Raw genomic sequence first — 72,089 nt, forward strand, 5'->3', positions numbered from 1 at the left:
GCAACGTATATACTACACATGCTGTTGCATCCTACCACAAGCTGTGCATGCGACTCTCTTCACACACCGCGTCAAGGGTGTGTGAAGAGAGTCACCTCTGGGAGTCTCCTTTGGGTACATTTATGTAGGTGTATATGTACTGTAGTGTAGGCTACAAAATGGTACAGGTGTAACAGACCAAAATATACCATACAGGCTTAAACTGTGCTGGCCTGTTTTATTATATCCCAGGGTATGTTTTGGAATACCGTGGGCTATAAATCAGGCTATAGCCCACCCACTTTAACCCTGGGTATATTATAGGTTCTTAAATGGCCTGTACATCATAAGGATTCTACGGTGCAGTGCCTTGCCTCCGCTCTCGTCAACAACACAGGGGGGTGTGAGGGTTTGTCTACCCCCCTTAAAACCAAATAAACACTCACAAAGGCTGGCATTTGTGATGGGCTGCACCGTGTGGGGGGTAGGGGGGAAGGCAATCTGAATTAGCTATACAGCTGATAGCGCCGTACGTGCCAGCCCAGCTCTCACGGAAGAAAGTCTTCGATGACTGTACGATAAGATGAAATACGTAAGCCCCGGACACATCGGCAAGACAATTAACTCGGTTTACGGTGCCATTCATTAAACGCTGACAGTTTGTCAGCCTCATTATGTGAATTTGCGGGCCGTCTGTCTGTGTCGGGAACGGCATGCGTCGTGCTCAATGTCCAGGTGCCGCCATGCTATTTCTTGCTCACCTGCTCTTGCTTTGTTGTTGGGGACAGTAATTAAGAAGCCCATAATTTCTGATTAGTGCTCATGTGCATAATTAACGAACTGAGAGCTGCATCCAGATGGGCGTTTGGTCACCCCACCATTATTCATCTCGTTGAAACTTCACAGCGCACGCTCTGACATGTTCACAAACTCGCTTTTGACCACAGAAAATAAATAAATATTGACATTATTTCTTCATAGACTTTCACCTCAAGCTCTTATGTGCGGCGAGTTAAAATCACTGAAGTGGCACAATAACCATCAATCCATGAATTGCCATATTGTTAGCAATCATTATTAGACAGGGGCAAGGTCAAAGTGCCGTGGCCCCGACATAGGCGTAACAAATACCCCCGCACCTCCTGAACCAGGATGCATGATGATAAGAGATGTGCTGGCTCCAATCAGTCATTTCATCTGTCCAATAAATTCATAAAATGTGAAGCACTTAAATGAAATGGAAAAGACCCCCCCCCCCCCCCCTCCATCTCTCTCCCTCTTTATCCGCTTTCTCTTGCTCCCAATTTCCTCCTCGCTCAATTTCTTCCCCAATCTGATGTAAACTCCCGCGAGGAGCCAAGACGTTGACCTCAGCTTAGTTAACTCCTGACTGCAGCTCAGCGGCACTTACTGTTTTATCACCTGAAGAAAGCCGCAACTTTTCACCACCCAATCCCGGCTAAAACTAATTAAAGTTGGGACAGAGGCATGCAGTCAAGAGAAAGAGCATGAGGGGGGGGGGGGGGGAGAGAGAGAGAGAGAGAGAGAGAGAGAGAGAGAGGGAGAACAAGGAGAAGAGAGGGGAGTGAGTGACATTGGGAGGAGAGATTAACAAGTGCAGGCCTGGAGAAAGTAGGAGCTGCCGTGGTCTTTTCACTAATCCTTAATGTCACAGATACGCAGTGAGCCGGGGTCCTGGGTCCATGGGGGGGCGGGTGGAGGCTGCCTTCAGATCTGTCCGACTCTATAGAGCTCCCCTTTAGTCTCCTCCGAACGGTTCCCCAGTGGTGTGAACTGTGAAGTGACTATTGGTCGGGGGGGTAGGACCAAGGGATTTGGGATTTGTTTATAAACATTTTGGTATTTGTTTATAAACATTTGTGATTTGTTTATAAACATTTGTGATTTATTTATAAACATTTTGGGATTTGTTTATAAACATTTGGGATTTGTTTACAAACATTTGGGATTTGTTTATAAACATTTGGGATTTGTAAGTCTCATGGGGGGGGTAGGACCACTACCAGTTGACCTGTAGTAAGTCTCATGGTCGGGGGGGTAGGACCAAGGGATTTGGGATTTGTTTATAAACATTTTGGTATTTGTTTATAAACATTTGTGATTTGTTTATAAACATTTGTGATTTGTTTATAAACATTTTGGGATTTGTTTATAAACATTTGGGATTTGTTTATAAACATTTGGGATTTGTTTACAAACATTTTGGATTTGTTTATAAACATTTGGGATTTGTAAGTCTCATGGGGGGGGTAGGACCACTACCAGTTTACCTGTAGTAAGTCTCATGGTCGGGGGGGTAGGACCAAGGGATTTGGGATTTGTTTATAAACATTTTGGTATTTGTTTATAAACATTTGTGATTTGTTTATAAACATTTGTGATTTGTTTATAAACATTTGTGATTTGTTTATAAACATTTTGGGCTCTGTATAATATGTTGCCTAGGGCCTCAAAAGGCCTAGAACCGGCATTGAGTGACTGAGTATGCATTTCAGTACAATTTTGAGGTGCTTTCAATTTACTTTCGGTGCTACATCTCTGAGGCAAATATTGTACTTTTCCTCTGCTTTAGTTTGGTTTAGGTTCAGTTACTATAGTTACTTTGCAGATTATTTCAAAGTAGCCAATATACATTATCCTCAAACTCCTATTTTAGCAGTTCCAGTAGTTTACATTAGTAGTAGTTTTATACGGGCTCTTCCCAGATTGGCAGGTTGGTTATAGATCCCAGGATTACAGTTTATATGCAATTGGCACCATGTGAAAAAAATGGGTTATAAAATTGTGTGATAAAGAAGATATATGAGTACTTCAGTCAGACAACTCAAGGAGGATGTAATTTATATATTTATTGAATATAAGATAATCAATGCAATATATTTATTATGGTTTGGCGATGTATTGGATCTGCTTTTTAGGTACTCAGGTCAAGCGCATCAGTCCCGACCATGGGGACTCTGAATCCCCCGTACCTAAAACAGTAGATCCAAAACGACAGGTGGTAGCTGGGGTGGAGGTGGGTGAGCACTTTGTATACAGCAGCGCATAGTATACAATAAAGCAGCAGCAAGCAAGCAAGCAAGCAGGAGGATGAATGCAAAACCTTCGGTTGAAGTAGCCGGTATGAGATTGGGTGAGCGTGTGATTGGCTGGGTGAATCATGTGGATGAGAGCCTGATGCTGCGGTGGCCCAATTAACGGCCGGCGCGCTGACTGAGGTTCCCTGACTGAACTTGCTCTGCGCATGTCTACGACAGGCGCAAATGCTAATTTCTTCCACCACTGGTTGTTCCTCCTTCCTCCTCCTCCTGTCACACGTCTCCAGTGAACCTGGACCCTCAGTGCCCCTTGGATCAGGGATAAACACAGATGCAGGTGTGAGGGCTGCCACGGGTGTGGGTTTGAAGGCGTTGCTGAGGCTTGAGGCAAGGCTGGCTCTGCCACGAAAGCGTGCTGAAGGCAGAGAAAATCAGAGGCTGTGTTTCACTGTTTACATGTCACAAGAGGACTTAAAAACACATCAGCTTTCTGTCTTATTAAAAAAAGTTCAACCCTCCTCCACCCTGGGAAGTTACAAAGAAGTTAAGATAGATTGTGGTGTGTGTGTGTGTGTGTGTGTGTGTGTGTGTGTGTGTGTGTGTGTGTGTGTGTGTGTGTGTGTGTGTGTGTGTGTGTGTGTGTGTGTGTGTGCCCGAGTGTGTGTTATGATTGGTATTACCACTAACCCTTGCATCCCATTCCCTATATGTAATTGTAAATAGCTTGTCCTGATGGGCAAACATCCTTGTTTGTTTGTTGTTGCTCTTGTTGTATTGTATTTGACGTGACTACAAGGTCATGGGTTCGATCCCGGGCACTAGGATCGAATTTGTCGACTTTTGTACTTTTTACTCAAGTAAATGTTTAATTCTGCACTTTTACTTGTAACAGAGTATTTTTATATTGCAGTACTTTTCCCCGCCACTGAGAATGAGCAACCTGGGTTAGGTTTGCTGGGCGGTCCGTGGGGAACGCCAGGTTGAGAGCAGTTAAGCGTCCCGTGTGTGACACTTTATCAAATTGGCCTGGGGTCAGTACAAGGCCTGGGACAAACAGTTAAGGAGAATTTTGACTTGATATAACATGATGTATCGTTGAAGCGTGGCCCTGGGACGCCGACACTGCTGGAATAAAGCCCCCTCCTGTGCAATTATGGGCTGCAGCGTATAGCAGGGGTCCCGCGGAGACGCGATCGATAGAGCTTTTTATGTGGCGCTGCTGTGTATAGTACTTATTACTGACAGACCTCTGTTTGTAATCATCCTCCAAACTTCGCTCTCACATTAAAATCTGATCCAGTGACACAACCGTGAATTACTATCCATCCATCCATCCATCCATCCATCTTCAACTGCTTATCTGTAGTCGGGTCACGGGGGCAACAGCTCTACCAGAGAGTTCCAGAGTTCCCTCTCCACAGCAACGTTAGAAACTTCATTCTTGGGGATCCTGCCTTGGGGTCTCCTTCCAGTGGGGCGTGCGTCGATGACCTCCCTAGGGAGACACTCGAGAGGCGTCCTAACCGGATGGCCGAAACACCGAAGCTGGCTCCTTTCCAAGCGAAGAAGCAGCGACTCTACTCCAAGTCTCTCTCACTTGCGGATCTGCTACTTTTGATGATTTTGTGTGATTTTGTGTGACGACAACAACTTAAAATATGGAGATGAGCGGTTAATTGCCGACAGCAACGAACGATACAGCTTGTTCAGTTTGTTGGCTTCCCCTTGTGCATGAGGTCGGGTGACATAGACACAAACTTAACACACTAGCTAGTGAGATGGCTGCAGCAGGGGGTAGTTTGAGGAGGCAGTGAGACGCTGTCATGTTGTAGACCCCTCCCGTCACCTCTACGAGGAGGATGTTCACAGTTCACACCACAGACTCATCCCTCATCCTCATAAAGGTATACAAAAGTACCAAAAGTATAAGAACTCATAATGCAGATTATGTCCTATTTCAGGTTTTCAAATGTCAAATAGCAGATCTACAAGCTCAAAATTATATATATAGAAGAATATCCAGAAATATCATATTATTATTATTATTTTATTTTATTTATTATTATTAGTAGTAGTAGTATCATAGTATCATATATAGTATAGTATCATGTCATAAAATCTTTTCTTGTACAGAGTTGACCTCAACTATCCTGAATTAACAGTGTCACCGTTTGCACTGGGAGTTGATTATTCCGTTGTGTTATTATGCAAGGCTGAGTGTCTGTGTGTGAAGCTATCTAAGCCGATTGAAAAATTAAGCAATGGGTGTTTGTAAGCGTGTCTTCAGAGAGGGTAAACATACTCATGACCGGATCAGGAGCATCAATCACTTGACACGGAACTGAGCTCTACAAAGCAGAACCAGACGAAATGAGTTTGTACTCGTTCTTTTATCCATAATTCTATTTGTCACGGGCACAATGTGACAAACAAATTGTTGTTTTCCTCACTCTGCTACAGCAACTCTCAGTTGCTTCTGCTTCATTAAAGTGGATTTTAAAGCGCCTGCATTATTACAATGCAACTACACTGCCATAGAACATTACAATGAAAATACAGCACTGGAGGTTTCCAAGTGAAGTGTCAAGATGGCCTCAAAAGCAAGCAGCAAGGCATCCAGTGCTGGGACTGTGAGCAGCAGGACATAATCGTCATCATCAAGTGCAACCCTTGCCTGAGCCAAAGCTAAAACGGCCAAGGTGAGGGCACAATACGCTACGCAAGAGGCTAAATTAAAAATGTTGGAAGCAGTAAGACTAGACACAGAGCTAGAAGTGCTAGCATCACAGGGAGAAGCTGATGCAGCCATAGCAGAGGCACAAGTGTTGGAACTTGCCGAAGCAATGGATGTTGTAGACGAAATAGAGAAATCTGAATCAGAAAATGTGAAAATGGAACTCACCAGTGAATACGTCAGATCTCAAAATGACTTCAACATCACTCTGTGTGTCATCAAACTATCTCAAACCCCAAAGGAGAGGTACTTCCGGGGATCGAGGAGTATGCGCTGGCTGAGCTAGTTTCATTAACATGATGAGCAGGGATTTTCAGTCCTTCCTCCAGATAGGCCTATAGATCTATACAGAGGAGACCTGCTTGACAACACTGCCCTAAGATCGAAAGTGGCGGTTGGCAGAAACATGGACTTTAGGGAGATTGGGGAGATTTATTTATTCTCCTTCTTTCTTTCTCTAATTCTCTCTTTTTTAAGAAATACATTCACATACAGTAGCTGTTCCCATATCACCAGATTGGTCTATCCATTTAATTATTCTGCATTGTTCTTTTAATCATTGTTCTTATTTTCAATTGTTTAAGATTTCTATTGAATTCTATTGATTCACAATCTACCCATGCATAGTGCTAGATTCATAGCTGCTTTGTCTACACAAAAGATCATTATCGTCATTATAAATGAACAATTGTCTGCACAGTTGGCACTTATAGAATGCCGAAGTCATGACATCCCCTGGTATTTTCTCTATGGACGATAACATTGTGTCATCTTAGAATCGTCTCCTAAGCATTGTGGTCCAAAGATAAACAAACTGTGTCGATTGATACTGTTGAGGAGGGCATGTCTGTATCGTTTACGGCAGTCAGTCACTCATATTTGTCTGACGAAACATTTACGAATTTGGTGGCAGTAACATAACAGTAGCATTTCTCGCCATCAGTTGATTCTTCATATCCATATCAGTGAAATACGTGGATCATTTGTTTATATTTGAAACACAATTCTTATTTCACACAATATAAAAATGCTCGATGCTGACAAGGATAGTCTTAACTAACACATTCTGACACTCACATGCAAATGCCAGGGTAGTTAAGGTCTCCAGTGTACTCTATTAACCTTATGCTAGTCTCCAGACCCACAGCCAGAGAAAGCCATCCTGCCCACAGCCACACCGTGAGCACTCACTTGAAATAATGTATCCACTGCATAATCCCCCACTAGACACATGGGCCTGACTGGACCAGAGATGTCCAGGCACACTGGTTGTTACATTCACATGCTTTTACCATAGACCATAAAATATGTGGACTAAGATTTAAAACATTTGTTACTGCCGCTGCATGAATTATAGTTACATTTTTGCCAGAACCAGACTGTTTCAAATATGAGTGACTGATTATTGTAAACGATTCAGAGACACCTCCCCGACAATATAGCAGAGACAGTTTGTTTATTTTTGAACAACAGTGCTTATATGAGACGATTTACAGGATCACCCCATGTTATTCTCTAGAGAAAATACTTTGGCGACCAAGCTAGGGGATGAGCGAGTGATGTCAGGATTTCGGAGGGGCATTCACACTGGATACGACGCATTCAAAGCTATTTGGTCGTCCTGTTGTATTCATGCAACATTTTAGTTGGAAGCGATATTTGCCCAACAAAGAAAAGCATCACGTGTTGAGCGTCTATAAGTATATAGGACTTAAGTGGTTCAACAAACACTTAAGGGGCGGGGGTTAACTAAAGATGGAAGTCTTAATGCATAAAAAATATTTTATTTCAGAAAATATTTCCCAGAAAGCTGTGTAAACATAATTTGAGTAATGCACCAGCAGGGCCAGTGGGGGTTAAACCATCTGTGCGTGGATAGTATGATATATTATAATGCTTCGCATGGAAATTCTAGCCGTGGATTGTCAAAGTTAACAGTAATATCCAACTCCTTAATGACAGCAGGCAGCTGGGCTGAGAGAGAAAAGGCCTGGATACCCAGAGGGACTTTGTCAGCAATATATCAGAACTGGAATATAGAATAACCATTTTGTATCCTATAGAAATATATGAGAGGTCTGCCTCTGCCAGTCTGCTCTTTGTTTCTACTAGAAACCTTGTATGTCCAAAATACGTTGCTTTTCAGGGGGGGGGGGAGAGCTGTGTTTCAATGGATCCAAATTCAATGTAGTTCAATGTAGTTCTTGTATAAAATCCACAGACTGACTTAAACAGTACTTTATAACTTTAACAGAAATGCATTTAAATTAACTATTTACTGGACAATACAACTGGACAATACAACAACCTACCAACAAAGAGGCTTTGATTTGATTGTGAAAACATGAATTACAACCAATAAGGAACCAATAAAGAAATGTTTACTTTATCAAAGCATCCTCCTCCTAACACAGCCAACTGCAACTGAAAATAATGGAGTGTGGGCAGTTTTGTCACTTCAGTTCTTGAACCACTGGTGTTTTTAACTCTCTCTCAAACAACTCCCCACACAGGCAGGTGCAAGCACATCTGTGAACTATGGATGCTGCCTTGGTACGACCATATGCCATTTCTTTGCACTGCATCTGAGTCTAGAAACACTGATCTGTATGACTGGGAGTGTTGCTGTGTAGTAAGCACTAGTTATTTCCGCTGCTGTTACCTTATCTGCGTTGGAATCTTGTTTTGGTTTTAGTACAAACCTATCCATACGATCCATACACAGTGAAGCCTCCTTTTGAGCAACACGTTTTTTGTGAGTCTCGCATTGTCTGTGACTGTGTCACGTCACGTCACGTCACGTCACGTCACGTCACGTCACGTCACGTCACGTCACGTCACGTCACGCCACGCCACGCCACGCCACGCCACGTCACGTCACGTCACGTCACGTCACACACACACACACACACACACACACACACACACACACCCCGCTCAGTCCGCTGCTCTCCCACAGCCAGTTGATAAACTGGAGGGTCTTCTTCGCAGCCTTTTTCGTGCATTCTGCTGGCACTGCCGACCACAGTGCTGAAGTCAAGCCATGCTGCTAGTACACCTCCCGAAATCCGAGTAAGGAAGATCTTTTTTCATATACTTATACTATCAATATACTTTAAAATATCTTTACATTTAATTTGTTTATTTCCATGTGTGCTAAGCAACAAGCTATATATGCTTAGATGATTTCAATTTATATTAGGATAAATTTGCGCGACTATAAAGACGAAACGGAAGTGGGGAGGAGGGTTCACTTCCACTTTATCTCTTACTCATGATCAGAGCTTCCGTGCTCCAGACTGTATGACGGAAGCGTTTGAAAATTGCGAGAGGCAACAGCCTGGCAACACGAGACTAACATTAGAGCAGATCATGTCCACCTTCCTCCCCACTTCTGTTTTAGCTGGGAGGGAATTAATGAAAACCATGCACTTTTGGTGACAAGTTTTTACCTACAGCATGGCATGTCCAAAATATGGTAACCAGGGTATATGCATTAGTGGAAGTGAGAGGCCGTGCTTTTGTGTGTGTGTGTGTGTGTGTGTGTGTGTGTGTGTGTGTGTCACTATTTTGGGTTTTTCAAAGTATCAAGCTATTTATGTGCGACAATGTCATTAATACACAAAAAGGTATGGAGGTATCCAAGGTTTCTGCCTGACAGCAGCGATATGTGTTCCATCAGCCCGAGGGGGTCAGATCTCGTATCACAATGAGCGTGTATACGTATGTGATGGTGATGCTAGGTTCTGATAATCTCTCTGGCGATGTGGATTAAATGCGGCGAGATTGAAGCATTGATAAATGGGATCTGAGCTGTGAGATGAGATAGGTGACGAGTGGATAACGAGCTGTCAGCGCTGTCTCATAGAAACAGATTAGAGCAAAACTGTGGAATGACGGCCAAACAGATTTATTTGGTGCTCGCGAGTGGCTGCACGATGGCTGTTGTGGTCTGAAAACACCAAATCAAGGATTGTATTGTGCCACTGGAGACGGGCCAGGCCAAACATCTGTCATCTCTCTCTCGCTCTCTCTGTCGCACGCACGCACGCACGCACACACGCACACACGCACACACACACACACACACACACACACACACACACACACACACACACACACACACACACATACATACATACATGTTGGACATAACATAACAGAAATCAGTAGTCATACAGTTTGGTGACAGAGACAAATACCAGTTTCATCCACTAAAAAAGTGCACCCAGTCGCCCACCCACCCACAAGTTTCACTCACTTTAAGAAAAGATGAAAAAACAAACACAGAGAAAGATATTAAACAGAGACTCTCTCTCTGTGTCTCTCTCTGTGTCTCTCACTCGCACACACACACACACACACACACACACACACACACAAATCTGGATGGAGTTTCTCTCTCTCTCTCTCTCTCGAATCACGATCATGACAGCCTTTGCTGTCACTTCCCATCTCTCTCCCCATTTCCTGTGAGTCTTCTATCCTATCAATAAAGACATAAAAACCGAGAGAGAGAGAGATGGACCAGTCCTCTTACAGTCGCAGTATTCATATCAGTATTCTATTCAATAATATATGATTTTACAGCCGGTGGAGGGCAGCATTATGCTCTGCAGAGTGCAGCTTGTGCAAAGTGAAGAACAAAGAGAGTAAAACAACAACACAACTAAAGGGGGGTCACGGTGGCACAGTCGGTATAGTGCTGTCGCCTCACAGCTAGAAGGTCCTGGGTCGATTCCCGCTGGGGACGCACACACACACACACACACACACCCCTTTGTGGGCGCTGGGGGCATGTTCCCTCCTCTGCATCATCAGTGCCCATACCCGAGGCGGGGTTGGCGAAAGGGCCTTTCTGTGTGGAGTTTGCATGTTCTCCCCGTGTCCTCTAGGCCCTCACAAAAAACATGCAGTAATCCTGGTCTCTAAACTACCTCCCCCTGGCCAGCCATGGAGGGGAAAGAAACTGGTTTACCATTTTACCATTTTACTGTTTACCATTTTACCGTTTACCGTTTACCGTTTACCATTTACCATTTACCATTTTACCATTTACCATTTTACCGTTTACCATTTACCATTTTACCATTGTTTACCATTTTACCGTTTTACCATTTTACCGTTTTACCATTTTACCGTTTACAATTTTACCGTTTACCATTGTTTACCATTTTACCGTTTTACCGTTTACCGTTTACCATTATTTACCATTTTACCGTTTACCGTTTACCGTTTACCATTGTTTACCATTTTACCATTTACCATTTTACCGTATACCATTGTTTACCATTTTACCGTTTACCATTGTTTACAATTTTACCGTTTACCATTGTTTACCATTTTACCATTTACCATTTTACCGTTTACCGTTTACCATTGTTTACCATTGTTTACCATTTTACCGTTTACCGTTTACCATTGTTTACCATTTTACCGTTTACCGTTTACAATTGTTTACCATTTTACCGTTTACCATTTTACCGTTTACCATTGTTTACCATTTTACCCTTTACCATTTTACCGTTTACCATTGTTTACCATTTTACCGTTTACCATTTTACCGTTTACCATTGTTTACCATTTTACCGTTTACCGTTTACCATTGTTTACCATTTTACCGTTTACCATTTACCATTGTTTACCATTTACCATTGTTTACCATTGTTTACCATTTTACCGTTTACCATTTTACCATTGTTTACCATTTTAGCATTTTACCGTTTACCGTTTACCGTTTACCATTTTACAATTTTACCCTTTTACTTTTTACCTTTTACCATTTACCTTTTACCATTTACAATTTACCATTTACCATTTTACCGTTTTACCGTTTCCGCACACCTGGTAGGCAATTTGGAGCAGGTGCGATGATGACAGAGAGTATGATCATGTGAAAGGAGGGACATCCGCACACTGCCACTTGCTGGTTCAGAGCATTGTATTGAGCAACGTTTCGGTCTTGCGACTTTACAATTTACCATTTACCATTTTACCGTTTACCGTTTTACCGTTTACCATTTTACCGTTTACCATTTTACCGTTTATCATTTACCATTTACCTTTTACCATTTACCATTTTACCGTTTACCATTTACCTTGTACCATTCTACCATTTTACCATTTACCATTTACCATTCTACCATTTTACCATTTACCATTTACCATTTTACCGTTTACAGTTTACCGTTTTACCGTTTACCATTTTACCGTTTACCATTTTACCGTTTACCATTTTACCGTTTACCGTTTTACTGTTTTACTGTTTACCGTATTACCATTGTTTACCATTTTACCGTTTACCATTTTACCGTTTACCATTTTACCGTTTACCATTTTACCGTTTACAATTGTTTACCATTTTACCATTTTACCATTTTACCATTTTACCGTTTACCATTTTAACGTTTACCGTTTACCGTTTACCATTTACCATTTTACCGTTTACCATTTACCATTTACCATTTTACCATTGTTTACCATTTTACCGTTTAGCGTTTTACCATTTTACCGTTTTACCGTTTACCGTTTACCATTGTTTACCATTTTACCGTTTACCGTTTACCATTGTTTACAATTTTTTAGCCAAAGCCGAGCATCTGTTACACCCAACCAAGTTGCATCCCACCTACTGTCTATTGCAAAAGCAACGCAAGACAAACACACCAGAAGAGCAGTTACAACTGAGCTAAAACATCAGAGAACACTTGAAGAGAGCATTTTATTGAGCAACGTTTCGGTCTTGCGACTTTACAATTTACCATTTACCATTTTACCGTTTACCGTTTTACCGTTTACCGTTTTACCGTTTACCATTTTACCGTTTACCATTTTACCGTTTATCATTTACCATTTACCTTTTACCATTTACCATTTTACCGTTTACCATTTACCTTGTACCATTCTACCATTTTACCATTTACCATTTACCATTCTAACATTTTACCATTTACCATTTACCATTTTACCATTTACCATTTTACCGTTTACCATTTACCTTGTACCATTCTACCATTTTACCATTTACCATTTACCATTCTAACATTTTACCATTTACCATTTACCATTTTACCGTTTACCATTTTACCGTTTACCATTTTACCGTTTACCATTTTACCGTTTACCATTTTACCGTTTACCGTTTTACCATTGTTTACCATTTTACCGTTTACCATTTTACCGTTTACCATTTTACCGTTTACCATTTTACCGTTTACAATTGTTTACCATTTTACCATTTTACCATTTTACCATTTTACCATTTTACCGTTTACCATTTTAACGTTTACCGTTTACCATTTACCATTTTACCGTTTACCATTTTACCGTTTACCGTTTTACTGTTTTACTTTTTACCGTTTTACCATTGTTTACCATTTTACCGTTTACCATTTTACCGTTTACCATTTTACCGTTTACAATTGTTTACCATTTTACCATTTTACCATTTTACCATTTTACCGTTTACCATTTTAACGTTTACCGTTTACCGTTTACCATTTACCATTTTACCGTTTACCATTTACCATTTACCATTTTACCATTGTTTACCATTTTACCGTTTAGCGTTTTACCATTTTACCGTTTACCATTTTACAGTTTACCGTTTACCATTGTTTACCATTTTACCGTTTACCGTTTACCATTGTTTACAATTTTTTAGCCAAAGCCGAGCATCTGTTACACCCAACCAAGTTGCATCCCACCTACTGTCTATTGCAAAAGCAACGCAAGACAAACACACCAGAAGAGCAGTTACAACTGAGCTAAAACATCAGAGAACACTTGAAGAGAGCATTTTATTGAGCAACGTTTCGGTCTTGCGACTTTACAATTTACCATTTACCATTTTACCGTTTACCGTTTTACCGTTTACCGTTTTACCGTTTACCATTTTACCGTTTACCATTTTACCGTTTATCATTTACCATTTACCTTTTACCATTTACCATTTTACCGTTTACCATTTACCTTGTACCATTCTACCATTTTACCATTTACCATTTACCATTTACCATTCTAACATTTTACCATTTACCATTTACCATTTTACCGTTTACCATTTTACCGTTTACCATTTTACCGTTTACCATTTTACCGTTTACCGTTTTACTGTTTACCGTTTTACCATTGTTTACCATTTTACCGTTTACCATTTTACCGTTTACCATTTTACCGTTTACCATTTTACCGTTTACAATTGTTTACCATTTTACCATTTTACCATTTTACCATTTTACCGTTTACCATTTTAACGTTTACCGTTTACCATTTACCATTTTACCGTTTACCATTTACCATTTACCATTTACCATTTTACCATTGTTTACCATTTTACCGTTTAGCGTTTTACCGTTTTACCGTTTACCATTTTACCGTTTACCGTTTACCATTGTTTACCATTTTACCGTTTACCGTTTACCATTGTTTACAATTTTTTAGCCAAAGCCGAGCATCTGTTACACCCAACCAAGTTGCATCCCACCTACTGTCTATTGCAAAAGCAACGCAAGACAAACACACCAGAAGAGCAGTTACAACTGAGCTAAAACATCAGAGAACACTTGAAGAGGAAAGAAACCCTGAACCTTTCGTGATTGCTGAACTGGAGAAAGTCCTGCAGGGCCTGAAATGTGGAAAGGCAGCAGGATATGACAACATCTCTCCAGAGTTCATGATACCTCTTGGCCCCCGAGCCCTAACCTGGCTGACACAATTCTACACCAGGATCGTACAGACAAACTTGATCCCAAAGAAATGGCGGACAGCTAAAGTAATTGCCATACCAAAACCTGGCAAGGACCACAAATTACCAGCAAGCTACCGCCCAATGTCCTTACTCAGCGTCCCCTTCAAAATCCTGGAACGCCTAATACTACAACGTATTTCTCCAAGAGTAGAGGACATTCTCTGTGTGGATCAGGCAGGTTTCCGCAAGGACCGCAGCACAGGAGAACAAGTACTGGCCCTAACCACCTTCATCGAAAATGGTTTCGAGAACAGACTAAAGACAGGTACTGTGTTTCTTGACCTCACAGCAGCCTATGATACTGTCTGGCACAAAGGCCTCATACTAAAGGTCACAAAGGTGCTCCCTGCTTTGGCAACAGCAATTATACAAACTCTGCTGACCAACCGGAGGTTCAGAGTCCACCTCGGACAGAACATAAGTTCATGGAGAACACAGCGAAATGGACTCCCGCAAGGCTCAGTTCTAGCCCCAACCCTGTTCAACATCTACACAAATTATCTACCAACCACCAAATCCCGCAAATTCATCTACGCTGACGACATCTGTCTGGCATTTCAAGCACCAGACTTCGACCCACTGGAACAAGTGCTCACCGAAGACCTCTCCAAACTGGACCAGTTCTGCAAAACATGGCGCCTAATACCGAGCCCAGCAAAAACTGTTTCCAGTGTATTCCATCTCCACAACGCTAAAGCAGCCAGAGAACTAGACATCTACCTGAGCGGACTCAAACTGAAGCATGCACCCTATCCAACCTACCTTGGTGTGACCCTCGACAGAACTCTGTCCTTCAAGGAACACCTAAAAGGGACAGCAGCTAAGGTGAAGTCCAGAAACAATCTGCTCTGCAAACTTGCTGGTGCAAAATGCGGGGCGGCAGCCTCCACACTGCGCACCTCAGCACTGGCCCTGTCATACTCTGCAGCAGAATATTGTGCCCCTGTCTGGTCTAGGTCATCACACACACACACACCAGGTGGACACCCAGCTCAATACCACCATGAGAACCATAACCGGGACTATCCGCTCCACACCACTCCCCTGGCTCCCAGTATTATCAAACATAGCACCCCCACACATCCGGCGAGCAGCAGTCTCTCAAAGGATGGTTCAAAAGGTCAAAGACTCTCCCAATCTACCAATCCATGCAGACATATTCAACCCACCCACTGCTCGACTCCCATCGAGATGACCAATTTGGAGGAACCCCCCATCAGCTGACTTCACAATCAAATCAGCTTGGAAAAGGGAATGGGAGTCCAATAAGGTCCCAAACAAACACCTGGTGTCAGACCCCAACCAACAGGTCCCTGGCACCACCCTCCCAAGGAGACAGTGGTCTACGCTCAATAGATTGAGGACTGGACATGGCCCCTGCTTGGCCAGCCTCCACAAATGGGGCAGTAGCCCAAGCCCACTGTGTGCGTGTGGTGAGGAGCAAACTATGGAGCACATCATAGAAGTTTGTCCTCTCCAAAGACTGGAAGGAGGATTAATCACCCTCCATACAGCAGACCAGGAGGCAACCGCTTGGCTTAAGGACTTTGCATTCGCTAAATAAATACCATTTTACCGTTTACCATTTTACCGTTTACCGTTTACCATTGTTTACCATTTTACCGTTTACCATTTTACCGTTTACAATTGTTTACCATTTTACCGTTTACCGTTTACCATTTTACCGTTTACAATTGTTGACCATTTTACCGTTTACCATTTTACCGTTTACCGTTTACCATTGTTTACCATTTTACCGTTTACCATTGTTTACCATTTTACCGTTTACCATTTTACCGTTTACCATTGTTTACCATTTTACCGTTTACCATTGTTTACCATTTTACCGTTTACCATTATACCGTTTACCATTATACCGTTTACCATTTTACCGTTTACCATTTTACCGTTTACCATTTTACCGTTTACCGTTTACCATTTACCATTGTTTACCATTTTACCGTTTACCGTTTACCATTTTACCGTTTACCATTTTACCGTTTACCATTTTACCGTTTACCATTTTACCGTTTACCGTTTTACTGTTTACCGTTTTACCATTGTTTACCATTTTACCGTTTACCATTTTACCGTTTACCATTTTACCGTTTACCATTTTACCGTTTACAATTGTTTACCATTTTACCATTTTACCATTTTACCATTTTACCGTTTACCATTTTAACGTTTACCGTTTACCATTTACCATTTTACCGTTTACCATTTACCATTTACCATTTACCATTTTACCATTGTTTACCATTTTACCGTTTAGCGTTTTACCGTTTTACCGTTTACCATTTTACCGTTTACCGTTTACCATTGTTTACCATTTTACCGTTTACCGTTTACCATTGTTTACAATTTTTTAGCCAAAGCCGAGCATCTGTTACACCCAACCAAGTTGCATCCCACCTACTGTCTATTGCAAAAGCAACGCAAGACAAACACACCAGAAGAGCAGTTACAACTGAGCTAAAACATCAGAGAACACTTGAAGAGGAAAGAAACCCTGAACCTTTCGTGATTGCTGAACTGGAGAAAGTCCTGCAGGGCCTGAAATGTGGAAAGGCAGCAGGATATGACAACATCTCTCCAGAGTTCATGATACCTCTTGGCCCCCGAGCCCTAACCTGGCTGACACAATTCTACACCAGGATCGTACAGACAAACTTGATCCCAAAGAAATGGCGGACAGCTAAAGTAATTGCCATACCAAAACCTGGCAAGGACCACAAATTACCAGCAAGCTACCGCCCAATGTCCTTACTCAGCGTCCCCTTCAAAATCCTGGAACGCCTAATACTACAACGTATTTCTCCAAGAGTAGAGGACATTCTCTGTGTGGATCAGGCAGGTTTCCGCAAGGACCGCAGCACAGGAGAACAAGTACTGGCCCTAACCACCTTCATCGAAAATGGTTTCGAGAACAGACTAAAGACAGGTACTGTGTTTCTTGACCTCACAGCAGCCTATGATACTGTCTGGCACAAAGGCCTCATACTAAAGGTCACAAAGGTGCTCCCTGCTTTGGCAACAGCAATTATACAAACTCTGCTGACCAACCGGAGGTTCAGAGTCCACCTCGGACAGAACATAAGTTCATGGAGAACACAGCGAAATGGACTCCCGCAAGGCTCAGTTCTAGCCCCAACCCTGTTCAACATCTACACAAATTATCTACCAACCACCAAATCCCGCAAATTCATCTACGCTGACGACATCTGTCTGGCATTTCAAGCACCAGACTTCGACCCACTGGAACAAGTGCTCACCGAAGACCTCTCCAAACTGGACCAGTTCTGCAAAACATGGCGCCTAATACCGAGCCCAGCAAAAACTGTTTCCAGTGTATTCCATCTCCACAACGCTAAAGCAGCCAGAGAACTAGACATCTACCTGAGCGGACTCAAACTGAAGCATGCACCCTATCCAACCTACCTTGGTGTGACCCTCGACAGAACTCTGTACTTCAAGGAACACCTAAAAGGGACAGCAGCTAAGGTGAAGTCCAGAAACAATCTGCTCTGCAAACTTGCTGGTGCAAAATGCGGGGCGGCAGCCTCCACACTGCGCACCTCAGCACTGGCCCTGTCATACTCTGCAGCAGAATATTGTGCCCCTGTCTGGTCTAGGTCATCACACACACACACACCAGGTGGACACCCAGCTCAATACCACCATGAGAACCATAACCGGGACTATCCGCTCCACACCACTCCCCTGGCTCCCAGTATTATCAAACATAGCACCCCCACACATCCGGCGAGCAGCAGTCTCTCAAAGGATGGTTCAAAAGGTCAAAGACTCTCCCAATCTACCAATCCATGCAGACATATTCAACCCACCCACTGCTCGACTCCCATCGAGATGACCAATTTGGAGGAACCCCCCATCAGCTGACTTCACAATCAAATCAGCTTGGAAAAGGGAATGGGAGTCCAATAAGGTCCCAAACAAACACCTGGTGTCAGACCCCAACCAACAGGTCCCTGGCACCACCCTCCCAAGGAGACAGTGGTCTACGCTCAATAGATTGAGGACTGGACATGGCCCCTGCTTGGCCAGCCTCCACAAATGGGGCAGTAGCCCAAGCCCACTGTGTGCGTGTGGTGAGGAGCAAACTATGGAGCACATCATAGAAGTTTGTCCTCTCCAAAGACTGGAAGGAGGATTAATCACCCTCCATACAGCAGACCAGGAGGCAACCGCTTGGCTTAAGGACTTTGCATTCGCTAAATAAATACCATTTTACCGTTTACCATTTTACCGTTTACCGTTTACCATTGTTTACCATTTTACCGTTTACCATTTTACCGTTTACAATTGTTTACCATTTTACCGTTTACCGTTTACCATTTTACCGTTTACAATTGTTGACCATTTTACCGTTTACCATTTTACCGTTTACCGTTTACCATTGTTTACCATTTTACCGTTTACCATTGTTTACCATTTTACCGTTTACCATTTTACCGTTTACCATTGTTTACCATTTTACCCTTTACCATTTTACCGTTTACCATTGTTTACCATTTTACCGTTTACCATTTTACCGTTTACCATTGTTTACCATTTTACCGTTTACCGTTTACCATTGTTTACCATTTTACCGTTTACCATTTACCATTGTTTACCATTTACCATTGTTTACCATTGTTTACCATTTTACCGTTTACCATTTTACCATTGTTTACCATTTTAGCATTTTACCGTTTACCGTTTACCGTTTACCATTTTACAATTTTACCCTTTTACTTTTTACCTTTTACCATTTACCTTTTACCATTTACCATTTACCATTTTACCGTTTTACCGTTTCCGCACACCTGGTAGGCAATTTGGAGCAGGTGCGATGATGACAGAGAGTATGATCATGTGAAAGGAGGGACATCCGCACACTGCCACTTGCTGGTTCAGAGCATTGTATTGAGCAACGTTTCGGTCTTGCGACTTTACAATTTACCATTTACCATTTTACCGTTTACCGTTTTACCATTTACCATTTTACCGTTTACCATTTTACCGTTTATCATTTACCATTTACCTTTTACCATTTACCATTTTACCGTTTACCATTTACCTTGTACCATTCTACCATTTTACCATTTACCATTTACCATTCTACCATTTTACCATTTACCATTTACCATTTTACCGTTTACAGTTTACCGTTTTACCGTTTACCATTTTACCGTTTACCATTTTACCGTTTACCATTTTACCGTTTACCGTTTTACTGTTTTACTGTTTACCGTATTACCATTGTTTACCATTTTACCGTTTACCATTTTACCGTTTACCATTTTACCGTTTACCATTTTACCGTTTACAATTGTTTACCATTTTACCATTTTACCATTTTACCATTTTACCGTTTACCATTTTAACGTTTACCGTTTACCGTTTACCATTTACCATTTTACCGTTTACCATTTACCATTTACCATTTTACCATTGTTTACCATTTTACCGTTTAGCGTTTTACCATTTTACCGTTTACCATTTTACCGTTTACCGTTTACCATTGTTTACCATTTTACCGTTTACCGTTTACCATTGTTTACAATTTTTTAGCCAAAGCCGAGCATCTGTTACACCCAACCAAGTTGCATCCCACCTACTGTCTATTGCAAAAGCAACGCAAGACAAACACACCAGAAGAGCAGTTACAACTGAGCTAAAACATCAGAGAACACTTGAAGAGAGCATTTTATTGAGCAACGTTTCGGTCTTGCGACTTTACAATTTACCATTTACCATTTTACCGTTTACCGTTTTACCGTTTACCGTTTTACCGTTTACCATTTTACCGTTTACCATTTTACCGTTTATCATTTACCATTTACCTTTTACCATTTACCATTTTACCGTTTACCATTTACCTTGTACCATTCTACCATTTTACCATTTACCATTTACCATTCTAACATTTTACCATTTACCATTTACCATTTTACCGTTTACCATTTTACCGTTTACCATTTTACCGTTTACCATTTTACCGTTTACCATTTTACCGTTTACCGTTTTACCATTGTTTACCATTTTACCGTTTACCATTTTACCGTTTACCATTTTACCGTTTACCATTTTACCGTTTACAATTGTTTACCATTTTACCATTTTACCATTTTACCATTTTACCATTTTACCGTTTACCATTTTAACGTTTACCGTTTACCATTTACCATTTTACCGTTTACCATTTTACCGTTTACCGTTTTACTGTTTTACTGTTTACCGTTTTACCATTGTTTACCATTTTACCGTTTACCATTTTACCGTTTACCATTTTACCGTTTACCATTTTACCGTTTACAATTGTTTACCATTTTACCATTTTACCGTTTACCATTTTAACGTTTACCGTTTACCGTTTACCATTTTACCGTTTACCATTTACCATTTACCATTTTACCATTGTTTACCATTTTACCGTTTAGCGTTTTACCATTTTACCGTTTACCATTTTACCGTTTACCGTTTACCATTGTTTACCATTTTACCGTTTACCGTTTACCATTGTTTACAATTTTTTAGCCAAAGCCGAGCATCTGTTACACCCAACCAAGTTGCATCCCACCTACTGTCTATTGCAAAAGCAACGCAAGACAAACACACCAGAAGAGCAGTTACAACTGAGCTAAAACATCAGAGAACACTTGAAGAGAGCATTTTATTGAGCAACGTTTCGGTCTTGCGACTTTACAATTTACCATTTACCATTTTACCGTTTACCGTTTTACCGTTTACCGTTTTACCGTTTACCATTTTACCGTTTACCATTTTACCGTTTATCATTTACCATTTACCTTTTACCATTTACCATTTTACCGTTTACCATTTACCTTGTACCATTCTACCATTTTACCATTTACCATTTACCATTCTAACATTTTACCATTTACCATTTTACCGTTTACCATTTTACCGTTTACCATTTTACCGTTTACCATTTTACCGTTTACCGTTTTACTGTTTACCGTTTTACCATTGTTTACCATTTTACCGTTTACCATTTTACCGTTTACCATTTTACCGTTTACAATTGTTTACCATTTTACCATTTTACCATTTTACCATTTTACCGTTTACCATTTTAACGTTTACCGTTTACCATTTACCATTTTACCGTTTACCATTTACCATTTACCATTTACCATTTTACCATTGTTTACCATTTTACCGTTTAGCGTTTTACCGTTTTACCGTTTACCATTTTACCGTTTACCGTTTACCATTGTTTACCATTTTACCGTTTACCGTTTACCATTGTTTACAATTTTTTAGCCAAAGCCGAGCATCTGTTACACCCAACCAAGTTGCATCCCACCTACTGTCTATTGCAAAAGCAACGCAAGACAAACACACCAGAAGAGCAGTTACAACTGAGCTAAAACATCAGAGAACACTTGAAGAGGAAAGAAACCCTGAACCTTTCGTGATTGCTGAACTGGAGAAAGTCCTGCAGGGCCTGAAATGTGGAAAGGCAGCAGGATATGACAACATCTCTCCAGAGTTCATGATACCTCTTGGCCCCCGAGCCCTAACCTGGCTGACACAATTCTACACCAGGATCGTACAGACAAACTTGATCCCAAAGAAATGGCGGACAGCTAAAGTAATTGCCATACCAAAACCTGGCAAGGACCACAAATTACCAGCAAGCTACCGCCCAATGTCCTTACTCAGCGTCCCCTTCAAAATCCTGGAACGCCTAATACTACAACGTATTTCTCCAAGAGTAGAGGACATTCTCTGTGTGGATCAGGCAGGTTTCCGCAAGGACCGCAGCACAGGAGAACAAGTACTGGCCCTAACCACCTTCATCGAAAATGGTTTCGAGAACAGACTAAAGACAGGTACTGTGTTTCTTGACCTCACAGCAGCCTATGATACTGTCTGGCACAAAGGCCTCATACTAAAGGTCACAAAGGTGCTCCCTGCTTTGGCAACAGCAATTATACAAACTCTGCTGACCAACCGGAGGTTCAGAGTCCACCTCGGACAGAACATAAGTTCATGGAGAACACAGCGAAATGGACTCCCGCAAGGCTCAGTTCTAGCCCCAACCCTGTTCAACATCTACACAAATTATCTACCAACCACCAAATCCCGCAAATTCATCTACGCTGACGACATCTGTCTGGCATTTCAAGCACCAGACTTCGACCCACTGGAACAAGTGCTCACCGAAGACCTCTCCAAACTGGACCAGTTCTGCAAAACATGGCGCCTAATACCGAGCCCAGCAAAAACTGTTTCCAGTGTATTCCATCTCCACAACGCTAAAGCAGCCAGAGAACTAGACATCTACCTGAGCGGACTCAAACTGAAGCATGCACCCTATCCAACCTACCTTGGTGTGACCCTCGACAGAACTCTGTCCTTCAAGGAACACCTAAAAGGGACAGCAGCTAAGGTGAAGTCCAGAAACAATCTGCTCTGCAAACTTGCTGGTGCAAAATGCGGGGCGGCAGCCTCCACACTGCGCACCTCAGCACTGGCCCTGTCATACTCTGCAGCAGAATATTGTGCCCCTGTCTGGTCTAGGTCATCACACACACACACACCAGGTGGACACCCAGCTCAATACCACCATGAGAACCATAACCGGGACTATCCGCTCCACACCACTCCCCTGGCTCCCAGTATTATCAAACATAGCACCCCCACACATCCGGCGAGCAGCAGTCTCTCAAAGGATGGTTCAAAAGGTCAAAGACTCTCCCAATCTACCAATCCATGCAGACATATTCAACCCACCCACTGCTCGACTCCCATCGAGATGACCAATTTGGAGGAACCCCCCATCAGCTGACTTCACAATCAAATCAGCTTGGAAAAGGGAATGGGAGTCCAATAAGGTCCCAAACAAACACCTGGTGTCAGACCCCAACCAACAGGTCCCTGGCACCACCCTCCCAAGGAGACAGTGGTCTACGCTCAATAGATTGAGGACTGGACATGGCCCCTGCTTGGCCAGCCTCCACAAATGGGGCAGTAGCCCAAGCCCACTGTGTGCGTGTGGTGAGGAGCAAACTATGGAGCACATCATAGAAGTTTGTCCTCTCCAAAGACTGGAAGGAGGATTAATCACCCTCCATACAGCAGACCAGGAGGCAACCGCTTGGCTTAAGGACTTTGCATTCGCTAAATAAATACCATTTTACCGTTTACCATTTTACCGTTTACCGTTTACCATTGTTTACCATTTTACCGTTTACCATTTTACCGTTTACAATTGTTTACCATTTTACCGTTTACCGTTTACCATTTTACCGTTTACAATTGTTGACCATTTTACCGTTTACCATTTTACCGTTTACCGTTTACCATTGTTTACCATTTTACCGTTTACCATTGTTTACCATTTTACCGTTTACCATTTTACCGTTTACCATTGTTTACCATTTTACCGTTTACCATTGTTTACCATTTTACCGTTTACCATTATACCGTTTACCATTATACCGTTTACCATTTTACCGTTTACCATTTTACCGTTTACCATTTTACCGTTTACCGTTTACCATTTACCATTGTTTACCATTTTACCGTTTACCGTTTACCATTTTACCGTTTACCATTTTACCGTTTACCATTTTACCGTTTACCATTTTACCGTTTACCGTTTTACTGTTTACCGTTTTACCATTGTTTACCATTTTCCGTTTACCATTTTACCGTTTACCATTTTACCGTTTACCATTTTACCGTTTACAATTGTTTACCATTTTACCATTTTACCATTTTACCATTTTACCATTTTACCGTTTACCATTTTAACGTTTACCGTTTACCATTTACCATTTTACCGTTTACCATTTACCATTTACCATTTACCATTTTACCATTGTTTACCATTTTACCGTTTAGCGTTTTACCGTTTTACCGTTTACCATTTTACCGTTTACCGTTTACCATTGTTTACCATTTTACCGTTTACCGTTTACCATTGTTTACAATTTTTTAGCCAAAGCCGAGCATCTGTTACACCCAACCAAGTTGCATCCCACCTACTGTCTATTGCAAAAGCAACGCAAGACAAACACACCAGAAGAGCAGTTACAACTGAGCTAAAACATCAGAGAACACTTGAAGAGGAAAGAAACCCTGAACCTTTCGTGATTGCTGAACTGGAGAAAGTCCTGCAGGGCCTGAAATGTGGAAAGGCAGCAGGATATGACAACATCTCTCCAGAGTTCATGATACCTCTTGGCCCCCGAGCCCTAACCTGGCTGACACAATTCTACACCAGGATCGTACAGACAAACTTGATCCCAAAGAAATGGCGGACAGCTAAAGTAATTGCCATACCAAAACCTGGCAAGGACCACAAATTACCAGCAAGCTACCGCCCAATGTCCTTACTCAGCGTCCCCTTCAAAATCCTGGAACGCCTAATACTACAACGTATTTCTCCAAGAGTAGAGGACATTCTCTGTGTGGATCAGGCAGGTTTCCGCAAGGACCGCAGCACAGGAGAACAAGTACTGGCCCTAACCACCTTCATCGAAAATGGTTTCGAGAACAGACTAAAGACAGGTACTGTGTTTCTTGACCTCACAGCAGCCTATGATACTGTCTGGCACAAAGGCCTCATACTAAAGGTCACAAAGGTGCTCCCTGCTTTGGCAACAGCAATTATACAAACTCTGCTGACCAACCGGAGGTTCAGAGTCCACCTCGGACAGAACATAAGTTCATGGAGAACACAGCGAAATGGACTCCCGCAAGGCTCAGTTCTAGCCCCAACCCTGTTCAACATCTACACAAATTATCTACCAACCACCAAATCCCGCAAATTCATCTACGCTGACGACATCTGTCTGGCATTTCAAGCACCAGACTTCGACCCACTGGAACAAGTGCTCACCGAAGACCTCTCCAAACTGGACCAGTTCTGCAAAACATGGCGCCTAATACCGAGCCCAGCAAAAACTGTTTCCAGTGTATTCCATCTCCACAACGCTAAAGCAGCCAGAGAACTAGACATCTACCTGAGCGGACTCAAACTGAAGCATGCACCCTATCCAACCTACCTTGGTGTGACCCTCGACAGAACTCTGTACTTCAAGGAACACCTAAAAGGGACAGCAGCTAAGGTGAAGTCCAGAAACAATCTGCTCTGCAAACTTGCTGGTGCAAAATGCGGGGCGGCAGCCTCCACACTGCGCACCTCAGCACTGGCCCTGTCATACTCTGCAGCAGAATATTGTGCCCCTGTCTGGTCTAGGTCATCACACACACACACACCAGGTGGACACCCAGCTCAATACCACCATGAGAACCATAACCGGGACTATCCGCTCCACACCACTCCCCTGGCTCCCAGTATTATCAAACATAGCACCCCCACACATCCGGCGAGCAGCAGTCTCTCAAAGGATGGTTCAAAAGGTCAAAGACTCTCCCAATCTACCAATCCATGCAGACATATTCAACCCACCCACTGCTCGACTCCCATCGAGATGACCAATTTGGAGGAACCCCCCATCAGCTGACTTCACAATCAAATCAGCTTGGAAAAGGGAATGGGAGTCCAATAAGGTCCCAAACAAACACCTGGTGTCAGACCCCAACCAACAGGTCCCTGGCACCACCCTCCCAAGGAGACAGTGGTCTACGCTCAATAGATTGAGGACTGGACATGGCCCCTGCTTGGCCAGCCTCCACAAATGGGGCAGTAGCCCAAGCCCACTGTGTGCGTGTGGTGAGGAGCAAACTATGGAGCACATCATAGAAGTTTGTCCTCTCCAAAGACTGGAAGGAGGATTAATCACCCTCCATACAGCAGACCAGGAGGCAACCGCTTGGCTTAAGGACTTTGCATTCGCTAAATAAATACCATTTTACCGTTTACCATTTTACCGTTTACCATTGTTTACCATTTTACCGTTTACCATTTTACCGTTTACAATTGTTTACCATTTTACCGTTTACCGTTTACCATTTTACCGTTTACAATTGTTGACCATTTTACCGTTTACCATTTTACCGTTTACCGTTTACCATTGTTTACCATTTTACCGTTTACCATTGTTTACCATTTTACCGTTTACCATTTTACCGTTTACCATTGTTTACCATTTTACCCTTTACCATTTTACCGTTTACCATTGTTTACCATTTTACCGTTTACCATTTTACCGTTTACCATTGTTTACCATTTTACCGTTTACCGTTTACCATTGTTTACCATTTTACCGTTTACCATTTACCATTGTTTACCATTTACCATTGTTTACCATTGTTTACCATTTTACCGTTTACCATTTTACCATTGTTTACCATTTTAGCATTTTACCGTTTACCGTTTACCGTTTACCATTTTACAATTTTACCCTTTTACTTTTTACCTTTTACCATTTACCTTTTACCATTTACAATTTACCATTTACCATTTTACCGTTTTACCGTTTCCGCACACCTGGTAGGCAATTTGGAGCAGGTGCGATGATGACAGAGAGTATGATCATGTGAAAGGAGGGACATCCGCACACTGCCACTTGCTGGTTCAGAGCATTGTATTGAGCAACGTTTCGGTCTTGCGACTTTACCATTTACCATTTTACCGTTTACCGTTTTACCGTTTACCATTTTACCGTTTACCATTTTACCGTTTATCATTTACCATTTACCTTTTACCATTTACCATTTTACCGTTTACCATTTACCTTGTACCATTCTACCATTTTACCATTTACCATTTACCATTCTACCATTTTACCATTTACCATTTACCATTTTACCGTTTACAGTTTACCGTTTTACCGTTTACCATTTTACCGTTTACCATTTTACCGTTTACCATTTTACCGTTTACCGTTTTACTGTTTTACTGTTTACCGTATTACCATTGTTTACCATTTTACCGTTTACCATTTTACCGTTTACCATTTTACCGTTTACCATTTTACCGTTTACAATTGTTTACCATTTTACCATTTTACCATTTTACCATTTTACCGTTTACCATTTTAACGTTTACCGTTTACCGTTTACCATTTACCATTTTACCGTTTACCATTTACCATTTACCATTTTACCATTGTTTACCATTTTACCGTTTAGCGTTTTACCATTTTACCGTTTACCATTTTACCGTTTACCGTTTACCATTGTTTACCATTTTACCGTTTACCGTTTACCATTGTTTACAATTTTTTAGCCAAAGCCGAGCATCTGTTACACCCAACCAAGTTGCATCCCACCTACTGTCTATTGCAAAAGCAACGCAAGACAAACACACCAGAAGAGCAGTTACAACTGAGCTAAAACATCAGAGAACACTTGAAGAGAGCATTTTATTGAGCAACGTTTCGGTCTTGCGACTTTACAATTTACCATTTACCATTTTACCGTTTACCGTTTTACCGTTTACCGTTTTACCGTTTACCATTTTACCGTTTACCATTTTACCGTTTATCATTTACCATTTACCTTTTACCATTTACCATTTTACCGTTTACCATTTACCTTGTACCATTCTACCATTTTACCATTTACCATTTACCATTCTAACATTTTACCATTTACCATTTACCATTTTACCGTTTACCATTTTACCGTTTACCATTTTACCGTTTACCATTTTACCGTTTACCATTTTACCGTTTACCGTTTTACCATTGTTTACCATTTTACCGTTTACCATTTTACCGTTTACCATTTTACCGTTTACCATTTTACCGTTTACAATTGTTTACCATTTTACCATTTTACCATTTTACCATTTTACCATTTTACCGTTTACCATTTTAACGTTTACCGTTTACCATTTACCATTTTACCGTTTACCATTTTACCGTTTACCGTTTTACTGTTTTACTGTTTACCGTTTTACCATTGTTTACCATTTTACCGTTTACCATTTTACCGTTTACCATTTTACCGTTTACCATTTTACCGTTTACAATTGTTTACCATTTTACCATTTTACCGTTTACCATTTTAACGTTTACCGTTTACCGTTTACCATTTACCATTTTACCGTTTACCATTTACCATTTACCATTTTACCATTGTTTACCATTTTACCGTTTAGCGTTTTACCATTTTACCGTTTACCATTTTACCGTTTACCGTTTACCATTGTTTACCATTTTACCGTTTACCGTTTACCATTGTTTACAATTTTTTAGCCAAAGCCGAGCATCTGTTACACCCAACCAAGTTGCATCCCACCTACTGTCTATTGCAAAAGCAACGCAAGACAAACACACCAGAAGAGCAGTTACAACTGAGCTAAAACATCAGAGAACACTTGAAGAGAGCATTTTATTGAGCAACGTTTCGGTCTTGCGACTTTACAATTTACCATTTACCATTTTACCGTTTACCGTTTTACCGTTTACCGTTTTACCGTTTACCATTTTACCGTTTACCATTTTACCGTTTATCATTTACCATTTACCTTTTACCATTTACCATTTTACCGTTTACCATTTACCTTGTACCATTCTACCATTTTACCATTTACCATTTACCATTCTAACATTTTACCATTTACCATTTACCATTTTACCGTTTACCATTTTACCGTTTACCATTTTACCGTTTACCATTTTACCGTTTACCATTTTACCGTTTACCGTTTTACTGTTTACCGTTTTACCATTGTTTACCATTTTACCGTTTACCATTTTACCGTTTACCATTTTACCGTTTACAATTGTTTACCATTTTACCATTTTACCATTTTACCATTTTACCATTTTACCGTTTACCATTTTAACGTTTACCGTTTACCATTTACCATTTTACCGTTTACCATTTACCATTTACCATTTACCATTTTACCATTGTTTACCATTTTACCGTTTAGCGTTTTACCGTTTTACCGTTTACCATTTTACCGTTTACCGTTTACCATTGTTTACCATTTTACCGTTTACCGTTTACCATTGTTTACAATTTTTTAGCCAAAGCCGAGCATCTGTTACACCCAACCAAGTTGCATCCCACCTACTGTCTATTGCAAAAGCAACGCAAGACAAACACACCAGAAGAGCAGTTACAACTGAGCTAAAACATCAGAGAACACTTGAAGAGGAAAGAAACCCTGAACCTTTCGTGATTGCTGAACTGGAGAAAGTCCTGCAGGGCCTGAAATGTGGAAAGGCAGCAGGATATGACAACATCTCTCCAGAGTTCATGATACCTCTTGGCCCCCGAGCCCTAACCTGGCTGACACAATTCTACACCAGGATCGTACAGACAAACTTGATCCCAAAGAAATGGCGGACAGCTAAAGTAATTGCCATACCAAAACCTGGCAAGGACCACAAATTACCAGCAAGCTACCGCCCAATGTCCTTACTCAGCGTCCCCTTCAAAATCCTGGAACGCCTAATACTACAACGTATTTCTCCAAGAGTAGAGGACATTCTCTGTGTGGATCAGGCAGGTTTCCGCAAGGACCGCAGCACAGGAGAACAAGTACTGGCCCTAACCACCTTCATCGAAAATGGTTTCGAGAACAGACTAAAGACAGGTACTGTGTTTCTTGACCTCACAGCAGCCTATGATACTGTCTGGCACAAAGGCCTCATACTAAAGGTCACAAAGGTGCTCCCTGCTTTGGCAACAGCAATTATACAAACTCTGCTGACCAACCGGAGGTTCAGAGTCCACCTCGGACAGAACATAAGTTCATGGAGAACACAGCGAAATGGACTCCCGCAAGGCTCAGTTCTAGCCCCAACCCTGTTCAACATCTACACAAATTATCTACCAACCACCAAATCCCGCAAATTCATCTACGCTGACGACATCTGTCTGGCATTTCAAGCACCAGACTTCGACCCACTGGAACAAGTGCTCACCGAAGACCTCTCCAAACTGGACCAGTTCTGCAAAACATGGCGCCTAATACCGAGCCCAGCAAAAACTGTTTCCAGTGTATTCCATCTCCACAACGCTAAAGCAGCCAGAGAACTAGACATCTACCTGAGCGGACTCAAACTGAAGCATGCACCCTATCCAACCTACCTTGGTGTGACCCTCGACAGAACTCTGTACTTCAAGGAACACCTAAAAGGGACAGCAGCTAAGGTGAAGTCCAGAAACAATCTGCTCTGCAAACTTGCTGGTGCAAAATGCGGGGCGGCAGCCTCCACACTGCGCACCTCAGCACTGGCCCTGTCATACTCTGCAGCAGAATATTGTGCCCCTGTCTGGTCTAGGTCATCACACACACACACACCAGGTGGACACCCAGCTCAATACCACCATGAGAACCATAACCGGGACTATCCGCTCCACACCACTCCCCTGGCTCCCAGTATTATCAAACATAGCACCCCCACACATCCGGCGAGCAGCAGTCTCTCAAAGGATGGTTCAAAAGGTCAAAGACTCTCCCAATCTACCAATCCATGCAGACATATTCAACCCACCCACTGCTCGACTCCCATCGAGATGACCAATTTGGAGGAACCCCCCATCAGCTGACTTCACAATCAAATCAGCTTGGAAAAGGGAATGGGAGTCCAATAAGGTCCCAAACAAACACCTGGTGTCAGACCCCAACCAACAGGTCCCTGGCACCACCCTCCCAAGGAGACAGTGGTCTACGCTCAATAGATTGAGGACTGGACATGGCCCCTGCTTGGCCAGCCTCCACAAATGGGGCAGTAGCCCAAGCCCACTGTGTGCGTGTGGTGAGGAGCAAACTATGGAGCACATCATAGAAGTTTGTCCTCTCCAAAGACTGGAAGGAGGATTAATCACCCTCCATACAGCAGACCAGGAGGCAACCGCTTGGCTTAAGGACTTTGCATTCGCTAAATAAATACCATTTTACCGTTTACCATTTTACCGTTTACCGTTTACCATTGTTTACCATTTTACCGTTTACCATTTTACCGTTTACAATTGTTTACCATTTTACCGTTTACCGTTTACCATTTTACCGTTTACAATTGTTGACCATTTTACCGTTTACCATTTTACCGTTTACCGTTTACCATTGTTTACCATTTTACCGTTTACCATTGTTTACCATTTTACCGTTTACCATTTTACCGTTTACCATTGTTTACCATTTTACCGTTTACCATTGTTTACCATTTTACCGTTTACCATTATACCGTTTACCATTATACCGTTTACCATTTTACCGTTTACCATTTTACCGTTTACCATTTTACCGTTTACCGTTTACCATTTACCATTGTTTACCATTTTACCGTTTACCGTTTACCATTTTACCGTTTACCATTTTACCGTTTACCGTTTACCATTTACCATTGTTTACCATTTACCATTGTTTACCATTTTACCGTTTACCATTTTACCATTGTTTACCATTTTAGCATTTTACCGTTTACCATTTTACAATTTTACCCTTTTACTTTTGCCCTGCTATTTAGGGTTGAAACAGTGGGGTGGGAGGTATCTTTGGGAGAGCTTTTGTTCTGTTTTGTTTTGTTTTGTTTTGTCCGGTCTGTGTGTGTGTATGGTTGTACTGTTGTATTGTTTTGTGAAATGTATTGTACAATGTATCTGTGTTGAGGACCCCCTCTAAAATGAGATGTGACATCTCAAGGGGCTTATCCTTTCAATAAAGGTATATAATAATTCAGAATCATGAAAATCCCCTAGTTTGACATGGCACATTATGATTTTTTTGCCTTATATTGGTTGATAATGGTACGTCAACTTTCAGCAGCTGTCACAAAGTTTCCGAGGGAGTTGGGCTGGAACAAATTTATATGTGATTGTAGACACCTTTATGACCACATCTGTGAAGAAAGCTAGTGGTAAGCTTTTTCTTTGGAGATTTGCCACACATTTAGCTAATTTTCCCTTATTAAGGGGCCAGTTCCGAATTGCAGCCACCTTTAAGGCTGTAAGTGCTCTTTTAGAGCAGTTTTGAAGGAGAGTATTGGTCCACACTCTTATGATTTTGGTGGCATAGCAGGAGACCAAATTTAACCCTCTGGGAAACACTGGTTCTTTGTTTCCACGGAGAGATAAAACAGACAAAAGCAATCTGCATTCTTCCAAACCAAACCGAGCAGCAGTCTCTCAAAGGATGGTTCAAAAGGTCAAAGACTCTCCCAATCTACCAATCCATGCAGACATATTCAACCCACCCACTGCTCGACTCCCATCGAGATGACCAATTTGGAGGAACCCCCCATCAGCTGACTTCACAATCAAATCAGCTTGGAAAAGGGAATGGGAGTCCAATAAGGTCCCAAACAAACACCTGGTGTCAGACCCCAACCAACAGGTCCCTGGCACCACCCTCCCAAGGAGACAGTGGTCTACGCTCAATAGATTTAGGACTGGACATGGCCCCTGCTTGGCCAGCCTCCACAAATGGGGCAGTAGCCCAAGCCCACTGTGTGCGTGTGGTGAGGAGCAAACTATGGAGCACATCATAGAAGTTTGTCCTCTCCAAAGACTGGAAGGAGGATTAATCACCCTCCATACAGCAGACCAGGAGGCAACCGCTTGGCTTAAGGACTTTGCATTCGCTAAATAAATACCATTTTACCGTTTACCATTTTACCGTTTACCGTTTACCATTGTTTACCATTTTACCGTTTACAATTGTTTACCATTTTACCGTTTACCGTTTACCATTTTACCGTTTACAATTGTTGACCATTTTACCGTTTACCATTTTACCGTTTACCGTTTACCATTGTTTACCATTTTACCGTTTACCATTGTTTACCATTTTACCGTTTACCATTTTACCGTTTAGCATTGTTTACCATTTTACCGTTTACCATTGTTTACCATTTTACCGTTTACCATTATACCGTTTACCATTATACCGTTTACCGTTTACCATTTTACCGCTTACCATTTTACCGTTTACCGTTTACCATTTACCATTGTTTACCATTTTACCGTTTACCGTTTACCGTTTACCATTTTACCGTTTACCATTTTACCGTTTACCGTTTACCATTTACCATTGTTTACCATTTACCATTGTTTACCATTGTTTACCATTTTACCGTTTACCATTTTACCATTGTTTACCATTTTAGCATTTTACCGTTTACCATTTTACAATTTTACCCTTTTACTTTTGCCCTGCTATTTAGGGTTGAAACAGTGGGTATCTTTGGGAGAGCTTTTGTTCTGTTTTGTTTTGTTTTGTTTTGTCCGGTCTGTGTGTGTGTATGGTTGTACTGTTGTATTGTTTTGTGAAATGTATTGTACAATGTATCTGTGTTGAGGACCCCCTCTAAAATGAGATGTGACATCTCAAGGGGCTTATCCTTTCAATAAAGGTATATAATAATTCAGAATCATGAAAATCCCCTAGTTTGACATGGCACATTATGATTTTTTTGCCTTATATTGGTTGATAATGGTACGTCAACTTACAGCAGCTGTCACAAAGTTTCCGAGGGAGTTGGGCTGGAACAAATTTATATGTGATTGTAGACACCTTTATGACCACATCTGTGAAGAAAGCTAGTGGTAAGCTTTTTCTTTGGAGATTTGCCACACATTTAGCTAATTTTCCCTTATTAAGGGGCCAGTTCCGAATTGCAGCCACCTTTAAGGCTGTAAGTGCTCTTTTAGAGCAGTTTTGAAGGAGAGTATTGGTCCACACTCTTATGATTTTGGTGGCATAGCAGGAGACCAAATTTAACCCTCTGGGAAACACTGGTTCTTTGTTTCCACGGAGAGATAAAACAGACAAAAGCAATCTGCATTCTTCCAAACCATTTTATACCCTGTCACCTGTTGTCTGTAGCCAATCAGGGAAGGTCTCTGGAATTAGTGCTACTTTGGCCCAGATGGTATCAATCTTCTCTCATTTGGGGTTGAATGGTACACAAATGGACAGCAATATTACAAATGGAACCCCTACAGAGGGACAACATTTACCCAGGACTATAGAGTCATAGGCCTAACAAAATCACAGGTTGTTTATTTCCTTGTTTTTAAAGGTAAAATAATGGTAAAATAATTAAAAGGTAAAATTATTCTCTTCTTTTGGAATGACTAAAAATGTTTTGTCACACTGGGAGGCAAACTGCATGGAGCTAGCAATGTATGATGGGATGTTTCCAAGTTTGCGCACACACACACACACACACACACACACACACACACACACACACAGAGATACAGACCTGCATGTGCCCAGAAACCTGCAGACAAATTAACCATACCCACACAGCCAGCCAGCATCTTACAATGAAGACAGCAGAGCGACTGGCACAATGATTCACTAGAACATCTGTGGCTCGCTGCAGTCCAGCTTCATTATGCACTCTGTGAACCCTCTGAGACTGGGCCTATTCCTCTCCTTGAGTACACAGTCAAACCCTGAGGGTTGTTAAAGGTCATATTGATAACATTGATAACAGTATATTGTTGCTTTCGGGTAGAAATCTTTTATCTCCATGTTCTCCAGCTTACCACTAGCTTTGAGCCGTGTGTAAACACAAACATGGTCCTAACACAAACAATAAATGAGTACCACAGACGAAAAACAGTCTAAGTCCAAATTTCATTCTGACCCCTCCACGAAAAGGCCTCGTTGTCCTGAACCCTTATCTATCATTTATACATTATGGATCAATAGCGTGGACTTAGACTGTTTTTCGTCTGTGGCATTATTAATGCAATTGAAAATTAATGGCCATTTTTGAGTAATGTTTGTGTAAACACAAACATTACGTAAACACAAACATTGAAGACAAAAGTGAGGACGCAAATTGTCATTGGCTGGAATGAGCTGATGTATGATGATAAGAGCGCCCCTCACTTCACACAGGTGTGATTGGCCTACCGACACTGCCGGCCTTACCAGACTTTCCTCCGAGGTGTATATGCTAGGATGCGAGGATAGTCTGCTGCACGACGTTACTCCATGGTGGGAAAAGGACAATATAGGCTAATACAAGAGAATGACAGCTTAAGTTGGCACGCACGACAGTAACTTTTATGTTTTGTAGAAGAGGCAAACTAATATATTGTTTATGCCGTTTATTTTACATGTGTAGGCTACAGTGTATACTTGAAACATTATTATTATAGGCTACTGTAAAAGGTCTCTTTTCCCTTGAGCTTTATCTTTTTTTGTATAATAGTATTAGTTTACTATAATTAGATTAATACACGATAATCAACACTAACACTTTAATTTAGAACACACCCAAATCAAATCATACAAATACGTGTTCAATCAATCAATCATTCAATGAAAGCAAATGGCATAAACAATATTAGTTTGCCTCTTCTACAAAAATAAAAGTTACAAGTTACTGTCGCGCATGCCAGCTGTCACACACGTTGCGTAAGCAAAATCATTGAAGACGAAGGTGAGGACGCAAATTCACTTCACACGGGTAAAATTGTTGTAGTTTTATATTTTGCCTAAAGCAATAGAAATCCCCCTTCCTTAGCTCAGGACCTAGTCAACACAATCACAGAAAACGCTAATGGAATTTCAATAATGTGCTAGTTCACAGTAGGTTGTGAAATATTTCTACTTCAGGCTACACATATTTATTTTATTAGTATGATGAAACTGTGTGAAATGATATCCAACTAGGCCCATGCCTGTTGGGAACGATATGCCCATAGGGAACGACGTGCGTTGCGCCCATGGGTATACCCATGACCAGTACATTCATTATCATAGTAGCTGCTATGATGTCATAACCCAGTGCCGTCGAGTTCTGATGATCCTCATGGGGGCTACCCGTGCCTGCCACATGATGATTTGTATACTTATGTGTATTTTGTGTATTACAATGTTTTGTTCTTGCTTATGGTAAATCACTCTGGATTAAGACCGTCTGCTAAATGCTTAAATTTTAAATTGATGTCAATTTGCTTAATGCAAACTAGCCACATGATGTCACGAGTGAGGCCCTGTTTTTTTGGTTGCCACATAATGCCATTTCTGAAAGCCAGACTTTGGAGTGGCTAGTGCCCCCTCACAAATGACAAATTTGTGGCAACACAAACATTAAATGCCATTGACAATTAAAGGAAAGTTTACGTCATATGAAGAGCAAATCGGCTATAACCAATCCCGGCGGACACGGTGGCACAGTTGGTAGTGCTGTCGCCTCACAGCTAGAAGGTCCGTCCTGGGTTCGATTCCCGCTCGGGACGCTGTGGGTGCTGGCGGCGTGTTTCCTCCTCCGCGTCAGCAGTGCCCATACCCGAAGGCGGGGTTGGGGAAAGGGCCTTTCTGTGTGGAGTTTGCATGTTCTCCCCGTGTCCCCTAGGGTAGATACCCTCACAAAAAACATGCAGTAATCCTGGTCACTAAACTGCCTCCCCCTGGCCAGCCGGGGCGCCTGATGGAGGGGAAAGGAACTGGTTGGAATAACGTGTTCCTTCCACGCGCTACGTCCAACCAGGGAAACTCCCTCCTGTCAGGTGTAAAGGAGCAACTTGGACACTCAGGCATGAAGGAAGCATGAGTTCAAGTCCGTTGCTCTCCCCTTGTCTCCCAGGGGACTAGGTTGGTGGAGGGTGTGTAGAGCCCCGGGGATCACATTAGATGATTGACACAGGGGTGAAAAATGGGTTACAAAATCGTGGGATAAAAAATATATAACCAATCCCATACATTCAGTTGTCATCTTACATGATCATGGTGAAAGATTCGTTTTTTAAACATTGTATCATCATAATCAACATAAGTTGACAAATTAATTCATGAAGAAGTATATTAATTTTTTTATTGGATGATGTACGACGACGCAAGCACCCCTTACATGATTTTTGTCCCCCAAACATGAATTAAAGTCCATATTCTTGGCCATATGACTTTCTGAAAGCCAGATGTTGAAAATGAATCACACTCGTGTGAAGTGAGGGGAGCTCTCTACATCATCAGTAATAAATATAAAATAAGTATAATGTTGAAATACAGATAGATGAAAAACAAAGTCATTAGTGGTACACATTTCACTGTGTTTCATAACCCTCAGTTTTCATATCATTCAATCCCAGATCGTCGTTCTGCTCAAAGGTGCGGGTGTATTTCTCAATCTTCATCTCAGGGTCCGGCTCTGGGGCGTAGTCGTTCTGGATGTAACTGTTACCGGCCGGGTCGTCGAGAACTAAATGGATATCCATTTCTCCGGCAATGATCTTGTCAATCTTCTCGGCGAAGAGCTTCAGCCTGTCCACTCTGTCCTCAGAGCTGCTGTCACCACAGAGGAATGGGTTTTTGGAAACAATCAGATCCTTGATGTCCACGAGCAGTCCTTCCAGGGTGGTGAATTTTCCCGCCAGAGCCGCCATGCCCAACTCGAACTCCAGCTCAGGGATGAGTACACGACACGTCTCAGACTTCAGCAGGTCTCTGGACATGTCTGAAGGGCCAGTGAGGTGCAGGGTGATCCGTGTGCCCAGGGCCTCCGTGGCTCCACCGGACTTCACCTCATTGGTCCTGTATCCACATTCATCGCAGACGGTGGCCATGATGATGACATCTTTGAAGTGGGGGATCTGTACAAGCTTCATGTTGGTGGAAGCGGGCGCTTTGCATTCTGGACAGTTTGTGTTGAATGTCTGAACCTCGTCATTGCACATGCCGTCCGAGTCGCTGCCAGTCATCTGCTCTTCCAGCTCATCTCCAGCTTTGATCCCCAGCTGCATGTCCTGCTGCACGGTCCGCTTAAACCGGGTGACAGTGAGAGCTTCGTCCTTCTGGGGGGCCACTGGACTCTCTACAAAACTGTTCCCCGATGGATCCTCGATGATCAACGTGAATTCTTCCTCCACCTCTTTCAACGTTTTCAATTTCCTGATGAACTCGTCTATTTTCTGGGCTACTTCGGGGGCCGTGGCCCTCCTTGCAGGCTGATCCTGCTCCAAGCCGACCACCGCTCGGTCCAGGAGGCCCTCGACGGTCGACAGGGAGCCTTTCTGTGTGAACGCGGGGATTTCTAACTCAACTTCGGGTATTCTGGCAGTCGCGCTGTCGGCCTTCACCACCTCTCGGTTCAAATCCTGCTTCGACTGCACTTTCAGGGTGTAGCAAATACCGTGGTCCTGTATCCGCCCCGCTGACTGGACCTCCGCGTTGGACTCGTTGCAGTTGGGACAGCTGAAGGAGCTGATAACGACTTCTCTGAAGAAGGGGATTCTGGTGAGCAGCAGACGGGTGACACCGTTCTCGTAACAGCTCATACACAGACTCTCCATCTCGGTAGGATGTGAGTCTTCATCGTCCACGCTGATATCCTTAAACACATCCCTGCCCCGCACGGTGTCCTCTGTTACCACAGACATTTTAACTTCTCTACTCAAAAATATCCCAGCTCAAACTGCGTTTGAAAGCGATGTCTGTTTTCGCTCTGAGATTAATCTAGAACAATCTGGTAATAGACAATCGCCTTCCAAAGACGCTGCTTGACTGACAACTATTTACTTTGTAGCCTTGATATACTTCTTCCGTGACAAGAAGAGAGGAGAGTTACAGCACAAAATCTAAATTATTCCATTCCTATATTCCCATATGCTGAATTCCATTTGATATAATATAAATATCTGTATGGAATCTGTCTTGCTCTTGCCCAAATATGGACATGATGTCATAGTTCTGACACTATAGATGCTGGACTGCACTGGCCTCCAAGTACAGTGATAACAGGTAGCCTATACCGCACGCACACACACCTGAGCTGCGTAGTTGAATGACTACGCAGCTCAGGTGTGTGTGCGTGCGTGCGTGTGTGGGTGCATGAGATGAGCAGACGGAGTATAGGGAGTCTCTGAACTTTACTTCTAAACAAAATCAACTAACACACAGTGTTAATCACAATATAAACAAAATGTCAAAATGCATATTGTGCATTTTGACAACCCACAACTTTCCCACACTATGAACGCACGCACGCACGCACGCACGCACGCACGCACGCACGCACACACACACACACACACACACACACACACACACACACACACACACACACACACACACACACACACACACAAATGTACCAACAACAATCAACAATTATATGCCATAAGCCTAAGCGAATAAGTGGCAGCCTTAAAAGAGTCCAGTGTTGGAGCATGGCAAATCTCTATTGGGAGAGAGTTCCACAGGGTGGGGGCTGCCACTTGAGAGTAGCTGACTGCATGTCTTGGGGACAGAGAGGAGGAGATCAGCTATTTTTGAAAGATTTTGAAAGTGAATACAGTTAATACACCCATTTTCATAATATATCTTCATAATAATTTGTCTTCACTAATGTTAATTGTAATGTCATGGTCACGTCCTGAGCCCCTCCGTTTGTCCATGATTTTCCTCTGTCTCTCCCAACTTAAGTCCTGCTCCTCTGACTCTGAGTGCCATCACCTGTGAGGACCAGCTGAGCCAGGTTGAGTGATGAGCTCCAGTGACTATTTAAACTCTGCCTTGTGTTTGTTCAGTGCTGGATCTTAAGTTAGTGTCAGGTTTTATGTTCCGTGTGTCATGTGTATGTACTTTTGTTATCCTATGTCTTTAACCAAGTAAAGTCAAGTTTATGTGATCTTCTTGTCCTGCCTTTGTTTGAGTTTCCTGCACTTTGGGTCCTAACACCTGCAAACCGTGACAGGTACCATGTGTCTACTCTCACGCAGTGTCTCAGAGGGCTGTGGATAATTCAGAAACCCGCGTACCACTGATTTTGCACATACTGTACTGTACATTACAAGATATCGACTCAATAGTAATGATACAGTATATGTTTGACTCATTATTTATTATTCCTATTTTCCATTGTGATTGCTGAAACATTTCATTGCAGGTGACCTCCATTTTTCAAGTTGTAACCCATCACTTAATAATTACACTGTGTTATTAATAGATGTATTGAATGTGAAGAGGAGTCAACTATACAATGGAGAACCTGTGTGGGATTATAAGTGTAAAAAGTACTAGTGAACTACTAGGTTACGGTATGAGCAAGACCTCGCTTGGGGAATGGGAAACATATTCAGAGTTAGAAAGACTTAATTTTGAACGATTTGGATAACATTTACACCGAATCTGATGACCACTGTATGAATCATACAATCATACAACCTATTCATATACTCTGGTTTTAGGTGATAAGACGTACGACATGATGTCATGCCACAGTGATAAGCGCCTCGCAGCTCATCCGAACATATCTCTCTGTTCTTAATAACCACTGTTTCAGTGATCAACTTATCACCTAAAACTGACCTATCATAGGCCTTTAACACTAGCATGACTGAGAGGTAATTTTGACCTATTTTGAGGTTGATTATCTTTGCCCAGCAGCCCATGAAGCTTTCAGAATGCCCCCCTTTCATATCCATCATCATTCCATTATCTCAGATTTTTTTAATTTAAGCAAATGCTACTTCTGTCACATTTTACTTTAGTCATGCAAGTGTTAATGTAATGGTGCATTTATATATAGCGCCTTTATCCAAGGTGCTTTACATAGATTGTGCATTACATTCAACCATTCACACACCGATGGCAGCGGAAACCATGCAAGACACCAACCAGTACATCAGGAGCAATCAGGGGTTCAGTGTCTCAGGGTTCGAACTGGCAACCTTGCGGTTACCATCCAGCCACTCTACCCCTGAGCCGCCGCTGCCGCCCCTAATCATAAATGCCTATATGCTCCAGCAAGGTTGTTCAAGGTGGATTATTGTGTGAACAGGAATACTGAAGTCCTTTTACACCCCTTATTAAATCATCAATTTATCTGATGAGTTGATTAGTTTGTGGCTGAGATCTAAAAACACAATTCAAATTCCATTCCACAGATAATGCGTTCTTGTGCCATATTGTTCTTATCAGAAATAATCTTGAAATCATGTTATTTTCAAAAAGCTAAAGCTAATTAACTAAGCTGACACAAAATAATATTGGTGATTGCTTTTCGACAGCAGATAAAAGGTTTTGTATTTTACCTAATTTTCACTGTGCAACTGCTGAGCTGAAGTTGACATGCTGATACTGAAACTTGATCAACTAGGAATTAATTGACTGGCACACTGACACTGACTCTGACAAATTGGAAACAGGTTTTTTGATTCATTTTAATTGAAAGGTTTTACTGATGGCGTTTATAGATAAAATAGTACATTCATTTCAAGATCAAACTCGGTTGGGGGATGAGCCGAAAGTTTGTTTGCAAATAAGGCTTAATTGTGTGTTTTGTGGAAATTAAACAAGACTGCATCAAAGTCAAAAGATAAGAACTGCAAAGAAAATGATGCAACCTTTTTTTAAATGAGCTCACTGTTAATTGCTTTACCAATTCCAATATCTGAGGAAAGATCTAATTGATTTGGACACTGTGGTCAACCATTAAATAACTGTTAGCACTAGCAGTGCTGGAAGAAGCACTACAAAGTTCTACTTAACTAAAAGTAGCATTTCTACATAGAAATATATGTCTTGTGTACCCAAGAGCCTTTACTAGGCTGGGTAGGCCTACTCCCTCCTCAACACCAAATGTCTTTTCAACGGGTCGCATCTGCTATTTGGGACAAATGTTTGCCCAGACAGGATGCTAACGATTGAAGTGGCCTAACAAAGCAGCCACTCCAGTCCCTTTCAGCCAGTAATGAATGGATTATGAGTGTTGTGCACAGACGCACGCAAGCGCACACACACACACACACACACACACACACACACACACACACACACACACACAGGCCACAATCTAATTGGTTTTATTTCCCAGAATCCCACAGGTGCTCTGTCCCACTTGAGAGATCAAATTCGGAGGAAACCATGACAACATGTATTTGATTTTCTGGTCATTTTTATCAGAGTGGAAAATCATTGACATCCCCCCGAGGTTTCTGCCGTGGATTTTGAGCTCATACGATGATAGTTTCTTTTTTTGCCTACGTATAATACGTGAAGAGGAAAAAAATAGTTTACAGGAAGGGCAGACACTTTTAAGTACAGAATGTTCAGACGGAAAACCATAAATGCATTTCAAGGAGCGGTAACCATTTGAGTGAGTGGAAGTCGCTGCTTCTGGCTGCATGGCACTGGTCCAGATTGTTAATTTAACCTGTTAAAACTTTATATTGACAGGGTCCTCCGACCCTACCTGGGCCCTCATCAAACCCTGTACACTCAAGACACTGCCCCCGCTGCCACCTTTAGATCTCCATATATGGAGCAGCTGACCTGTTCTGACATTCCATATGTTGATCTGACCTCATCAAACCATGTACACTTGTCGTGAGAGAGCTAACGGCTGTAGCTCTCCACACTACTCATTCTCCCCCAGACAGTGGCTGGGGAAACAGGCTTCATGTGCGGCCTAGAGGGCAACTAAGCATGTGCAACACCATACCTAGAGGTGTCCTTTGGGAAACCGGGCCATTGTCTTTTTTTTGTTAGATCCATTTATTGTAGGCCAACATATTCTTGATTATCTGTATTATTCTACATTATTGTGAATACATACTCGCATTTAGACCTTGGTTTCAGTTTCCCCTTTATATGTTGCATTACCTTTTACCCCTAGACAAGTAGACAATGGGTCTTGTAACAACACTCAAGACACGCCAGTACAGAATCGCCCTCAGGGCGTCTTACTGGTAGCTCTGTTTCAAGTTAATCTCATGAAGGGACACATAATAAATATGAACTGAGGGTACAATGTCATTAAAAAAATGTAAATCAATGTAAAATCGGAGTGGTAATGGAGCATACACTAGTGCTAGTGGGATTATAATTGTTTTGATGCCTGTCGGCAAACAGCCATGGCCGCAAGAAGGCATGTTTTCGGGTTGCACGTCCAATCGTCCATCCTTCAGTATGCCTCAACCTCGTGAACTTAGCTGTATATATCTCAAGGAATGAAGGGAATTTCATGACCTTTGGCACAAACGTTCCACTTGGACTCGAGGACGAAACGATTAAATGTAGGCCGTCGAAGGTCAACATCACTGTCTGCGACATCACGAATGACATGCATGGCACCAGTTGTCTGTCTGGTATAGTGTCAAGCGAGTAAGCGACTGACCCATGTTGAGTAGAGGGGCATGGGGTCAGAGTGGAACCCTCTTGTTCATTATTGCATCTTGGTACCTCTGAGCTGCTTCAAAGCCTTGACTCAGCCTCATCAAAGCTGCATCCCAGAGGATCTCACATTGAAAATAACCTGTTCAAGGCCAGGTTCACATCACAATGTTTCCTTTCAGGGATCTGTAAATGAACCATGTGTATCAGCAGCTTGCGTTGCTTCCATTTCCCATCTGTCCATGTGGGATGCTAATCAATCAGTCCATTTGATTTATACATTGCCAAATCACGAAGTATTCTTCCCAAGACGCTTGATGGAGCAGTTACTTACAGAGACACCACAATTCCCCCGTGAGCATCGCTTGGCGATGGCACCAACGAAGAACTCCCCTTTAATGGGAACATCGAGCAGAACCTGGCTCTAGTTGGGCAGCCATCTGCCTTGGAGAGAGAGAGAGAGAGAGAGCCTTGCCTACATGTACACATGCAGTACTATTTCTAACAACAAATTTACATTTTTGTGGTTTTGTAAGTTAGTTTTCCCAAGTTGCAATGTGACATTAAAGGGATACTACGCTAGCCTCAGTCCCAGGCTTACTTATCTGTGAAAAGAAAAGCCTGGTCACAACGTAAGGCAGAGAAGCGGTGGATGTATCCTCCGGAACATCCGTCAGCTGTATTTCCCCCGGATACGATATTTCCCCGACCACTTGTTTCATTCGCGGAGAATGTAAACTGATTGGTACAGCATCAACGTCATTTCCTTGGGCGATACTTCCGCCTGGCTTTTTTATAATGAAAAAAATCTAAAGGCTGCAGTGCAAAACGTTGTTGCTGGTGGTTCTTGAAAGGGGCTGAAGCTTTATGCCATCCAAAAACACATTTCTTCCACATGACCACTTTCAAATCCTATATACTTCAACTTTATTACCCCAGGGGTCTATTACTAGGCCCCCTCCTCAGAAAAAATCTGCTTAATAATCTGAAATTCTGAAGCCAACAAATGAGACTTGGAGTAGGTGGTGGTGGTCCGGACCCCTCCTCTGTAATTCCTGTGGTAAAATACATATTCATTGTGCAAAGCTTAACACAAAATGTATTCTGAGCACCATGCTGTGTGTGGTTGTCTTTTTTTCTCCTCCTTTCTATTTCAATGCATATCAATGTCCTCTGAGAATGCCAAGAAATAGCCCACCTCTACTAACAAACAACATATTGGATGAACATGCATAGGCCCCTACCTGTCATCTTGCACAATCCTTGTACACTCTGCTTGTGTGAGGACTAGCACAATTATAACAAATGCCATCTTCTCTTGCATTGTGTTCCTCTGTGATAAAAAAAAATACATCCCTATTTATGACTAGGAGATTTAGAAAAGAACATACTGTACAGAGTAAACACTGTAATTTTGGCCTATTTCTCTACATTTGGATGTCACAACTAACTCAGAGAGCTGGGAAGGGAACTCAAAGTGTTAATTTACCTCAGATTATATATATATACAAAATAGACCTAGATGCATGTTTGGAACACAATTGGGATGGGATTAACTGGGAGTAACTGTTCTGACTTCTTCACAGCATTGTTGCAATTATGCCTAATCCCAAACCTTTTCCTATAACAGGCTGCATTTCAATTATGACACACTCTCTCTCACTCAAATAGCCAAGCACACATGCATGCAGTCCATCACACACAGGCACGCACGCGCACACACACACACACACACACACACACACACACACACACACACACACACACACACACACACACACACACACACACACACACACACACACACACACACACACACACACACACACACACACAGAGGATTAATGCATACAAAGAATGAAATGAACAACATATGACCTCAGGGCTCAGGGTCGTGACACTCTTGCATGTGAACTGTAAACAGTTTTGTTGTTGCTGCTTTGAGATGGTAAGCACGTTTGTTTGGCTGCAGAGTATCATCTCTCATTGTGCACTGACTGCACTCATTGTTTGATCTATGAATGCTGTGGTGGCTGAGGGCTATAAGTGCGGTTCTGAGAAACAAGGTCATTGAACGTACGTGCTTCATTTAGCAGCAGCCGGCAGCTTCGTAGGAAAACGCAGATCAAAGGCATTAGATGGTTATGTTACCAGTAATCGATACATCATCAGGTTGTATCCGTTCATTACGACTCAGGAGAAGAAATATGGTGACAACCTTCATTTGAATCAGATCTGCATGAACGCTGTCCAATGATTTGCTCTGGAAAATAAATGAATTTCACATCACACACTCATTTCTTGATCAGGCTCAGCAAAGGTTCCAAAAGTGGAGTCTGGAGACCCCCAGAGGTCCCCGAGGGTATTCTAGGGGGTCCCCAGCTAAATGATTGATAGTTCATCTTCATCATTATTATCACACGCACATTGCACAAGTAGGCCTACAGTAAATGCAACTAAAGAACATACTGTACTGTACCAGAATGTCTGCGCTTTAACAGTGTTTCACTGTTATGTATTTACCTACACAATAAATCCAAATGAGTCCATAATATTTAGGCCTAATAAGATGTTTATCCCTGGGACCCTAATATAATAATAATAACACAACAACAACAACAATAACAACAACAACAACAACAACAACAACAACAATAATAATAATAATAATAATAATAATAATAATAATCACACCCGTGTGAAGTGAGGGGTGCTCTTATCATCATACGTCATCATACATCATCTCATTTTATTCTGGCCATTCACAATTTGCGTCCTCACTTTTGTCTTGTTTGTGTTTACACACTTTTGTCTTCAATGTTTGTGTTTACACAAACCCATCAAAGCTGGACATAGAGGGCCCTCAACAAAAAAAGAAAAAAGAAAAGAAAAAGAAAATCATGTCTAAAAATGTTCTTTAGGCTACTAAGAGACCCAGGGATAAACATATTAGGCTTAAATAGTCTGTTGGTAAATAAATGTATATTAAAATGGGTCTTAAGATCCCACTAAATAATAAATTGTGTCATTGGCATTTTGCAGATGGTCCCTACTCTATAGACAAATCCACGGAGGAGGGGTGCCCTGGGCTGGGCACAACAATAGCTGAATGTGGTGCGTGCGTGTGTGGTCGCTTCAAGCAGTAGACCTGTTGCTTGTTTTCTCGCAAAATCTGGCAACACTGCGCGAGACGAGCCTCCAGTTTACAGCCCCTTTCCCACTCCCTCCTCCTCCATAGTGCTGCTGTTTGACAACAAGCTCAGTTTATAGCCTACACTTGGAAGTAAAATTGTAAAATAAACAACTTGCTAAGCTTCTAAGAAATGGAAGTTGAGTGGAGTTGTCAGTGGGGGAGTTCAAGCATCTTCTTTCTAATTGACTGGAGTTTACAGGTGAGTAGCTACAGTTAGCTGCTCATCATAGCATGCATGTTTGTGTTTGTTTACCGAATGCTTAAGCATTCGGTGTGTGTCATTTGTGTCATTTCACCTGATACCGTTAAGAAACATAGTAAAGCAAAAACCAGACATGATAAAACATTTGTGTGGTGTAAAAAAAAGAGAGAAGGCAAGGCAGGTTGTTTGACTATAAATGACTATAGCCTACATGATCTGTGATAAATGTGTTTGCTTCACTCACTGAGCAACACTCAGCTGTTGCCAATGCCAATTGCCAAAGCAACGTGGTTCCTAAAGATGAAGCCAGTGGAAATAGCCGACTCACATCATGACGTTTTGTGAGCTTGTAGGTCTACTATAACTTTTAGTAATACAGTTACATTTAAGTTTTACATTACTTCTTGAGATTTTTTTCCTAATTTAAAACAATTCATGAAAATGTACTGATGAAATAATAATCTTTTGAAATAATTGAAAACTAAATATAAGAAACAAAATATCAAGAGATATTTAGGCCTACTTTTGACTCAAGTGCTAAACTGCTAGCACATTCTTTGAACTGCTATTCATATATCAATAATGTTAATGTTTTTTATGTTAATCAATAAGTATTCAATGACTCTTATTCAGAGGCGATGAGGTGTAATGGAACATTATGGTGCAGACACATTCATTGGGTAACATGTCATTGTTCCTCTGACCTCCTGTTAGTCCAACCAATTACTAACACTATCCCAAACTTTAACCGGCCACACCTCAGTCTTAACTGGCCACGTAGGCATAGGCGGCGGGTGAGTTTTACCTTTGGGTAGGCTACAGAATTGCGTTTGGGGGAGGACTCTCGCGGCCGAGCGAAGCGAGGCCGCCGCCGCGGATTTATTTATTTATTTATTTCCCAGATGGTCTAAAAATGAGTTATTTAGCATACTTTTACCAATGAATTAGCCTATACACAGACAACGACTTTTGGACGTCTTTTTCTCAAGTCTCGAGTCAGTCAGTACTCAGTGTAGATTACCCGGCGGTGTTGCTGCCCCTCCGGGAGTCGCGGCTCATGGCTCTACAGACGGCACAGAGACAGCAGTCACTCCGCTGAACGTGTCAGTGTTGCTGCAGTGGTGTGAACTGTGAACCGTGCAGCCTAGGCACTGGTGCTGCTGAGTTCTGACACAGCCGACTCACAGCTTCTTCTTCTGAATTAGGCTACTTTATATTTGCATTGAAAAATACATTTTGCTGTTTCCCAAAACAAACCAGCGCGCGGCCGCGCGCTACTCTTTGCTACAAAGCGACTGGAAGGACGAGGTTTACAGACATACCAATAGTAGTCAATCATATGCTGTATAGTGTATAGCCTATCCGATCAGCGATCACCATGGGGGGCAGCGACAACACACACACACACACACAATAGCCTTCTATAATGCTGCGCACATATATTATATATATTTAAAAAAATATCCAGCATAATTTTTGGGAAGGCTAAGCCTTCCCTAGCCTTATGCACCCGCCGCCTATGCACGTAGGTCGCTAACCCTAACCTCAGTCTTAACCGGCCACGTAGGTCGCTAACCCTAACCTCAGTCTTAACCGGCCACGTAGGTCGCTAACCCTAACCTCAGTCTTAACCGGCCACGTAGGTCGCTAACCCTAACCTCAGTCTTAACTGGCCACGTAGGTCGGACTAACAGGATGTCAGACTTATGAGCAGTCTTATGGGCAGTCCCCATTCATTGCCACATTTGGAGTGTTACACATAGGATTCTTTTCATGTATTTTATGATATGTGTTGCCACCCAGCAGGTATCTCTTTTTATATGGGAACTGAGACGAGGCTGTGGCTGCACAACATTCAGCTGGACATCGGGTGAAGATATCCGGAAGAAGAGCAGTGGAAAAAGTCGACTCAAGGTTGGATTGATTGATTCTTTCTTTCTTTCTTTCTTTCTTTCTTTCTTGTGGTCTTATTGATTAACCCTAACCTCAGTCTTAACCGGCCACGTAGGTTTTGATGTTAATCAATAAGTATTCAATGACTCTTATTCAGAGGCTATGAGGTGTAATGGAACATTATGGTGCAGACACATTCATTGGGTAACATGTCATTGTTCCGACCTCCCGTTAGTCCAACCAATTACTAACACTATCCCAAACTTTAACCGGCCACACCTCAGTCTTAACTGGCCACGTAGTTTGCTAACCCTAACCTTAGTCTTAACCGGCCACGTAGGTCGCTAACCCTAACCTCAGTCTTAACCGGCCACGTAGGTCGCTAACCCTAACCTCAGTCTTAACCGGCCACGTAGGTCGCTAACCCTAACCTCAGTCTTAACTGGCCACGTAGGTCACTAACCCTAACCTACCTAAACGACACCAGCCTGTACTGTTCCGGGGTCGACCTCCAACACCTCCTGCAGGTAGTGGAAGCTGACCTAAATTTTTGAAAGAAGTGGTTTGATATAAATAAATTATCATTAAATATAAGCAAAACTAAATTTATTATATTCGTCAATAAAAATATAAATTCATCAATCAAACTAACCATAAATAACAAACAAATCGATCAAGTAACCCACATAAAATTCCTAGGAATCATGATTGACAACAAACTCACCTGGAAACCTCACATAGACTATTTAAAAACTAAAATATCGAAAACAATAGCAATCCTATACAAAATGAAAGACATCATTAATACAAAATCACTCCAGACATTATACAATTACCTAATTCTACAATATCTAACTTACTGTGTCGAAGTCTGGGGAAACACATATAAAACTATACTCCACCCCATTTTTATTCTACAAAAGAAAGCAATAAGAATTGTCAACCGGGCTGACTATTATGCGCCAACAAATCCACTATTTTAACCCATTTTGCGCGGGAACCCCTTTTTGTGTTTTAAACATTATGCTATAATTTAGCTATTGAAAAATAGCAGATCAACAAGCTCATAGCGTGCCACCGAGTGGCGCGCTACGAGCTTGTTGGTCTGCTATTTTTGAAAAATTTGAGCACCACTAATACAGACAATTTCGACGTCAGGCCTAAATGGGTTAAAAACCGCACATTGAAATTTGCAGATCTAGCCAACCTCAACACAGCAATAATAATTTACAAAGCATATAACGGGTCGCTTCCAGTCAGCATGCAGGAGCTATTTAAGCCTAGGGAAAACGGGTATGAACTCAGGGGAATCGGAATTTTTGGGGTGAATCTATGGAATAATCTGGACACTGAATTAAAATTAAGCAATTCAATCATAAAATTCAAGAGAACATATAAAACAAAGGTAATCGAGGGCTATATGGAATCACTCTAACTAAGTGTTAATTATATATTAACAGTAATTATACAGTATATATGTGTATCCCCGTACCTACCGTTATCTGAAGACTGTATGAGTGTGAGTGTGTGAGGACATGCACATCTCAAAATCAAACTAAAACAGTATTCATGTATACGAGGCAAGCACTTCATATGTATGTAGGACCATATGTATATGTGTTTGAATTATAGGTAAATGTATGTACTGTATGTATGTATGTATGTAGGCTATGTAAGTTTATAAAAGAAAAAAGTTAATAATTATTATTATTAGTAACATACCGGTAATCATAATTGTAACAATTATCATTATCACTCAAGTTGTAGAAGTAGTGCTTTTTGACCAGCTTTTTTGATCAGATTTTTTCTTTCAACATGATTTTGTTTAATCCTTTCATTAGAAATGCAGCAATGTTGAAAACGGATTTCTTTATTTAGTCTTTGTTTCCTTATACGAGATTACTGAAATCTCAAAAAGGTGGGCATAATAAGCTTTGGCTTCGGCCCTTTCCTTTTCGGTCAACTGTATCATGACAACCCCTTTTCCTTGTATGTAATAATGTTGGATAAACCATGACCGAGACAAATAAACTATCTATCTACAGTATAACCTCAGTCTTAACCAGCCACGTAGGTCGGACTAACGGGATGTCAGATTTATGAGCAGTCTTATGGGCAGTCCCCCATTCATTGCCACAATTGGAGTGTTACACATAGGATTCTTTTAAAGTATTTTATGATAATTTATGTGTTGCCACCCAGCAGGTATCTCTTTTTATATGGGAACTGAGACGAGGCTGTGGCTGCACAGCATTCAGCTGGACATCGGGTGAAGATATCCGGAAGAAGAGCAGTGGAAAAAGTCGACTCAAGGTTGGTTTCTTTCTTTCTTTCACATTTTGTGTAATTTGTGGACCTTATACGAGATTACTGAAATCTCAAAATGGTGGGCATAATAAGCTTTGGCTTCGGCCCTTTCCTTTTCGGTCAACTGTATCATGACAACCCCTTTTCCTTGTATGTAATAATGTTGGATAAACCATGACCGAGACAAATAAACTAACTATCTATAACCTCAGTCTTAACCAGCCACGTAGGTCGGACTAACGGGATGTCAGATTTATGAGCAGTCTTATGGGCAGTCCCCCATTCATTGCCACATTTGGAGTGTTACACATAGGATTCTTTTAAAGTATTTTATGATAATTTATGTGTTGCCACCCAGCAGGTATCTCTTTTTATATGGGAACTGAGACGAGGCTGTGGCTGCACAACATTCAGCTGGACATCGGGTGAAGATATCCGGAAGAAGAGCAGTGGAAAAAGTCGACTCAAGGTTGGTTTCTTTCTTTCTTTCTTTCTTTCACATTTTATGTAATTTGTGGACGGCGCCGATCGTTCCAATCATTATGTCCCGATCATATATCAATAATGTTAATGTTTTTTATGTTAATCAATAAGTATTCAATCACTCTTATTCAGAGGCGATGAGGTGTAATGGAACATTATGGTTAGTCCAACCAATTACTAACACTATCCCAAACTTTAACCGGCCACACCTCAGTCTTAACTGGCCACGTAGGTCGCTAACCCTAACCTCAGTCTTAACCAGCCACAGGTCGGACTAACGGGATGTCAGACTTATGAGCAGTCTTATGGGCTGTGTTAAACATAGGATTATTTTAATGTATTTTATGATAATTTATGTGTTGTCACCCAGCAGGTATCTCTTTTTATATGGGAACTGAGACGAGGCTGTGGCTGCACAACATTCAGCTGGACATCGGGTGAAGATATCCGGAAGAAGAGCAGTGGAAAAAGTCGACTCAAGGTTCGTTTCTTTCTTTCTTTCTTTCTTTCTTTCTTTCTTTCTTTCACATTTTGTGTAATTTGTGGACGGCGCCGATCGTTCCAATCATTATGTCCCGATCACGTTTATTTTGCTCCTGATCCGTCTTTCACGCTTCTGAGTAGTCTTTGTTGATGATCTCTGACTGGGACCAGAAGGAAAACAAATTTGTGTTGTATGCTGTGTACACACAATACACTAATATGATGAGCAATTACCGTAATTAGTGCTGCACGATTCTTGTGAATCTCGATTTTTCTCGATCACGATTTTTACACAGTTCTCTGTTTTACCATGGACATATTTATTGTCGTTAGTCTGTGGCACCTGGAGCCAACTTCAGTGACTTTAAACAGACAACATCAAAGTGCTTGACTTAAACCTCTCTTAAAGTCTCTCTCTTGTAGCAAAAACATTAATAGTAAAATAACAAAAACAGTAAATGAGTTGGATATCCGAGAGATTGCATACAGTAGGTGTCTGAATCTGGATCTTTTTTTTATATTATTGTACAGCACTGCAATTTAACATGTTTAACTTTCTGGCTCTCTGGATCTGAAGGCTGATGTGTTGTGCCTGCTGTTGATGGTAGTGAGCATGTATGTGGCTCTAAGTCACTTCACTTCGCCTGTGAGTGAGTTTGATATTATTGATATTATGATTGTATAAAATGCACTTTTTGACCACAAAGGGATTTTTTTCACCGGATGGAAAAATCTTGTCTATATGAGGGGTTCTCTTGGCAATATCAGTAGTATTAATAGTATATCCGTAGTATTGTTTTTTTCTTAGGCTTTCTTCAAGCCACCTTTGTATTGGTGAGTAGCAAAAACGCTCTTTATATTTTCGCTACAGACGAGAGGCTGGTCTGCATTTCATGCGAGCGCAGGATAGACAAGAGTAACATCTAGATCTATCTATCTATATCTGCATAAAAACAAAACAAATGAATTATAAAGATTATGTGATAACGAACATAAAACAATACTGTGATACATCGATCGTTATCGTGATAATGCCTGAAAATATATTGTGATATAATATTTTGCCATAACTCCCACCCCTACCTCATATCACTTTATTAACCCATCTGATCTCTGATGTCAATCTAGCAAGCTAAAATGAAGCCATCCTTGCTCTAGAAAGTGCCAATGTTCCCTAGACCACCGGATAATCAGCAAAGAACTCTAAACATTGCGCGTTTTATCCAAACCATGGAGAGCTCTGTAGATTTAGAGTAATTCAGCTTTTTAGTCAGCCTGTATGAAGGGAGGTGAATGAACAGCAGCACGGTTGCGCAACCCAGTATGCAATACCCGTTGTCATAGCACCCATTTTAACCATCCGTCTGTGTCCCTTTTGTGCCCATATGGAGATCTCTGTATCTGTCTGTCTGCCTGAAGAGTGCAAACTGACTGGTTAAGTAATCAAATCAAAATCCGTGTATCTGACCTACTCAATGCCGGGCACTGCACTCTGTGTGGTGGTGTGGAATGCGTGTGTCAAATTTGAAGTCAGTGGTGTGAGCAGTTCTCGAGTTACGTGAATTACAGACGTATGTGTACACACACACCCATAGCCCATAGCCAACACTGTAATGGTCGTGGTCAGCCTTTTTGATCGCCGAGCAAGAGCTCCATATCCGGTCCGACACCACACACAGTGTAAGTAACCTACGGTTGCGTATCCTAGCTGGATCCTATAAACAATTTAATATAGGTCTAGTTTTTCCCACCAATTTTGGAGCTCTGGCTCATGGACTAAGAACCAAAAAGAACTGAACCGGCTCCCATTGGAAACCAACGGGTGGAAAGGGTGTCTGTGACATCCTGGATGATCACTTCACTCTGTACAGGTCCATTTGGTTCCATTTGCACACTCTCAGAGTTAAGTAAACACTTGCGATTTCACGGTGTGTATACCTGCCTTGGCCTGACGAGCTCTGCCAGTGATGTGTCAGTTAAATCCCAAGGACATCCATTTTTTTCTGGGCCTGGTCCCCGGAGACACAATCTGTCAGATTTCTGAGGAGTCTTGATTGATTTGCTGGACAGTCGGCCAGGCAGAAATCTCTCCAGGACACTCAGCCAGACGTGAAGACATGCTGTGACAGGGCTGTGAGTCACCAATATTTAGAAGAAAATAAAGTTTTGGGGGACTGATAAAGACTTTCTAAATTGTTGAATTCACTTTGCCAGAACTCACTCACTCCATCCCGTTCTGTCCGTCTGTCTGTCTGTCTGCAGGGTTCCTAAGTATGGAAAAGTATGGAATTTCATACATACTTTTCCAGGTCTGGAAAAGTATGTAAAATGTATGGAAACATATTTATGTTTCCAGACTATTAGTGCTCCAGTGTGTGCTGTGTGCTGTGTGTGTGCCTGGTGGCCTAGGAGGCAATGGCATACCATTTTCGGGTTGATGATCCGGTCGGGAGAGGATAGTAAATTACGTCATGTTGTAGTCACTGGTTTGTAGTCATCAGTCCGGAAACCCCAAACCGGAATCAGAATGACCAAAAATACCCGAAGATCAAGGGCATCATCATTTTAGGGTCTACCCAATAAAAGCCTTGATGCAGCGTATGAATCCGACACGTTTCTTCAAGTACTTCTTGGAATAGTTTGTCTGGTATATCCAGCTTTTATTCCAACTCGTAGCCACTGGCGAGACTAAAAACAAACCAGGGGGACCAAAACAAAGTGACGCCGAAAAATACGGAAACCCCAAACCGGAATACGATTTCTTTAAGGCGCGCTAGCCCCTCCTATGCACAGATTTGTGTGTCTGTATGTTTGCACCAGGAATGTAATGATTTGATTGGCTGAGCACGGAATGTGATAATGTATGATGATAAGAGCACCCCTCACTTCACACAAGTATGATTTATTTTTATGTTTAGGGCCGCAACCCCTCCTATGCCCAGCTAGCCTTGGTCCCAGTCTTATCTGCAAAGGGAAAAGCCTGTCACAACCTAAAGGGCCTTTCAAACGTGAATCTATAGTCATTTGAGTTGCACCACTCAGTTCACACAGGTGTTATTTTTTTTAAATATGCCTGCCTGCCTGCTTGCCTGTCTAATAAATCCTGCATATTAGTATTACACTGCATGCCCCGAGAGGACGAGATGGTAGCATTTGGAGAGACAATTACGGTGGGATTAAAAAATTACTTTCTAGGTCACCAGCTTCGTTGTGAGGACATAAGGACCATACCTGGCAGAGGGGAACATGAAAGGAAAAGTTGTTGAATGAGAAAAGTTGAGACAGACAGACAGTCGGTAGGGCTTTCCAGGGGTGACATTTGCAAGGATAAATGGATAATGACAACACGAAAGATTCGCCATTAGGCAAGTAAATAGAGGGTATGAGCATGACATCATCATCATACCTGGAAGTTATGCGGGAACGCCTACTGAGTGGCAAAAACTACCTTCTACCTGCCCATACATCCAAACAGAAAAGTCCTATCTGATTGTATTAGACAACGTTAAACAACATTAAACTGACTTTGCCACTCGATTTTCCACTCGATTTGCCATTTACTTTATGCATGTGCATATAATTACATTTGATATACAGTACTGTATATTGTGTGTTAATAAATAGGCCTACATTAAAGAGGTTTTTTCAATCGGTGATCGAGGGGGTTGTGGGCGCCAGGGAGAGAGAGATTCTAAGAGGTTCAGGAGGAATGGCAGGAGATGAAGTGAGGTGTGTGTGTGGGGGGGGGGGGGGTGTTGTAGCATGGTGGTGCTATCGGGGTGCTATGGCAGCTCGTTACCACCAAGCCCCTGCCTGACTCATGCTCTCTTCTTGTCATCTCCCAGAGCTAATTGGCACATCCAGTTGGGGGGGAAACACGCAGACGAAGCACCCACGCACATATATATATATATATATATATATATATATATATATACACACACACATGCACATTCTTATATTTAAATATATATAACAGTCGGGTAAATGCATGTCCCAACAGCAGCCGCTCGCGCACACACAAGATCACACATGCAAATAATTCTGATGATATTAAGCCCATTATTACTTATTATAAAGACAGATTCTGGATGACAGAAAAAATATATACAATTACATCTGTACCAATTAATCGCTGCACTATGATCCTTCCATGGCGGTGTTTTTCATAGTGTTTTACTCTGTCTCTGACAATATTCTAATCCCAGGGGCACACAATTATTTGCAGTGAACCATATAACAACCTAACATTCTATAACAGTGGTGGAAAGTAACTATAAGTACATTTACTCAAGTACTGTACTTAAGTACAATTTTGAGTTATTTGTACTTCACTTGAGTAATTCCCATTTCCAATACTCTCGGATCATAGATGCCTTTTTTATAGACTGAGATGACTTGACCCAAATGGACTATGACGGACTAACAATATAGTGTTTCTTTCTTAAATCTTTTGATACTACTGTGTGTTATGGATGCACAAAACAACGTTTCGTTATATGTCTCATCCAGTGACAAATACATGTCTTATCTTAGCCCTCCCCTGTTTACCTTCAGTGTTGCGGTGCAAGCTGTAAATGGTTCCTAATTGGGCCAGTGCAGTACCTAGGGACCAGGAGCAGGTGTAGTGTGTACACAACATAGCTCCCAGGTGGGAAGCTGACCAAAGGGATGTGAGCTCCATATCAACCTTCCTGGCTTAAATAAAGGTTAAAACTGTGCCGTGTGGGCTGCTCATTATTCGTAGTGTTGCTGGCTGAGTGAGAGGAAACATACTGTATGCGAGGGCCCTGCCACTAATGTAGGCTCTGGAGAAAGATCAACTTTATGGTCTAAAATACTTTTAAAACGTATTAACACGATGCACACCAAAACACCTCGCAACAAGTCAGATGACAAAAGGGTTATATCAATACCATGCAGCCGAAGCTCAACACTAACCTTTCGTGGTGCCCAGGCTGCTAGACGGTTGGCTGGGTCTGTGCATCTGTGTCGTGTCTGGGTGTTTGTCGTGGGTGGGTGGCTGGCTGGCTGCCCGTTGTGGAATGTTGACATTATTAGCTCCGTTCGGCGTTGCTATGGTGACACCGTAGAAGAGATTACTGTCACCGAGCCCATATACATATGGAGGAGGGAGGGTCGGTGGAATGTCTGTCCACCACAGCTCTTCATCGTTAGAGTAAATCCATCGCCGATGCTCTCCGGCCCCAACTCCACTTGTTAGTGTTAATAACAGTGTTGGTGGTATAGTTATGAGGAGTGGTGGAAAGTATATTTACCCAATAACCTGTACTTAAGTAAATTTTTTAGGTACTTTTATTTTACTCGAGTATTTCCAATTGCCATGACTTTTTACTTCTACCTACATCTCTACTCTACTTCTCAGAGTCAAATATTGTACTTTTACTCGACTACAATTATTTTAAATTTTGAGTTACTATAGTTACTTGATTATTATTGCAAAACATGCATTAACCACTTCAGCCGAATATACATTTCGGCCATATGAAAATGGCCAATCTTACAAGCTCACAGTGCGTTGCGATGTGAGCTACATATTCTAAAGATTTTTATACATTTGGTAACTTGTGAAACGGGACATTCTGTATAATGAGTGCCTTCTACTTTTGGTACTTTTAAGTATATTTTTTATACCAACACTTTTGTACTTTTACTCTGTAAATTAAGTACTTTTTCCACCACTGGTTGTTAGTGTTAACCGTGTTGGTTGGTAGTTATGCAGTGTAAAGCTGTGAAGCTGTACTTACAGAGATTGAATCCGACTCCCATTTTCTCTTCCATTTCTGTCCTCTCGGTTTCCACTCTTATCTGAAATAAACCATGGAAATCCAAAAAGTATATAAATATTTCAAAACGTTGAATAACTTCACCAATGTTAAACATTGTAAAGTTTGAACATGGCTTTAACTCAAAGAAAGTAGAGCAGGAAATAGTTGTAACACAGTCTGTATAAAAACATGTGAAGAAGAGCGATCACTTTCCAGAGATCCCACTAACTAGACATTTTATGGGAAATGACAGATAGTTAACTGAATGTCCTAATATCAACCTATCCTTAAAGGTTCACTGGTTTTCAACCATAACCTTATTACATGAATGTTATAGCAACATGTCACCGATAATTTAAGTATTGAGAAAATCACCAGCATATGCCGCATGTCCTCACCAGACCAGAAATAAAATAAGAAAAAGCACTAAGGACTTCTTTATGTAAGGGTCCTCCATTTTTCAATTCATCAAAACATAAAAAGACAACGACATCCTTAAGGAACCAGGCTCCATCTGGGCAGTGGTCAAGGCAAGGGGAGAGAGATATGAGGCAAGACAGGACGTTTATTTGTATCTCAGCACATTTCAACAAGACCGTTCAAAGCACTTCACATGGAACATGAACCATCATTACTTTAACGCACGCACGCACGCGCGCGCGCACACACACACACACACACACACACACACACACACACACACACACACACACACACACACACACACACACACACACACACACACACACACACACACACCGAGAGAGAGAGAACCATAACAACGTTAACAATAACTGCTCTAAAAAAAGCAGTTCAGGGCCGTATGGATTGTGATTATACTAGGATACAGTGTTGTGACAGGCTCAGTGGTAGGACGGATGACAGTTAAGGTTCTTCAAAGTACTCTTCATTTCCACACAGCATAACGCTGCTTGCCTTGTCTATGTTGTAAGCTTACAGTAACCACATGGGAATGCAGAGTAAAAAGGAGCAGATCTCTGTCTTTCATTCCCTGAATGTCTGTGAGGGTGGCTGATGTATTCCTGTGTGTAACAGGTGTGTAGTGATAGCTTTGTGTCCAGGTCAAGTGTGATGGCCTAAATAAACTCTGTCCCCGTCCGCAGTGGTGAGAACCACCTGACGGCCGGGCTACACCGGGCATGGAATTTGTTCGGCTCCGTTCGCGGAGTCCGCAACGGTACGCTACCACTATAATCGATGGAACCTGACTACACAGAGTGTCGCAGGTTGTGCGTAAGCTCAGCGTGAGTATTTTTTTACGCAAGTGCTCTATTTTTCCGCATGTACTATATGGTTACGCAGCCCTTCGCCTCGCCTTCAGAGGAGACGAATAACAGTAATTACAGAATCCCCCGCGGGACGGATGAATTGTCGATGCCGGAGCCACCTATAGCTGCTTCCGTTCCACTCTGCCCGCGGTACGGTTCCGTTTTATCCCCAGTGTAGCCCCCCCCCCCCCGACAGAGTGACCAGCCAATCCCACCCACCGCCAGATCAGTCTTAAATGGTCTCCAGTTTGACATAGGGCTGCACCTAACGATTATTTTCATAATTGATTAATCGATTAGTCGGATTATTATTAATTTGATTTTTTATTCTTTCAGACATGTTTTAACTAACAAAAAACACATTACAGAGTGTAATTCATTAAAAAATACATTATCAACTGCTGATTAGGCTGCTATTCAAATAAAGCCACCATTGCTTTGTGTCATATTTTGCTTTACAGTCGCTACTGTGCAATCAGCAGAATGTAAGGGAAGAGAGATGGCTCACTTAGATTTAACACTGGAAAAAACTATGGTTAAGTGGAAAAACACCCACAATTAATTAAACTCCAGCAATTAGTTGCAGATTACAATTACTAAATTAGTTTGCAACTAATTGAATAATCAATTTGATTACGATTAATCAATTGTTGCATTTGTGATACAGGTCCAGGCAATGGCATCTTTGTATGAGGAATAAAAATTAAATTAAAAGACAGTCTTGTCTGTCAAATCACGTGCAAAATATGTTTCTGTGTCTACCACGGTGTGGGGGACCTTTTTTACCGGCCTACATGTGCGTTCCTCGGCCGCATGCACGCGCAGACAGCACAGAAAACCACCATGATAGAACCGCAGAATCTTTCGATTGTTAACTGTTACATTGAATTGATACATTTCTTAACGGCGAATAAGCCATTAACAATTAACTACTATCTGGGTGTTGGGGACAGTATACTGTGGATGGAACCCCCACTTGAGGATTGCTGGTTCACATAATTCTGGGGCTGGTAGCCAGACTGATAGCCAGACTGCTGGGACACATACTAGGGCTCGGTGGCTCTGCTCTCTCCAGGGATCTCACTCCGCTGCCGTCCCCTGAGGACACTGCTGAACCCTACAGTGCTACATGTGGGCTGGTTGCCAGCCTGCTGGGTCGTGGAGCCATGCAGGCTGTGCTGCTGCTCATCTGGGCTGCTTGTCTTGCGTGTTCCCAGCCGGTCTGGCTCAATAGACTGTGCATAACTGTAGGCCCAGGTTTCCAGAAGGTGGACAGGCCTGTTTCCTGTTCCAGTTCATTTTACCATAGCTTGGTGTGATTGGCCCGGGACCGGCAGCATCCAGTCCTGGAAAGATTACCCATTTATCAGCTTCAATTTTATAGTGTGCCAGTTTAAAATGTGTCTGCTCATTTCTTTGTGTCGTCTTATTCTTGTAAATGAATTAAATACTAATTTATCATTTTATTGTTCATTTTTGCTCGGAAATAGTAAACACCTTGAAACCTTTATATTTGGGTGATGGGCAAATAACTTTATGGATATTCACAGTTGTGAGCATTATGAAACGCAACATTTCAAATTGCCTTTATCCTTACTGGCGTTGGTTTTTTACTTAGATCTTAAGTGTTTGTGATCAGTTCCTTTTCACAAGACCTTCATAACACTTCAAAACAACTACAACTAATTCATCTCGGGAAGAAAATCGATTACTGGGCAGCGGGGTTGGCAGGCTATTTCTATCAACCAAAACCAAAGTCCCCGAAGCCCTGCTGCATGCTGGCGTGCCTTCTCAAACCGTGCACGGGGCTATCAGCTTGGCGGTCTCGCCTTTCTCTATCAGTGAAAATGAGACTTCCATTACCGGCTGTGGCACCACCTGCTGCTCCGACTCAGAGTGTCTCGGTAATCCAAAGATGGCAGCTGCTGACACCTCAATCACATTCACGTCTGGGAAACGGGCCTAGTGACCGAGGCAGGAGAAAAAGAAAACAGCCTGACAAAAAAAGAAAGAAAAGGTGAAAGATAATCAACAACTGTATTTTCCCAGAAGACAAGGCAATTTTCCAGTGGTGGAAAAAGTACTCAAATGTTTTACACAAGTAAAAGTATCAATACTGCAATTTAGAAATACTTTAGTAGAAGATCGCAATTCAAATCTCTTTTGAAAATAGCACGTCTACAAGCTCACACATGGCCAAAATGTATATACTGTGCTATAAAGTGCCATTTAAGTTACATAAGTTGAGCCTACAGGCATATATGCATAGGCTCAATTTATGTAACTTAAATAGCACTTTATGTAGACATAGCTCTCTATAGTGTATACACATATAGTTTCCTTAGATAGATAATATGGAGTCTATGCAGATGTCAGAATGACGCATGTGTCAAATTTTAAGTCGGTGGGGAGAATGGTTCTCGAGTTCCGTGCATTACAGATGTAGGCCTACACACGTACAGACAGTCAGAGACGTTTGCATTTATTTATAGATAGATAGATAGATAGATAGATATATATTCAGATTAAATCCTTTTGCGTGTGGTTTAATGCTGGATTGGTGGTGCATGGTCCTGCATTGGTGATGAACCTTGACTAGATTTTGGACTAAAAGCTGTAGTCTGCAATTTACAATTTAGGTATTTAGCAGATTTAATCCAGAGCAATTTACAGTTAGCAATTAAGAACACATGGTAATACATGGAAAATAGTCATCAAGAATCACAGTACTATCTCTTACATAAATTGAGCCTATACATACGCCTGTAAAGTTGTCGAGGCTAGGGGAAGTGCTAGGGGCTAAGATGGAGTCGGACTAAGGCGGAAGATTGGGAGTGAGTCTGCATTTCTGATTTATAAAACATGTTAATGTGATCTATGGTAATATTAATGCAATATATCCAGTACATCAACCGTGGTCTCACTATCGATTATTTCCATTTCAATTATTCTATTGATTGCTTTTTTTAATTGATCTTATAATCTTAATATTTATATACATGTTTTATTTATTTTTTTCATAGCAAGCTCACAACTTGAATCCTGAAAAGTCAGTCTTCGACATATGTATATATGTACTGTATAGCAAAAATCCTAGCAGATCTACAAGCTTGTAGCGTGGCACAAAGTGAACAGACGGCTTGATACAATCAGGCATGGCATGGAGCCAAAGTGCGTTCCACAAACTGCTTTGTGTGTGTGTGTGTGTGTGTGTGTGTGTGTGTGTGTGTGTGTTTTCTCAACTGGAATAAGATATGACACGCCTCGGGGGGAAATTCACTGCAATAATGTGATAATATTTCACACACAATATCTATCTCATACTCTTGTTCCTCCTCGGCGACGACCTCTCGTAACCCCAACGCTGTCTCACGTTGGCCAATATCGCCATTATTGTCATAACGGAATGCAGAATGAATCACCTACAACCTGTAATACATGTTCCTGTTTGTAATTTATTCACATGATTTTAATAATTGATTGCGGCGAATGTAAATGGCTGATAAATGTAGGGTCAGAGTTTAACCTTTCTCACTCTATCATATTCATCAGGAGTACAGTACTGTACAAAAATACTACATAGAGATGTGAGTAAATAGACAGTATGCCTTTATACATTATACTGTATAGTATGTAACTATAGTTACCTCATAAATCACACGCACACACACCATCCATAGCCAGTGCGAGCAACAACAAGTCCACAATATTATAATGAACTGTATAAAACATTAGCATACAATCCACGAGGGGTTGGAAAGGTGGGTGGTCTTCATCTGGAGCTGTTCTGGTGGTCTTCCTATCCTGAAGCTGTTCAGGACAACTGAGATGTTGGATTGTGCACACATCATGTGGTGCACTTGCATTTTAGGGAGGTCTTACTATTTTTGTGCATAGCTTACAGTAGCTTCCCCTCAAGAAACTCCCACATACCTGTAAACATGGGAGACAAGCAGCCTCTCACGTTGGCCAATATCGCCATTATTATAATAATGGAATGCAGAATGAATCACCTACAACTTGTAATACATGTTCCTGTTTGTAACTTATTCACAGGATTTTAATAATTGATCACGGCTAATGTAAATGGCTGATAAATGGTCTCATGACTAATTTATTATTATTGTAATATTAGCACTGGAGTTGAGCAGATGTGTATAAATTGAGGATATTCTATTTTAAGTGCAGCCATGCCAGACAGGGTTTGACTAAAGAGGGCATTACCATTTTCATAAGAAATTGTCTGTAGGAAATGAAATTTCCTTATTTTTTTTTATTTCTTACAGTATGTATTTTTTTTGTATTGTGTAGCGATCCCAATGTGTTAAATGAGACGAAAAACATTTTAAAAAATAGCAGCTAACCACTTAAACCCTACTTTTTTTATAAAACAAATTGTGAAAATAGCCAATAGACAGCATCTTCTCCTCTCTTTCTTTGGCCTCGCTCTTCTCCTACTGTATATTTGAGCCGGATGTTTGCCTACTCTGTGCCAAATGTTTGCCTATTATTATGACATTATGTCCAGAATATGGGGATGCTAGGTTCATATCGTTAAAGAACAAAAGGCCAGAAGAAACTATAAGAAGGTTTAATAATACCGTGTTATAATTGGCTTCTGGTTCATGACATTTCAGTGTGTAATGAGAGCCACCAGGTCCCCCGCAGGATGACTGATTTGTCACAAGTAGCCACCAAAGGCCACTATAGTACTGCAGACACAGGAATAACAGGGAATCAATACCATTTCAACGTGGTGGGGGAAGTACTCAGACTCAAGTGAAAGCAGCAATTCAGCCATGTAGAAATACTCTACTACGATTGGCTATTGGCTAGTATTGACATAAAACTCTTTATGCCGTGTACCCCAACTTTTATGAAACGTTTTCAAAACGTGTCAAAATATTTTAAACATGGCCGGTCTACAAGCTCACAACGCATGTTGTGATTTCACGGTTATGATTTTGAAGAGACTATGCATAAAATAATCTACAAGGTAACTTGTAAATACGTTTTCTAATTATTGTAGCAAATAAAAAGTACAACTTTTACCTTTGAGATGTATTGGACTTAAATCTAAGTACCTCAAAATTATACTTGGTACAGTGCCTAAATGTACTTACTGTCCACCTGATAGAAACTAATTTTCCTTCCACCCCCCTGTCCTTGTGTCCTGCTGTCACCGAAGGGCATTTACAATATAAAATATATATATATTATATATATATATATTGTCTATACCTGTGTGCTCAACCTACCTCATAACAAAAGCCCCATCCCCCTCACACCCCGAAGAGAATCGCTCTAGCCTAAAATAATGTGTTTAATGGGATATTGATTAAACATGAATTGACTGCACACATGGAAACCAGGCAAAGAACAAGTATTACAAAGTACCGCGTCCGTCTCGGGCTAAACGAAGACCTGATCGATACAGGATTAATTGCATTCTCCCTCCCAGAACACAGTCAAATAAAAGCCTTGGATATTTTTCTTTTTGGCTCCCACGCTGAGGCGGCTTTTAAACTTAACAGCAAATGCGTTGGTTGTTGCCCTAATGATATCTTTTAATAACGCATACATCCCCTGTGTTGTTAGTTAAGAGCTTGTGGGGGCCATTGATTTTAGTTCCCATGGTTGCATACTATTGTATATCAAGTGCAATGTGCTTTAAACATACACGAAACCGTGAACTCAGACTGGTTTAGAGAAGAAACATAACCGTCTGAAAAGGTCCTGCAATTCAAAGCTGTCACATTCCTTTTTTCTTTTGTTTATTATTATGTCATTTATTCGCATACCTATTATTATGTCTAGGATGTTGCACAATCTTTAGCGGAACAAGTCACAACATTATTTCGCTGCTTGTACTTTTTTTTTAGTAACTAAGAAATAAAACCAAATAAAACCTCGATTCAATTCAATTGGGCAACAACATGCTGAACGTCCTCTGCAGAGGCAAGACGTGTGTATTATATAGAGCAGGGGTCTGCAACCTTTTTCACATGAAGTGCCATGTTTTCATTGTCGTGATAGTCAGTGTGCCATAATATATTTATGACACCACATCAAAATGTAATATTCCCAAATGATTGATTGTCCATAGGATACACATAACCTAGAAATATTTTCTTTCACATCAGGGTGTAATGATCATTAAACTCCCTATGTCCCAGAGTTAGCAGTTTGAATGAATGTACAATTATGTGCAGGATGTAATTCGTAGATGTGAGTATACTTAATTGAACTGACTTTTTGGAATATGACATTTTTAAAGAAAAAACGTATCTGTCTCACACTTGTGCCAGTGACTATACCGTTCCCTGTGCCATTGTTGGCACCCGTGCCTAAGGTTGCCTACCCCTGATATAGAGTTTAACCTTTTCTCACACTATCAGATTAAACACGAGTGCAGTACTGTACAAAAATATTACATAGAGGTGTGAGTAAATGGACAGTATGCCTTTATACAGTATACTGCACTGTACAGTATCTACTGTACAGTATGTCACTAGTACCATCCGTAGCCAGTGAGAGCTCAACAACAAGCCTTCAATAAAATACAAATAAATCTGAAATATTATAATGAAATTAACTGTATAAAACATTAGCATACAATCCACGAGGGGATGGAAAGGTGGGTGGTCTTCGTCTGAAGCTGGTCTGGTGGTCTTCCTATCCTGAAGCTGTTCAGGCCAATTGAGATGTGGGATTGTGCACACATCATGTGGTGCACTTGCATTTTAGTAGCATAGCTTAGGTTCTCCACAAGAAACTCCGACATACCTCTTAAACATGGGAGACAAGTAGCCTGTCGCATCGCAACAAGGGCACATTTTCCGAGGGCATTGCCAAAAGGTCAGTCTTCGTCTGTCACATGCTGGACAAGATGCTGGAGCAGCAGGGACCCAGCTGACCGCGGGTTAAGACCCGTCGACGTCCCTTCAGAATATTGAGTGGCCGCCGGGGAACGCAAAGGCGTTTTACCCGCTATGGCGGCCTACAGAGATGTAAATGAGGTCCACATGCTCGGCCGCGCAGGGCAAGACGGGGTCTCGATGGGGCACTAAAATAATTCTGGATGTTAAATGAGATTTGAAAGTGCTGGCGATGGCTTTCCGTGACCATGATGAGGCGTACAAAAATGCATAATGTGGAAAAGGCCACTGTCATAGTTTGCAAAAAGAATTGTCAGTGTAACGAGACATTAGTTCCAAGTTACGCTCAAACATTCTGAGACCTTAAAGTGTAAGACCACTTTTTTTGAGGTTTGGGTTGTGTAGTTACCTTGCCATGATGTAACTCCAAATGTGGACAAGAAAAAAAAAAAAAAATGTTCCAGTGATTTGAAATTGATCATTCAAAATATGACTTACATTGTACGCTAAAACAGCTCTCAAAGTCACTCTTTTAGTATGTAAACGAACACAAATAAATTTGATTCAGACAATATACTGTAGAGCATCACCAAAACTGTGGTTTTATTTTTTCATAACTTCCTGTTGATTTTACTATTTGAAGATCTGCATCCGGATCCACGGATCCAGTCCGGGTTTTCTTCCTAATACATTTTTATTTTTTTCCCTGTCCACATTTGGAGTTACATCATGGCAAGGTAACTACACAACCCAAACCTAAACAAATGTGGTCTTACCCTTTAAGATCTGTCGCGATTCATGAACAAAGTTCACTGTGCTTTAAAAATGTTTCAGAATTCAGAATCAGAATTCAGAATCACTAAAAAACAGAGGGAATTATTACTATAAGAAGAATTCCTACGAAACACACTGCCTGTGAAATGTAAAGATCTAAAGTTGTCTTTCAGAATCAGACAATCAGATTTCTGCCTGTACCTATAATATGCTTAAATTCTATACTATAGAACAGCAGAGGAAACCAGTGATGACAAACCATACATCCACTGCTTTGAGAACCGCTGCTGATACCGTCCCAGTGTCCCTGAGGGACATTTTGACTCCTACATTGAGTTATAAATGTCAACTAATCTGTATCAATACTGTAGGTGGAGATCTCTGATTACTTGGCTGCAAGAGACTAATTCTAAGCATAATTGTGGCACTTGTCTCACCTGCTGCTGAGGATTGTGCTTGCTTAACACTTGAATGGTAAATGGTGCATTTATATAGCACCTTTATCCAAGGCGCTTTACATAGATTGTGCATTACATTTCCCCCTATAAATACACCAAACATCTTCGCTGAAAATAGCCGGTCTACAGGCTCACAACTCGCCGTGTTTGTAGGTCTGCTATTTTTGCGGAATGTTCGCCCCCAAAATGGCGACTCTAGGGTTCATTTTTGACCATTTATACAGTATATAACAGTTTGACCTCGCATATTCAAAACAGCACGGCTAGCAATTAACCGCTGAATACAACATCCCATCCACGCAATAAACCTTCCATTGCACGACCGACCTGTGGGTTTAAGGCCCTGGAACACACAGTCAGCGATGTCTCCGGGAGAACGGAACAGAGCTGGCACAGAGTCAGGATTATAACAAGACCCTGAATAATTGAAAGCTGTTTACGGGCTGAGGATGGCATGAAATTATGCCTGACAATTGACTAATCAGTTGAGTGTTTGTTTCCGTTGTTCTGCGCTGGCACACCGCAGTGGAGCTGTGTGAATGCTCTAGTGTTCCTGGGAGAGGCGGTTTGTGCATTCGGGGTGAGGGGGTGGGTGTTCGGCAGGGGGATTCACTTCCAAGCGCTTTTTTATGACGCTTGGAAGTGAATCCCTGATCCATCCAGGGGTCGTTTTGGGACGCAATGTCGAACACACGCGGCAAGAGAGCGAGAGGGTACAGAATTAAAATAAACAAAGTAAGAAAACACGACTGCTCATGAGGAGAATACATGCACGATTTTGTAGCTAAATACACCATGTACAGTTGTACACCCCCCACCCATACTGATGCCTACAGTATGTACTGCTTCGATGTGCCTCATAATGCAAGATCACATACTTAAAGGATCTATTCTAAATAGATAACTGTAACTAGCTGAAACATTTCATTGGAGACCCCCTGGACCCCCCCCCCCCCCCCCCCCCCCTCATGGACCACTCTGGTTCCCCCAGTCCCGAATCAGTGGTGCAAAGCTAGAACAGGAATAACAACTGGTACTTCATTTCATTAGATTAGTTTCTCCCAGAGGGAGAAACCTGTCAAAACACCTCTAATGTTATGGGCATTTCTCGAATGTTGGAAAAGCAAGTGGTGTATTTTTTTAATAAACCATAAATGCATTGTAGAGAGTTAGGGCTTAGAACCCGTCTTTTGGTAAATTACCTTTTCATCCATAATGATGTTTTTTTATTGCATTTCTCTGTAATCATCTTTTGTCAGTGTCGCTGCATATTTGAGAGATATTAAATGCATATGTAAATTAATTTATCTAAAAAAAGATGCATGAATATTAATATTTCATAAGAAATAAGCAATCTGGTTCAATCCTCCATCCAACATGGGTCTCCTGGATACATGTCTTCTTTTTTCTGTGATTGGTCTAGGTCTAGGATGATAATACTGACTGACTTTACACATTGTTGCTGTCGGGTAGAAACCTTGTATCTTCATATTTCAATAATCTTATTGGACAATTCTAGTTCTACTTATGATCTCACACTACATATGAATATGAAATTAAGTATGATCAATGAATTAAAGCATGACAGATGTAAGTAATCTTATATAATTCAATAATCCATTGATAAACACCAGTATAACTCATATCATCTCTCATCTCAATCATAAACCAATACAAGTTTATCATATATTCATGGCCAATGCAATAAGGCCATTGTGTAATAAAACAGGGCCAATATTGAATCTGAACTGAGATCAGAGGATTGAATGGAACTTAGGGTTCTGATAAACTATTCCTAACTGCAATAAATCACCTACAGTAATACTGTTTGACATGAGCTGAGTTTTATTGATCTGACCTGTTGTTGCTCTAGGCGGAATTCAGTCAGGCATGCAATTAAGTACGCACGCACACACACACACACACACACACACACACACACACACACACACACACACACGCATGTGCGTGCAGAAGTTTCTCATACGCACGCACAAACACAACTTGTAATTTTAAAAGTTTATTTGTGCTGCACATTTCACCAACTAAGCAACTCAAAGTAATTTACACAAAACATCAAGAGCATTGAGACAACAAAAGAATCACACTGAAATACAATGAGAAGAAGAGTTCATGTGAAAATAAGAATATGTTAAATAAAACAAACATAATTTATTTTAAGAATAACATTACAGTGCTGAAAATAGAAAAAACTCAGCAGTAAACAGAAATGTCCGACACCCTACCAGAAAAACAACCCTAAACCTAACCTCACAGGAAGCCACGGGTTAGTTTTAACCTGCCACACATGTCGGGACGGTGTTGGCGGAGTAATGCCTGTCAGACTGTTAGTATGTCCAAACAATGTTTGCATGACCCCGACTGCAGCAGTTCTGGATGGTTTATTGTAGTTCATGGATGCTGTTTATGGTGTAGGCCCCAAATCTGCTTTACAAGCCAAAGGCAGTATTTTTAAATGCATTATTTTACAAACATGGGGCCAGTTTATTGATCCAAGAACTGCAGTGATATCATCCACTTTCTTGGAGCATGCAGCGCTCCTCTGAATCAACTTTGTCTATTTGATTTTATTAGGGTGACCTGCAAAGACACCGTTTCATTAGTCAATAGTCAATCCTGATATATATGTTTTGAAGTTCAGGTAGCCTGTTCTAGGCCAAACTTTCTGACCAAAAGGCCCATTAGAAATGCGTATTCTCGGGGGCACGGTGGCACAGTTGGTAGTGCTGTCGCCTCACACCTAGGGTAGATACCCTCACAAAAACATGCAGTAATCCTGGTCTCTAAACTGCCTCCCCCTGGCCAGCCGGGGCGCCTGATGGAGGGGAAAGGAACTGGTTGGAATAACGGGTTCCTTCCACACGCTACGTCCAACCAGGGAAACTCCCCCCTGTCAGGTGCAAAGGAGCAACTTGGACACTCAGGCATGAAGGGAGCATGAGTTAAGTCCGTTGCTCTCCCCAGGTTGGCGGAGGGTGTGTAGAGCCCAGGATCACAGTAGATGATTGACACAGGGGTGAAAAATGGGTTACAAAATCGTGGGATAAAAAATATATTTAAAAAAAGAAATTCGTATTCTATTCTACGCCTGAGCATAGACATGGTAACGCCCCGACTGCCTCTGATTGGCCTACCGACACTACAAAATACCGCTGGTCTCATCAGACTGTCCTCTGTCCGAGGTGGACAAGAGAATGTACAAGAGTATGACAGCTTGGCACGCTCATGCCGTGATTGAATGATTGATTGATTGAACACGTATTTGTATGATTTGATTTGGGTGTTCACGACACTCCATCTTTAATGATCAATCAATCAATTATGTACACACACTCGTAATATACTCATGGCCCACATTAGGAGATTTAAATGAAATTACAGTATTACAGAACCAATGCAAATACTTTGGGTGTTCCATCATACAGTATGGGATCATGGTATCGTGATTGGTTTTCAAAGCAGTGGGCATAGCCTATAGGGTTAGTGTTGTTATAGCAGCTCATTCAATGAGCATGCTCTGATTGTCCAGTTATGCAAGACTACAGCTCTACAGACAGTTTCACAAGGAAAGTTCATGAAACAAAATTATATACAAAATAGGAATTCTTATCACACATAGACAGGCATGCTACAGACAGATAGACAGACAGTCAGCATACTGTCTGTGTGTGTTGTGTGTGTGTGTGTGTGTGTGTGTGTGTGTGTGTGTGTGTGTGTGTGTTACATGTACTGTAATTGCTTGGTTCACATTAGCACATTCACTGAATTTAGATGTCACCTGACGTAGAGCTCTCTCTTCAGTCTGGCCACGTGAGACTCCATGCTTCAGTATGGATATGCACACACACACACACACACACACACACACAAACACACACACACACACACACACACACTGAGGATAAGGGCTCAATAACATGCAACGAGACCCACCCATGGAGAGCTTATGAAGACATTCCTCATCCGAACAGTGATGCCTTCATTATGGTTCCACCCCAGGCTTTGAGATGAGACCTTGAAACACAGCAACAGGGCAGAGTGGGCCTTTCAGAGAGAGGGAGAGGGAGAGAGGGAGGGAGGGAGAGAGGGAGAGTGATCTCCATCTATGACTAGCATAACAAGCAGCCCGGGGAAAGAATGGACGTGGAACGTGAAGGGCACAGAGAATTAGTGTTTAAGATAAAGACATCAGGGACCAGCCAGCATCTGTTCCCCTCTGTGAGCGCTGGCATGGACTGTCCAGGGTGGGTGCACGCCGCACGGGCGCTGGAATGGACTGGCCAGGGTGGGTGCACGCCGCACGTGCGCTGGAATGGACTGGCCAGGGTGGGTGCACAGGGTGCAAGTTAAAGTAGCAATACATTCATAATGTTAACTTGAGTAATATTACAAAAGTGCTGGCATCAAATTCTACGTTAAGTACTAAACGTAAATTGACTCATGATGATGAATGGTGAATGTGTCCATTTATTTAAAAAAAAGCCAATCTACAAGCTCACAATGTGTCACATCCTGCCACATTGTGACCTTGCTTTTTTTTCTCCACCAGGCCGAAGGCATGGGGAGAGAGTATGTTTTGCACTCCGTCCGTGTGTGTGTGTGTGTGTGTGTGTGTGTGTGTGTGTGTGTTTGTGGCTCTGCATTTCCTCAACAAAATGTTTGGCAAAACATTTTGCCAAACATCTCACACAGTCCTATCCTCCTGGTGGAGACCTGTGCCCAGAAGGGCACTTTTTCTAGTTTGTTTATGTTGTGTAGTTGCTTAATGGTGTAAAACTTTGGCACTGATACGTAGTGGACAAGTATAAAGT

The 72,089-nt window shown here is 41.6% G+C and overlaps 1 protein-coding gene across 1 annotated transcript; it reads right to left on the reverse strand.

Annotated features, from left to right (window-relative positions):
• Nucleotides 1-37,441: 37,441 nt before the first annotated feature.
• Nucleotides 37,442-38,773, reverse strand: LOC308330855 (zinc finger protein ZPR1-like; the record flags this gene model as incomplete). Its single annotated transcript, XM_080785930.1, has 1 exon — nt 37,442-38,773. The coding sequence occupies one exon, from the start codon at nt 38,771-38,773 to the stop codon at nt 37,442-37,444; it is 1,332 nt and encodes a 443-aa protein (XP_080642056.1).
• Between the last annotated feature and the right edge of the window lie 33,316 nt (nt 38,774-72,089).

This window comes from Protomyctophum bolini, assembly GCF_963924005.1.
Source record: "Protomyctophum bolini genome assembly, chromosome: 16".
In the NCBI taxonomy this organism is placed as follows: Eukaryota; Metazoa; Chordata; class Actinopteri; order Myctophiformes; family Myctophidae; genus Protomyctophum; species Protomyctophum bolini.